Genomic DNA, 72089 nt, shown 5'->3' on the forward strand with positions numbered 1-72089 from the left:
GCATTGTACACTAAGATATGAGGGCTACAAAAACATTTAAAACTTATGTTTCCTGTTCTCCACATCCTATGTCTATTTGAAAGATGCTGACTACACATATATTATTAAATAGGAATAAAGGATTTAAAAACTCCATAAAAATAAATGGAAGGAATGCTCCAGTCCACACTGTGATTGTTCAATGAATTAAACAAAGCAATAATTTATATGGAAATTATTATAAAATTGCTTTTAAATGTCTAATAAAAATGGCATAGCAGATGACAAATGTTTAATTTTTAATGTACATGAAGTCACTGAAATGAAGTCACTTTATATTAACTTTTAATATAAACTTTTAATATAAAGTCACTGAAATGCCATCAGTAGCCATATCCAGAGAAGTGTTGTTAGTACTGCAATATTTGTCATGGTCTATTTCACTTTAACTGGAATTCCTAATCTCAGGAATCTCTTTAGAATATCTTCCCCCAGTGGTGTCTTTCTAAATAGTTAATTTAAAATACTGGCACTAACTAAATGGAACTTCTATTTTAAAAAAAAAATTCCTGAAAATATTTAAAGAATATAAAAGAATAGAAACTAAGTCTGAAATTTAGAACAGGAAATAGAGAAAAGGCACAGCATGATGACAATGGTAACTTTAAATTACACAAAATGATGACTTTGATTTTCATTTATCTATTCATTTTTTTAATACAATTGTTATTCTGGCAACATTTTTTGGAGTCGAAGGAATCCAGCAGCTGAACTAATATAGACATATCACCTAACCTCTTTTATCCAGTTTTCTTATCTATAAAATGAATTTAATAATAGTACCTAATTTCTAATTATGTGATAATAATTTAAAAAGATGATTTAAGTAAAGGGCTCAGCAAGCTTCTTATCAAAGGGCTACTATTATGATTGTTTTAATAAAACAAAGAAATTGTTGTAGCTATAATAGCTCTGTTTCAGCAATGCATCTGACAAACTCTCTTATGATTCCCCTGTGGACAAAATGACACGTGAGCTGGATAACAGAACAACTATGTGGATCATGCTGGTTGAGCAATTGCAGCCCGAAAGTGATATCGATTAATGGGCCTTTATCACTGTGGAGAAGGCAAAGTGCAGGATGCTGACCTTGGCCCTTTCCTGTCCAACAGTTACGTCAATGAAACGGGAGAAAAGCATGGGCAGATTGACCTACTATATACATTACCCAAAGTTGAATTAAAAAATTAACATATGAAATGACAGAATATGAAATCTCCATGACAAGTGGTAAATAAATGTTAAATGTAAGAGGAAATGGACTGACACTAATAAGGTTATTTATATTTAAAATATGTATCATACACATACAGCCCAGGGAAGAAACTGACAAAAAAACAACTCTTATTAGAGACCTATAAAATTTTTTTAGCTTGCAATTTATATTATTTAGAGTACGGTTACCTACTGTAACAAACTGAACCAAAAACACTTAATGATTCAAACACATTCCAAAATAGGTGCACTGATCACTCAATATTAGAGGTCTGTTGGCAGTGTTTAGGCATCCATCACAAGTGAAGACAGCTATCATCATGAGCAGCAAGAGTGGGGCTCAGCCAGGGTGCCACGCCCACTGGCAGCTATGATGACAGTGCAAAGAGCACAGTGTTTGTTCCAAGGTAAAATAGATAAAAATCCAACTCTTAATTTTACCAACAGATTAATGCATTCTTAACTTAGACAATGACCGAAAATGAAGAATAAACAACTGGGAGTTGAGAGTAGCTGCTCCAATAAGATATTACAATCCTTGCCCAGTAATAAAAGAGGACAGTTATAACAATATACTGTAATAAAAGTTATGTGAGTGGCTTTGGAGTCCTTATTAAGTAAAATAAGGATTCCTTAAAGGTAAGTACTAAGACACCACGACAATCAATCTGAAAACAAAGAAGGCCCAAGTGCCCATCAGTAGATGAGTGGATTAAAGCTGTGGGACATTTACACCATGGAATACTATGTTCTGGGGGGGAGGTAGGGACTGGGAGGAGGGGGATGAAGGGTGGGGGGAACGGGAGACGTCTGTAATACTATTAACAATAAGAAATCATTAAAAAAGAAAACAAAGATGGCTACTAAGTGACTAAAAGGCAGGTACTGTACACAATGTGGATACACTTGACAAAGGGATAATTCACATCCGGGTGGGACAGAGTGGGATGGCATGAGATCACATCGCACTACTCAGAATGGCCCACGATTCAACACTTATGAATTGATTATTTCTAGAATTTTCAGTTAATATTTTTGAACCATGGTTGACCGTGGGTAACTAAAAACTATGGCAAGTGAAGCAGTGAATAAGGTGCAGGGGCGGGGGGGGGGGGGGGGGACGGGGAGTGGGGGGGACTGCTGTACACCGTAGAATGGAAAATATCCAGACATCTCAAAGACTATCAGAGATACGGTCCAAGTAGACCTAAGGTCTGAAATACCATCATGGTCCTCCTGTTTGAGTAGTGAGGGAGGGGAAGCAATGGATTGATACGGGAAACATGGGAAGTCCTGGCACGGATCCAGCTCACAGTAGGTTCATCAGGTCTGCAGACCTACTTGGTGGTTATGTTTGTGGTCTCCAAATTCGTGTTTGAAATGGAAATACTTAATATCTCCATATTGGGTTCTTACTCTGAAAAGTAAGAATTATTATAGTAAGGAAGTCAAATAGAAGACTCTGAAATTCCACCACTTGGCCAAGACACTAAATAAAAATAATACTGTATCTTAGAAGAAATTAAACATCTAAGAAGAACAACTCCATTTAATCTACCAGTCTTTGCCTCCATGATAGGAGACGGATCCTGGAGGGTGACAGTTCACTACTGCAAATTCAAATAACTTGTAACTTCAACTGTTGTGTGGATGTGGTGTTTATGTTAGAGAAGATTAACATAGTCTTAGGAAGCTAATGTGAGGCGTGGTTGTGTGTGTGTGTGTGTGTGTGTGTGTATGCTTTTTTTATTTTTCAAAATTACCAGGAAAGAAAACCAGAGTTCACATCCAATGGAAGAAACAATGCTATACATTGTCCAAAAGCTATGTTAACACTCCTGTTCCCTCAAAAACAGGCCGAAGTTACTTGGATCATTTATCTGGACCTTCTACAGAACATCACACTGGTTCACTTAATAAAAATGACATAATTTAATCAGAAAAATAATAATAAATGAGAAGTATCTTGGAGGGCTTGGTAAACATAAACTCACTCCACAGGGTAGGAGATAAACTCTACAGACTCGGATACCTGTCACATCAATGAGAATGTAATGGTTCCTTGATCAGGAGCATAGCAGAACCTCCCCCTCTCAAAGAAAAAGTCTAACGATCACATTTGACACCTTCCACCTCCAGGAGACCTGGTAGGCCTCTCCATATACTATAGGAAAAATAATCCACATTTGGGAATATGGCTCCAATGCATTTACCAAGCAACCCTTTAAGATGATTTTAGATGAGCCATATGAATCAAAAGACCCTATGATTTAGAGGTACTGGTGATGGAAAGTTTTGCTGCGTAGAATTTATGGCAAGTCCCAATAGGAAAATCACAATGAAGGTTCCTAGGGTTCTGGAGCAAGACCATGCCATCTTCAGCAGAAATTATGCATCACTGAATAAACCATTATATTGTACTGTTGGGTCAGATACTGGTAGATAGAAATTAAGTGAATGTGCCGCCAGAACTGTACTAGTTGAAATTTATTTTCAGGCCCATCGATTCATATGGTTGTGCAGGCCTGTGGTGATCCATCCTAAAATGGAAATGTTAAATTCAAAATTGGGCATCATAGGACCAGAGAATACAAGCAAGCTGCATAGACCTCTACGTCATCCACTATATTACTGACTTTCCTCCCTCAGTTCACAACTGATGGAGGTGGAAGAAAGGCTAGGTTGGCTCACAGATGATTCAGTTCTGATGTGGCTAAAAGCCAAAATCTAGCACTGCATTGTGGTCCTACTCAGTGGTGTCCCTGAAAGACAGGAGTAACGGGCACTTCTCCCAAGTGCTTTGGACAATGCAGCTGGTCATGTATAGAGAATTGGCCTGAAGCAAGAATATATATGGATTTATGGACAGTAGAGAACAGCTTGTCTTCTTGATCAGGGGCCTGGAAGGAAAAATTGAACAACTGGGGACAAGATGCATGTGGCTAATCTACAGGAGTAGGGAAAGTAGAAAGATATTTGTGTCATATGTAATTCCCTTCCAGAGAGCAGTCACCAGAAAAAGCACTAAACAACCAAGTAGACATAATTATTCAACCATTTGATATTAGCCAACTTCTGTCACCATCCACTCCAGTGCTTACCCAATGGAAACATAAATAACCATGAGGGCAGGGATGGAAAACTTAATCTTGGACCCAAAACATGAGCTTCCACTATAAAGGCTTATCTAGCTGCTGCCACTACTAGATGTCCAACCTGCCATCTGGAGAGACCACCACAGACTTTCCATCTCGTAGGCCATCCACCAACCACCCAGCAGGCCAATAGCCCCTCCATGTCCGGTTGATTACATTGAACTCTTTCCATTTGGGGAGGAGCAGATATTTAGCACACATTCTCTTCTGCCCACAGAGACTGGTCCAGCCCCTCTATCTCAGGGCTTGGGGAGCATTTACTTCTCTGACATGGCATCCCCCTAACATTGCACTGGACCAAGTAACCCACTTTAAAGAACAGACGGTGAATAGCTGGAACCTACCAGTCCTAAAATATACCACACTACCTGGTAGAGCAATGGGATGGTCTTTTAAAGGCAGAGCTGAGGGACCAACTTGAAGATAGACCATGCAAAGATAGGGCAGCATCCTGCAAGATGAAGCATATGTCCTAAACCAACGATAGTTCCTTTTGGGTGTCTTTATTTTTTATCATTATGTAGAATACAAAAGTCCAGGACCCAAGAGGAGGAAGTTTGAGAGGTCCTGCTCAGCCTCACTCTCAGTGGCCTACTTGGAGACTTTTGATTCCCGTCCCTACCCTATGCTCTGCAGGTGTGACGGTCCTGATTCACCAAAGAGAACATTTCTACCATAGACACAGCAAGAGCCTAGCAGATAAGAGAGCAACATACGAGGAATGGCGCCCCCGTGGCAGAGAAAAATGGCCCCATTCATGAGGATAAGGTGGGGCTGCTCTTACAATGGCATCGGGAAAGAATATGATGGGCACCGAGGTGATTTATCGGAGATTCCTTCCCTAATTTTGATGATATATTGACAACTGCAAAATTATTTTTTAGTTGATAATGCAGTTACATCAGTGTGGATTTGCTCACTTCTTGAATATTTTTATAAACCAAACTCTGCCCCTTCCCTCGGTTGCAGACTACCGCTGAACCCTTCGGGGGGCCTCTGGTACAGCTGCCCAGTGTTTGTGCTCGTGACAGACAGAATGGGGAATTGGGAGCTTCAAGCTTCATCGCAGGTCACCATTGTAGCATGCAATTCTGGGGGGCAAGGGCCCCAGAGTGGAAGTGAAGCATAGGGTTCTCCTCTCTTTGGAAAAGTAACTCCTTCTCTTTTAAATCCAGAGCAACAAGCTGCCTCTGAATTCAGCACAACCAGGTCATATACCACAAGAGGGAGGTCATGTCGGTGAGAGAATGCTAAAAGAAAATAATACTTTCAAGTTTTCATAAAATATTCTTGTTTTTCTGACATTTCCAGTGCTTTAGAGAAAATTACCTCCCCCCTCAGAGGAAGAGAGCCCTTCCCTCTACCCAACAGTCTGCTCACCACTGGGACTAATCTCATTGGTCCCTCTGACCCTGTTTATGTCGTTACAAAAAATGTGCAAACTCTCAAGTCACCCTTACTTTCCCTCTGCACACAAAAGGGCTGCACCATCTCTCCCCTCTCCACTTTTTCCTCAAATCCTGAAACTATTTCATTGTGCCCAATGAAATTCATAGTCCATTATCAGAAAAATCTGTTTTTCTTTCCTTTTTTTAAATCATCACCTGAAGATATATATAGATAGCAGAAAGGGGGGTGGGGGAGAAAAACAGAGGAAGAGAGTAACATGAGAGAGAAACATCAATCAGTTGCCTTCCAAAGGCCCATGGACAGGGAATCGAACCCACAACCTTTTGGTGCATGGGATGATGCTTCCACCAGTCAGGGCAGAAAAATCTGTTTTCTTTATCTCTTTAATTCTATCCTGCCTTTTCCCTAAGGAGCTTACTTCCCTTCACATGAGGGCTGTTTCTTTCTCATGATTTTGTAACCCTGGGCCTAACTATGTATACTTACACATTAGCTCTCATGGATGATGGTAACCTAACATTGTCATTATTTCTCTGCATTGTAACTGTTTATTTGTGTGTCTCTCCAGGTAGAATGTAAACCCCTTTATGGAAGAGACAGTATTATATTCACGGATATATTCCTAGAGTTTAACACAGTATCTTGCACATCAAAAGACTTCATGCACATCTATTGAAAAAAACAATAAATGGAAAAATAATACAGGAAAGGTGTTCATGTCAGTAGCATTTCAAAATGTGTACCAGTGATATTTTAGAATGTTCTGCACAATTAAATCTAATCCTCCAACTTCAAAAATCCATCCTAAGGAAACCCTAAGAAAATTTATTCAGACACTTTTAAAACAATTTATGTAAAAAGACACTTAGCACACAGGGGGAATGTGGGAAAAGCTAAAGGCACAACAAATGTGACTAGTTTGGAAATTACTGTACACTTATTCAAAGGAGCACTATGAAGCATGGAACCTACGCTTGTGAAGAACAAGAAATGTTCACTAGAGCTCAATTAAAGAGTAGATTACTGTTCAATAAAAGAGGTGGTTTCCCAATTTTAAAAAATCTGATTTTCCTCATTAAAATATATTTTCCAAAATGTCTACAATAGGTCAGTCTCTTTACTATTCCGAAACTCAAGTTCCTGACCATATAAGTAAGAGAAATCCTTCCCACAGTTTTTCACCACACGGAGCTACATAGTTCCACTGTGTCAATGTGGACTGATCGATACTTCTGCCCCCAGCACTGTACTCTGTTGGGTAGCAGTAGGGGATGAGGCCAGAGTTAGAGCAAAGAAACAGCACGAAGTAGGAATGCCAGTAGGACACACACTACATTTCTGCACTCTATATTACACTTGTTTCAAGTGGCCTGAAATTATATTGGCATTACATTTCCTAAGTGAAGAGTGAGAGCTTTGAGAACCAGCCAGCATGCCCTGGCTGGTTTGGGTCAGTGGATAAAGCATCGGCCTTTGGACTGAAGAGTCCAGGGTTCAATTCCAGTCGGGGGCACATGCTTGGGTTGTGGGCTTGATCCCCATTGGAGGGCATGCAGGAGGCAGGCGATCAATGATTCTCTCTCATCATTGGTGTTTCTATCTCCCTCTCCCTCTCCCTTCCTCTCTGAAATCAATAAAAAATATATTTAAAAAAAAAAAACAAAGAGAGAGAGAGAGAGAGAGAGAGAGAGAGAGAGAGAGAGAACCAGCCAGCAGGTCTGGACCCACTTGCAGGTGTCTGATGACTTCTGAAGCCAAGAAGATAGACGTCTCCCTCAGGAACCAGGCACTTAATGTGGCAGAAGAGAACCCGAGTTCCTACCAGACAGTTCTCTATGGAAGTTTTCACTCAGTTAAGATTTGAGCCCTTCACAGTGGAAAGTGAAGTAAAATGAATGACTGCCCTTACTCAGTATGGGAACTATTATATTCTCTTCCCTAGTGTTTGAATTATAGCAGCTATTTCTCATCATACAGTCAAATCCCATTTCAGAATATACCATTATGACATATTCTATACAACAAAAATATTTTTCCAGCCTGAAATCCCTACATTTTTAATCAAATCTATAAGAAATCCCAATTACTATGCCAGCAGTGTGTGAAATCACTCACAGAAGGCTAGGGCAGATGCTGAACATTTTACAATATTATATATTCATTCACAGTATGCAGTTTGTGTACTGTCCTTCAAGAAATATTGGTTACACATTTTCCAGTTATCCGCATGTATATGCAGCCATTAGCGGCAGCAGTGTGTGTGTAATGTAAGAATATGAATCATTTCTCCAATATACACTTAATGATCTCTTTTTTATATGCTCCATTTTAATAATACTTGTTTCTGAATGAGTGAAATTGCTAAATACCACTCCCACAGTGAGGGCTGTGAACACATCTGCAGAGAGATTCCACTCTATCATGTGGAAAACCATCCACAGAGTGATTTGGTTCTTGACCTTGTTTGTGCCCTGGCTCCACAGCCTCGTAATCTCCATCACTGTCACTTAAAGAACATTTTGGTCGGTCACCGAAGAGACAGTAATTTATCTTTCAAATCTTCTTATCTGTGCCTCAGGTTTTGTCATCACACTGTGGCTATTTGGAAAGGCACGTTTTCTTCAATAATAAACGAGTCCTTTTTGTCACTGCAGAAAGCATGCTTTAGGAGCCTGCCCCTGGGCCTGGTCTGGACTGTGTGAGGGCTGTTTCCCCTGTGGAGATGCCGCACAACTAGCAGCTCTGGTCCTTCCCCTCTGCACTGGCAACGCAGCCTCTGGGCCACTTGGGAGTCTACGTGGCCTCGTCCTCCCGTCCGCACTGTGGCTAGTTTCCTGCTCGATAGTTTAATTCTTGCTTTTGTATCTCTGACTCACTCCTGTATTAGTACATCTCAAACCCGTCTTTGCTGATTCAAAAGAGGAGATAAACCCCACAGCTCTGAGAAACAGACATAAAATATAGCTCTGTATCCCTGACATTTATTAAGCACGCCCTTTCTTTTCCTTACCCACTAGTGATAACACTCCAACTTCTGCCATAAGTAAGTGTTGAACAGTGTCGTTCTGCTGTTTTCGCCTTGCTTTAAAACTCTTGGTAAGTACTGCTAACTGAAGAAAATTCAAAATTCCCTGTGATAAAGGCGGTCAATGCTATTTCATCAATCAATTTCTATTTTGGAAGGGCACACACTCTTTGAAGAGTTCTAAGGAAGGTGCAATGGTGAATACAAAACAAAACAGAATAAGAAACAGTCTTTATCCACATTGAAATCATCACCTACTGAAGGTGACATTCATGATGGACTGGAAAGACTCTGTTTGGGGAACATGGAGAGTGATTTCAAGGTCCAGCTCATAAGAGGGTTATAGTCTTAACTGAAATGGTACTTATTGTTCAAAAATATTTAATTGTGCATCTGCTTTGGGTTAAGCATTGTACTAGGCAAAAAGCAGTCAACAAGATGAAAATAGTTGTTACCACAAAGGGTAGTTCTTACCATTCTTACAGACACAGGCGTTTCAATCAGGGGCGTATCTCCCTCCAACTACTATACTATCACTCTGCTCCCTTGGAAAGCAAAAGTTCTTGAAAAGTTGTTCATACTCCCCCTACACTATCTGTGCCGATCGCATGTTGAATCTATTCCAATGAAGCTTACACCTGCTGTCTCTACAGTGTTAGGGCCACCAATGACCGCCACACTGCTAGATGCAATGGGCAGTGCCCAGACATGTTCCCTCGCCTATTAGCATTTCACACAGCCAACCCCTCCCATCTTCTTCAAACACTCACTACTTGGCTTCTGGTCACTACTCCTTTTCTGGTTTTCTTCCCTGGCTGGCGCTTCTACCTCTTTTCAGCCTTTAAATGTTGGGATGACCCAGTTGAGCCATCAGATGTTGTGTTTTCATCCTCCAGATGGTCTTAAACATCATCTACATGTTAACTCCCTTAATATATCCCCATTCTGGACTCTTCCTTGAGTTCTAGAATTTTATATATAGCTGCCTACTGAAACTCTTCATCTGAGTCTCTAAGACAGTGGTTCTCAACCTTGGCTGCACATTAGAATCACCTGGGAATCTTTTTAAAATCCTGATTTCTGGGCCTCATCCTCCGGAAATTCTGTTTCTTTGTTACTAATGTTGTGGACCCACCCCATAACAAAGAGACAGAATTTCCGGAGGATGAGGCCCTGAAATCAGGATTTTAAAAAGATTCCCAGGTGATTCTAATGTGCAGCCAAGGTTGAGAACCACTGCTCTAAGATATCTCAACATGTCCAAAAGGTATATCCCTCCGAGACTAGCCCCTTCCCCTATGCTCCTCCTAATCTTCCAATCTCAGTAAAGTGGTTTCACCTTTTCACATACTCAGGCCAGATACCCAATTCATCATCTTCTGCTTTGTTTCTCTCTGTAATCAATCTTCCATGCATTCCCGCTGGCTAAGACTTCCAACGTGTCTCCAGAATTCTACCACAATTCACTACCTTTCCTGCTACGTCTTGAATCCTAAGCGCCATCATCTCTTATCTGGATTACTTTAACTACTTTCTAACTAATCTCCCTGTTTGCCCTCGACTCTCTATAATCAACACAGCAGAGAGGGCCTGTTCAAACTAAAATCCTTCCTGTGGCTTTAGCATCTTAGAGTAAAGGACCAGGTTTTTTGAATACCAAGCCTCCACCGCATCCGGTCCATGGCTCACCTGGCAGGCTGTGCTCGGCTCTAGGAACACGTCCATCTTCCAGGAGGAGACCCCGGTGACCCTCCGCAGCAGCAGCACAACTTCGGGCGGGCGGGTCCCCAGAGCTTCCTGTGGTGGCCTGCCTTGGGGCCCTGCCTGGCCCGACCGCCCCAGCAGCACGAGAAGGTTGCTGGGTGCTGACCCTCAGCTGAGTCGGCAGGCCCCACCCAGTCTCCAGGCTGTGACCTCCGAACTGCACCTGGAACAGAGGAGTACCAGCGATGCCAGGCCAGGCACCCTGAGGCTGGGATCCCTGCACCGGGGCAAAACCCTTCTGAGGTTTCAGGAAGGCGGATGCTGTGCCCAGCAACCCCGTGGAGGGCTAGTCGCGGAGAACCTGGCATCACTAGGACCCGGAGCTGCCAGCGCTGAACTGCACTTCCTGGAGCGGCCTGTGCAGCCTGGCGCCACCTCGTGGCTGTTCCTGAGACGGCACCTCAGGACCTGGCGTTCCTAGTAGGACCATCAGGCCAGAACACCACAGGCTCTCTCTCTCTTTCCCTTTTGTCCTGCCCATCCCAGGGGTAGCTGTAAAAACAAAAATGGCATCACTAACCAAAGAAAAAGTCTCTCTTTGACTTCATCTTTTACTGGTTTATTTACTCTGCGCCAGCACTCTGGGCTCGAAGATGTTTCTGCAGCACTTTTGGAGCATTATTGCCTCAAGGCGCTTAACGCTTGCAGTTTCCTCTGTCTGCGACATTTTCCCCAGTTATCAGGGCCAGTCCCTCACTTACTTAGAGGCTTTCCCTGGGCCTCGATATAAAAGAATCGCTCCTACTATTTTCTTGGCTCTCTCATCTCCCTAACCCTGCTTCATGTTTCCTCAGCTACTCACAATTGTAGGAAGTACTATGTACTTGTTTACTTGCTTCTTGTCTGCCCTCCACCACCACCCCACTAGAGTATAAACTTCACAACAGTTTAAATTACTCTGTTGTGTTCACTACTGCATCCCCAGGGCCTAGAACAAGAGTCAGAATGTACGAGGCACTCAGTTAATACTTGAGTGAATGATTGAGTGAATTTACAAATCGGCCTTATAAGGTTCTGCAGAAGTGTGAGATGGCTGTGGGAACAAGAAAAAATTTCTTGAGGAATCTGAAACCCAAATGCTAAGAAGCTAAGTGGGAGTAAGCTAGGAAAAGAGAGGAAGACGGGGAGAGCTTACCCACAAAGAGAATAGCATTACCAAAACCCTGGGTTTATTTGTTAATTCAACAAATATTTATTAAACACCTACAATGGACCAGGCTGTGTTCTAGGCATCTGGCATGTAAGGAGTAAAGCAGAAATGCCACATAAGCATACGTATTTGGCATATGTTCATTAAATAAAAAGGATATAATACAAATTAAGCCAATTAGAGAATAAATGATGGAAATAGGGAAAGAAGACTATTTCAATATGGTGGATAATACTTCTGAGGAGGTACAACTGGGTAGAGACTAAAGGGAGTTCAGGGTAAGTTATCTAAAAAAAAAAGCCAAAGAAATTTAAATATATAATATCCTTACGTATCATTACCTTATTACTCTATCAATAACTGATAAATGTGTTTTATCAGCTCTCCACAGTAGCTCCAATTTTTGCTTTCTGTATTTTGAGTCTACATGAAGTACAGCTGGGCTTATAAGTGATTTATATTCCTGTTGAATCGAACCTTTTAGTCTTAAAAATAGTTTTTTAATTAAAGTATATTTTGTCTGATATTAATCTGAAACATTTATTTTTGCTAATGTTTCCCAAGTATATTTGTCCCACTGTTATACATTCTGCCTTTCTCTGGCCTTAACATTTTATATGTTTTATATTTGTCTTCTTGAAAACGCATGTAGCTGTATTTAAAAATATCCAATCTGAGATTTTTTTTTCTAGATGGAATATTTAATCCATTCGCATTTATTGTAATTACTAATTGCCTCTATCACAACTTTTCTATATATGCTCCTTTTTCTATGCTTAGTTGATTTGGGATTATTTAATTCTTTTATCACCCCCTTTATTTACTTCTATAATAAAAATGCTAGATGTTACCTCTTTTTTAGTAATTCCCTGACTTTTGATATGTATAAAGTTCACTAAAAGTCCAAAGTTAATGAAAATCTCAAGTTTCTTCTTGGCAACACAAAGGCTTTAATTCCAAATTTGCCTGATTTAGTTCTCTCTAGTTTTTAGTTCCCAAATTTTGCAGCCATTGTACAAAAATGTTTATTTAGAAATAACCACATTTACAACTTTTGTTGTTGTTCATCACTCCCTTCTTGTTCTCAGTGCCGCCTTTTGGATTTATTTCTCTTTTTACAAAAGTACAACCTTTAATAAAGTTCTTTCATCAAAAACCTAGTAGAAACAAATTTTCTTCACATTTTTAGGAAAATATATTTATTTCATCCTTATTATTAAGTGAAGATAAATACTCTACTTATTATTCACTATAAATATATTATTAGTAGTATTAATAACTTTTATTAATATTAGGCATATTATTATGATGAAGTGAAAATAAATACTTAGCATGACTTCATGGAAACCTATTCTTTCTCAATGTAAAACAGGAAAGATTAGGTTCCTGCACCTGACAGTGTCCTCTGCTCCTCACTTTCATCTCTTGGCACAGAGGATAAAAAAATAAAATAATTATAATTAAATTATCTTATAACAAACTATTACATAATATTCATATATTACATGTATGTCAATCAACAAAACTAGGACACATATATTGTGAATTTTAAACATTCAATTCTAAAAATAAGCAAAGCAAGCTAATGTAAATTTACAATAATTTTACTTCTGTTTTAGATTAAAACAAAAAAGAAATCTAGTTTCCAAAAAAAAATTAGCAGAATTACTCCATGGGGATTCTCTTCTTAATGCAAAATTCAAAATCATTACAAACTTTTCTTTATTTCAATTAAGATATTTCAATACTTTGCCAAGATAAAAGATGACAAGTATTTTTCACTTGTTTATAGGGACAAAGAACACAACTCCACATTATTTTTCCTCAAGAGAAAAAAAAGTGTTCCCATCAAACAAGCTTCATTACCTTCAATAAAACTGACAGAATGAGCACTCTTGACAGCTAGTGATTGACAAGAGGAATGACAAGGATTTGCTACTCTGAATGACTTTTGGTGCACACCTTTGTGTAAGATCATTTTTCTTCAGCAGGTGTGGATTCTGATTTCACTGCCTATTAAAACTAAGAAAAAAATCATCCAAAACATCTTAACACTCTTCTGTTTGCATTAATGACAACAATAAAAAGTTAGAAGAATTTTTGTTTAGATAATAAAAAATATAAACATATAATCAAATAGATGCTTTTCTGTTTTTCCAGTGTAAAGGAAAGTAAAATCTGAACCATCATAACCAGCATTGCGGAGATCAACCTGAAATGGCCTGGTGAAATGGAGATGTGATCGACTTAGACACTCACGTCCTGCCTCTGCTAGTCACTGCCTGGGTGACCTGGAGAAGCCCTGAGCCTGTTTCAATCTCAGGTTCTTCAATTACAGTTATTTTTCGAATAATACCTAACAGATAGAATTGTGGTGAGAGTTAACTAGATAAAACACCTGGAACATGGGTTTTTATCAATTACCTTTCTCGAATGGGTGCTTCTGGAGGGGAAAATATAAACACACAATGCACACACACACATGTGTGTATTTATGTGCATAGATTCACGTATACACATATTTATGTATATATATTTGTGGGTGTAAATATATGTATATGAACTCTTAGGAGGCATTTCACAAAGAAATGTTCAGTGATTCATGATATAATTAGTGAACAAAATTGGAATAACTTGTTAGTCCTAAACAAATCATTCTTTGGGGGACAAATGCTCACCCTGTTGAAAGGGATAGGACAGTCAATTAGGGTTGGGAGAAATGGCTCCAGTTGTGATGATAAACAGAAAATGTAGTGGTGGCAGCTCAGGGCAGAAGCTGGACTCCAAAAAGAATGGGGGAAGAAAAGGAGAAAAAGAGAACCACAGGCATCACTGTCTGCAGCCGAAGCAAGGATTTCAAATGCCTGTGTAATAAGAACTATACACTGTTGACTCTTTATATGATGATCTAAGCATAATTACAAAGAACAAACTACAAAGCATATCAGCGGTGCTTTGTTATCAGCATTCTGTTTCTCCTCCCTAGGAACATGTAAAAATACCTTTTGTATCTCAAGTTAAAAATGCACACAGGGGCCATGCAGGTAACATAAATGTATGCATGGGATGAATATATGACAATAGAAAGTGACAATAAACCGGGAGCATTACTGCCACATAACCGCATACGCATTAAAGTTTTTTAAAACCTGTGTCAGCCAAACAAAGCACATCTCTGGCGGGATTTGGTAGACGTCCAGGTTGTTAGCCTGCTTTATCCAGCCAGGGCTAGGTTCTCCTACGCAACTGATATTCCTACACCCCGACCGTTTCTTGCCAGCAGCTGTCCTCTTGAAATGGTTACTCCTTTTATTCAAGGCATTTGTGACCATTTGCAAAGCAGTCTGCCTCTGCTACTGACAGAAGTTTTCTATTAAAATTCCAATCTTTCCTCCAACATCCACACTGTTTATTAATTGTGCACAATTTCTATCTCTTCGTGCAGCAAGACACTGTGTTGGCTGTCTCTGTGTGTCCTTTCTGACTTTCCCAGTGACAGCAACCCCAAAGCCTATTTATAAGAGAAACAAAGAACTTTTCTGATTAGGCCACAACTCAACCCATACCTGCTCCTGCAGCCCCGCTTCTTGCACGGAACTGTTCATCAGGCAATGCTTTGAAATAACATTATTACACACCCTTGCTGACCATAGTGGATCAAAGTTTCAATAACAGGTATAGGCCTGGGTCTCCCAGGTAAGCCTCTGGTTTTTAGAGGCAGCTAACTATAAACAATTAGAATGACTTCTAAGAGGAGGAACTAGGTCTGGCATATTTGTATAAAGGTTTGCTCTCCTAAGAGGAAAGAGTAGTCCTTAGCCAGTGGATTTTCCAGCCTCCCCTAATATCTAGAGGAAATGCTACATGAAAGCTAAATATTTTCCTGGACAGGAGAGAAAAAGACAATTTGGTTGACAATGGAGGACCTGGATATGAAACTGTCTCAAGAGCTTGTAAGGTGATTGAAAAATATTGTTGTGGGGTACTGTAAGGCTTAAAAACCTAACATTCTGGTGCAGAGTAGCCACTACATATGGCTTTTGCTTGTATTTTAATAAAACACCCTTGGGATGCCTTGCATTCCATGTCTTTCAAGATATGGAATTTTTAGGTGACAGGGATAGTAAGAGATAAGACGTCTGTGTCTGAGTGGGGAGGAGAAGAGTGTTAAGGTGAGGAACAGGGGGCAAGTACAACATACATATATATACTAGTATTTGATTTCAGAGAGAGGAAGGGTGTGAGAGAGAGAGGAATAGGAACATCGATGATGAAAGAGAATCATCCATTGGCTGCCTCCTGAATGCCCCCCACCGGGGATTGAACCCACAACCCGGGCATGTGCCCTGGCCAGGAACCGAACCTTGACCTCCTGGTTCATGGTTCAATGCTCAACCATTGATCCACACCAGCTAGGCTGTACCTTGCGCATTTCTAATGACAGGTTGTCCTTGGGATGTCTTGGGAGTTATTTCATTCATATTTAAAAACTTCTGATATGATAAGGCAAAAGCAACTCAAGAATTTCTCTCACAAGCTGGCATCAATTTGTATGCAGCCAGTATTACCATGCAGCTGGGAGAAACACTAACCCTGAGGACCGACAGAACTTGAGGCTGCCCTGGATGTCTTGTCTGACTGCCTGTTAGTGGTTTTCCATGTTGAATAACATAAAGAGACCAAGTAATAACCAAGGCTAACATTTCAAAACAATCACAGTACATTCTGAGATATTCTGAAGATATTTCTATAGGGAAACTTATTATTAAACACAGATTTTTTAAAAATTGGAACTAGGAAGACCTAAAGATTTATCTCATCTACATGCTTATTATTTTACTAGAAGCCCAGTGTGTGAAATTGCATGGCCCTGCCCACCTGTGGGCACAGCCCCGCCCACCCGCGCTGGTCTTTGGTCCTTACGGCATTAGGGCCACTGAGTTTTTATAATATAGACTAGAGGCCTGTTGCACGAAAAGATTCGTGCAATAGGCCTTCCCTTCCCCTGGCTGCTAGCACTGGTTTTCCTCCAGCACCCAGAGCCCAGGCCTTTGCTCTGGCTGGAGCCGCCTTCAGTCTTCACTCTGCTGCTTTGTGCCTATGTATGCAAATTAACTGCCATCTTTGTTGGCAGTTAATTTGCATATCACTCTGATTAGCCAATGGTGGGCGTAGCGAAGGTACAGTCAATTTGAATCTTTGTCTATTATTAGATAGGATGTGCTTCTCAATTTTTCCCAGACTCCTTTGCACATAGCTTGCAGCCTAGTGACTAGTGCTAGTCAATGGACCATGAGTGAAAGTGGTACATTACTTCTCAGCTGATCTCTGAAGATCAGTGTACCTGCTCCATTTCTCTCTCCTCCTGTAGCAACCTACCAAACTGTGCCTCCTCATGCAACCTGACTTGTAGAGTGAATTCTCCTGCCAACTTGCATTGGAAAATAAATGTAAAAATATAAATGCTGTTCTGTTGAACCACTGAGGCTCTGGGATTTGTCTGCTGCGGCAGTTAACGTTGCCTAGCACACATAGCATGAAAAATGCTTCTGGTGTAACATGCTGTCAGGAGCTGGAAAGATGGAGACACAATTATGCAAAGGCTATATATTTGTTAACTCTGGTCAAGTGAGAGAAAGATGATGGACTCTGCACTTGTAGTTGTTAGAGGAGGTCATCGGGAGGCTATCACTGCTGGTTGACCTGTGAACTGGACATGACCAACTGGAGGCTCTTAACGCACTCTCTTGTACTTGGAACATAGGTTCTGCCCACCATTCCCACAGCGGGGGCCGCATTCAAGGCTGCAACCTGGAGAGAAGAATGTGGTGCCGAGAGCATCTGGATAGTACATGTGACTGAATGTTTTAAGGCCTCTATAAACTTTAAGATTCTGGCAGGCAAGTGCAGAAGTCTGCGTGTACTGCACCCACCCAAGACAAGCCTCATAAAGGAATATCCCTTACTGATTAAACCCTCTACCCTCCCATCTGGAGTGGTCCACCTTATTCCTCAATCTCTCCTTGCACTTTGTATATGGGGGCCAATTTGCGAACCAACAGCAGTTCCAGGAAAAGAATGTATAGTATTTGCTATTGGCTGTGTTTGACATTATATTACAAGAAAGATATTGGCATAGGAATAATTAGCCAGTTTTCAAGCAGAGATTTGGGCCTTCCATGATTGGAAAAACGTATAGCTTTCAGATCCTGACAGAGAATGGATTAAAGCTGGTTTTGAGAGACAAAGGCCAGTATACATTTTCTACTGGATAAAATGAAATTTGGAAAAGATAAATTATAGGTCTGCCTGATACATATGTTCCAGAGGACCTCAAGATAGCTTCCAATATGTGGAGAGAGAGAGATAGAACAAGAACACAAAATAGTAAAGCAGACTCTAGAATCATGATTCATGAAACCGACTAGAAGCAAATAAAGCAGAGCTTGCCACATTTCCAAAGGCTTGCTCATCACAAGCTTGGAATACAAAACACCTTGGATTGTCCCAGACTTAAACAAACAACTAAGAAAATACTGTGGGCACTCAAAAATTATGTAAAAATTTTAATTCAGAAAGCTTTTCATTGGCCATAGTTTCCAATTCCTATTTTAAATGAGTCAAGAATAGTAGAAAAGATGGAGCATCCAAAAGGCAAAGCCAATGATAGGTAGAACAGTAGATACCAGAAGTGTTCCAGAGAATAAGAAACTTAATCAAGGACTCTGACACCTCAGTGCAGAAGGTCGTAAAATGTTTGTCCAATGGAATTTCAGAATTGCTTACAGATGGTGACTGCGGTGTGTCCCCTGGTCTTCCTTTCCCCTGCAGGATCATTTATTACACTTATCCTCCTCCTGTTCCATTTTTGCACACTGATGCAGACAATGAGTAGGTAACTTGTCTTTTACTTCATACATCTCCAGCTCAAGATGATTCATAATACAACTGTAGTCTCTTGGAGATTACTGATTTGAATTTGGTTCAGTAACTTGGAACACTGGGTTGTCTCACTTGAAGAGGAACTGTTTCTTACGCGTGAGAAAAGGGAAATTTACTGGACTGTCAGAAATAGCGAATGCATATAAAATATTCCATACATTTCCCTAAAAATTCTATTTTGGGAAGTGATGGAATAGCTGAGCGTCAGACTTGTGTTCCTACCAAGAACAACTTGAAAAAGCAAAATAAAATATATCATTCATTGGCCTGACAGTAGCAAGAAATATCTGAGGCGAGAAAAATAGAAGGGCTAAGACTCTAGAGACAAAATAATATTGAAACAGTGAGCTAGCTTCTTCAGCTACTTTTATTTGCAATCTTTTAATGATTCTTTGCACTGACAGGTGGTAGAAAATTCAGTGAAAACTTGTGGATGGCTGCTGTGGTATAAGCAGAGCTTTAGGAGCCTCAAGTACATGGCTAGCGTGGCCAAAACTGGGGCATCCTGGGCCAGCAGGCTAAAAACCTGAAAGAAAAATCATCTGAAGAGCAAATAATTCCTGAAGCAAAAGTTAAAGTTTCGTTCCTACTCCACATAGAATGCATCCGATTCCTATTGGAAAACCCTGTCAAATCAGGTGTGAGCATATATTAGACTACATTTTTTCAGTGTTGCAATGCAGCTGTGACTGCATACAGTGAGATGATCAGCTACCAATCTCTCTATACAACAGACAGAGAAGTATTTTTGTTTACTGTCTAGCTATAAATTTAAAAATTACTTAGAAAGACAAAAGAAGAGGAGAGAAAATGAACAAGGATGCACACTCACTGCTGATCCAGATAGCGGCACTTTCTCTTAAGATTTTTAAATTATGATTGATATGCTCAAGAATTTAAGAGAAATGGACAAAATAAATTAAAATATGGAAAATTTAAGTAGCAAGTAAAACTTTATTTTAAAAAACCCATCAAATTGAAATGGCAAAAGAAAGATAACACAGATCTAAAATTCCAACCTCACTTGATGAGTTAACCAGCAGAAGACAGAATTAGTGAATTCAGAAAATCAGTAGAAAATATACATGTGTGTCTCTATATTTCCTGTGCATTTAACGAGGGTCATGTGTTTCTAATCAGGTCAAGCAGGTAAACACTAGTATGACTCCTGAACCCCTCTTCACTTCTCTGATAGCTTCAGAACCATGCGGTTCAAATGGCAGACTCACAAAATGGTAGACTCCATCAACCTCAGTCACTAAGTGATTCTGTCAAGCACAACTCCCCACAACCCCATAGGCCTATGTGGGAAAAGAAACGTGTGAGAGGAATTAAACCTCTTTTGTGTAAGTCACTGAAATTTTATTTGTTTCTGCTTCAGCAGTTATTAAACCTTAAATTAATAAATATACCTATGTTTCCATAGAAAGTTAGTGGATGAAAATGATGATTCTGCCTCAATCATTTTTTTTTTTCAAAAAAAAAAATCACACTGCTTCCCAAATTCAGAGCTACAAGCGAAACTAACCAAAGTGCTCATAGTATTCAACAACTAACCATCTGAAAATCAAGATTTGTTTTGTTGTTTTGAATATTAAATCACATTTTTGTTGGCTGGGATTAGTAAAAAGCTTTTGCTGGTAAAGGATTTTATAAATTCTATTCCTGTGCCCCAGAGTATTGTAGCAAAGGCTTGGTTTGACCCTTGAGTCCAATCATGGCAACATTAAAATTACTACCAAACAAATTGGTGTATACATAGAAGCTAAACTCTTCTGATATATCCTATATAATAAAGAGGCAATATGCAAATTAACCATCACTCCAACACACAAGATGGCCGCCCCCATGTGGTCAAAGATGGCTGGCAGGGGAGGGCAATGGGGGAGGGGGGGACCAAGCCTGCAGGGGCAGACAGTTGGGGGGGACGAGGCAAGCAGGGGAGAGCCGTTAGAGGTGACCAGGCCAGCAATGGAGGGCAGTTAGGGGTGACTGGGCCAGCAGTGGAGGGCAGTTAGGGGTGACCGGGCCAGCAGGGGAGGGCAGTTGGGGCAATTGGGCCGGCAGGGGAGCAGTTAGGTGTCGATCAGGCTTGCAGAGGAGTGGTTATGGGGGAAATCAGTCAGGAAGGCGAGCAGTTGGGAGCCAACAGTCCTAGATTGTGACAGGGATGTCTGACTGCCCATTTAGGGACCAGGCCTAAATGGGCAGTTGGACATCCCTCGAGGAGTCCCAGATTAAAGAGGGTGCAGGCTGGGCTGAGGGACACACACACATACCCACCCCCTTGCATGAATTTCACGCACTGGGCCTCTAATATATATATAATGAGAAATTTACTCATGGTTACTTTTTGTCATTAACTATATATAATAGAAATAAATACACTTTTTTGGTAAAATATTAGCAGGTGTTCTATTTAAAAGTCAAATTTTCCTCTTCAGAACATACCAAAGAATGTGACAGCCAGTTACATCTTGAGAACATACGTCAGCATGTGTGCCTTAGAAATCCTTCCTGGTTTCATTGCATTTAAAGGCCATCCATCTAAAATCAGGGTGTCAGATTTGAAATCCAAGGAAGGGTAGCACAGTGAATTGAGATTCACTGAACATAGTTTCTGGAGTCTAACTGCCTTAGTTCAGAGTCTGTCTCTGGCAATAGCTAGTACAAACTCTTAAATTTCTTTATGCCCCATTCTCCTCATGTTCTTCCATTTCTTAGTATGGAGTTAATAGTACCGGCTCACAGGACTGCAAGGATTAAATGTGATAATACATGGCACATGACAAATGCTCAACAGTTAGCTGACAGAAGTAGTAGCTGTACTACAATGCACCCATATATATCTCAGCGCCACATAGTGAAGTAAGGTGATTCAACAAAGAACCCTTCAGTGTTACAGTAAGTGATAGGAATTAGATACACACAGTGGTAGCTGAAAACAGAAAAGATGATCATATATTAGAAAGTAAGTTGTGCTGGTGATATGGACATAGATTGTTACCTCCCCAAGATAGACTGTTATCTCCTCACTGAATATAAAAGTACTTTATAGCTCCCTTACCGCCATTAAAGTCAAAGGTAATGGCTAAAATTCACAGAGAGCATAAACTGAACAACAAAATCAAAATATTTCAAAATAATTTATAATGAATCAAATATATAAATCAAAATGATTTATTCTTTATTTTCAATATCTATTGAATGTCCAGTTATCAGGAACTCTTCCAAACACCTGAAATTAAAATTGGTAAACCATTTCCTCAAAAAACTAAAAATGGAACTCCCATTTGATCCCACTTCTAGGAATATATCCCAAGAAACCAGAAACACCAATCAGAAAGGATATATGCATCCCTATGTTCATAGCAGCACAATTTATAATAAGATTTGGAAATAGCCTAAGAGCCCATCAGCAGATGAATGGATTAAAAAACTGTGGTACATCTACGAGAGAGAGAAAGAGAAAGAGGAGAGAGAGAGAGAGAGAGAGAGAGAGAGAGAGAGAGAGAGAGAGAGAGAGAGAGAACTGGCAAACCAAAAAAAATTACTTGCTTACATTAGAAGTCACAAGCCACTGGTTACACAGGCCAGCTATATTCATTGTGGGTAGAAATTCCACAAGGCATGACAGCTAGAACATGAGGAATATTGGGGATCAATTTGGAGGCCGGCTATTTTAGTTTGCCCCACTGGACTACAATGATTCACATTCCTCCCATGTGCAAAATAGTCACTTCCTCCCAATGCCCTCAAAAATCTCATTGCATTACAGCATCAAAGTCCCAAATCTTACTATCTAAATAAAGTCCATGTGCAAATGCGTCTCCTTGGATCCAGTTCTGAGTTCTCAGTATGAAGACCTGTGAATTAAACAGACAAATTATTTGTGCACCACACTCCCAACATACAATGTTTAGGATAGACAAAGGATAACCTTTATACATTCCCCACTGAAGAAAAAAATGACAATAGGAAGCATATAGGAGTAACTGGTCGACAGTGACTGAATTCCCACCAGGCACATGTTAACAGTTCCTTCATTAGGACTAAGGGCCTTCCATGATTCTCCATATTTCTTTGCTTTCTGTACTGTGGGTCCTTAATTCTGCCATTCCAGTTTTTTGTTGCTTTGTGTGTGTGTTTTGTCAGAAAATGAAGCCTGTGTTTGCAGCTGAGTAATTTTATCAGTATGCTTCCTGTAGATAAAATGCTTGGGGATCCAAAATTTTTATTCTGTACTGTCTCTGTCCCTTTCATATCAAGCTGACAGTGTTTCTGCCTGTGTAATTCTCTTAAAATGTTTTTGGTCCCTTATGATTCATATTTGGATTCATTTCATTAGATAAAAGACATACACATAAGCATCTTCAAGATAACATTTTCTACTTTTGAGTTAAGCTGAGGCTATGAGAGCAAAGCTCTGCTATTTAGCTGAGTTACCACCTTATATCTTTCTGAGGTTTTAACAAAGGATTTTATAATCACATTTATGTCTGTATTTTAAAATCATAATGTCCTGGCTTAAAAAATAAGCATTTCATATCTCTCATAGTTTCTTTGGGTCAAATATTCACGGGTGCCTTAACTGAGTGATCTGGTTAAGTGTCTCATGTGAGGTTGTGGTGAAAATGGGGGTAGGGATGCATTTGAAGGCATGGTGAGGGTTGGTAAATCTACTTGCAGGGATCACTCACATGGCTGGCAAGTAGTTTTTGGTGTTGGCAGGAAGTCTCAGTTCATCCCCATGCGTCCTTTTCCACAAGGCTGCTTGAGTGTTTTCATGATATGACAGATGGCTTTCCACAGAGTAAATGATCCAAGAGAGGACAGGAGGCAAGGTAGAAGCTGAAATATTTATGGAAATACAGGCTAAATTATCCTGGAGAGATTCTTAGGAGTCACACAAAACCACTTCTACACTATGCTGTTTGGCATTCAGGCATCCATGATTCAAAGTGGGTGAGTACTGACTAAGACACAGATACTGGGAGAAGTAGAGCATAGGGGCCACACTGAGAGCTAACCCCCATACTGCCTTCTGATGAAAGGAAATAGATATTAAATAATAAATATCATAAGTAAAGTGCCTGATATGGTCAAATATGTTAAATGCTATAAATAAGAATAAAGAAAAGAAGATCAGGGTTAGGGAATAGTGAGAGAGCAGTTTGTAGTAATAAATAAGATAGAGTAGGCCTCATTGAAAACATGTATAAAGAACTGAAGAAAGTAATATTGTAATACCAATATTCTAATAATATACTGCTATATTTTATTTAAAAGTGTATTATATTTTAAATCACAGCATCAATTCAATTTATGAAGAAAACATATTTCTTGTTATGTTTAAGATTGCACACAAAGCTCATAAAAGCCTTTCCAAGGATTTGTTGCTCATACGCCTTGCATAAGAGGATTACAAGTTAGTAGTAAAAGGATTTACAATAATTCTTAGTGATCTCTACTTATTTGTGGATTCTTAACCATTTTAAAAGTTATTGAGCTATTCCTCTTATTTACAAAAGCATCTAATGCTTTATGCATAAAAAATATGTTAGATATATGTAACTAATGACGTATAATAATAAAGTCAATTTTCTTATAAATTATATATTGCATGTATCCCTCTGAAATTTTTTTCCAACAGCATTGTGTTTTTAAGATTCACTTGTATTGCTGTATATACTTTTTTTACTTAATTTTATCTATGCTCAATATTCCACTGGGTAGATAGAGCACAATTTATTTATACTTTCTATGGCTAATAAATACTTAGTTCCAATCATTTTTGCATTAAAAGTAATGATGCTGAGAAAATTCTTGGAAAGGCTTTTCTAGGGTGGAAGTGAAGTAGGTCAAGACACCACTTAGAGTAATAACAGTAACAACTATAAAAATAGATACCATGGGATAAATTTAACAAAGATTTTATAAGCCCTTTCTGTAGACAAGTCTAAAACCTTGTTGAGACAAAATAGGGGGAAAGTAGAGATATGTTCTCTTTTCCTCAACTTTCTTTAATCTATAGATTAATTGCAATTTCAATAAAAATCTTACACAGTTTCAAAGACACTCTGACAGCTGATAATAAAATTAGTATAAATGTTTTAAAACCTAAGAACAGGTAAGACACACCTAACAAAGAAGGCTAATAAGTTTTGGGATGTCTCCTATCCAGATGCAGTGAAGTTCAAAGCCATCTAACTTTTATTATGTATAATGATTACTTTTTTCTTTAAGCAGATGTATCCCCCCTCGGGGGGGGGGGGTGGTGATTTAACATTAAACGCATGTGGACATCTTAGCCTCACTGTGTATCAAAATTATATCAAATAACTATTAAAATAACATTTTAGCATATAAATTAAGTGTCCCTCAATGGGACTAAATAACTACAAAGTAAAGTTATTGAATTATCTATATGAATTTTAATGATTGTTATCAGAGATATTTGTTTAATTTGTAGTAATAATTGACTGATGGTATTCTGATAATGTCCCCATAGACTTTTCAAAATCTGTTCTCTGAGGTGACTGCCAGTTTCAAACCGTGTGGCCTGCAAGATCTAAATATCTTTGATCACATTCCTAGAGAAAGTGGGAGTAAGAACAAAACCTAAACTTTCTATGAAAGGATGCCAGGCCAAACGGGAGTCCTGCCATTTCACCTGACTCCATGCTTTGATCTCCTCTCGCCATAACTGGATCAGAGTTTGTAATGAAGTATTTCAACTTTTCCTCTGGCCAAAGTTCAGTAAGGCTGCTTAATAAAATCCTGTGAGACATACCAATTTGTAATAAGCAACATTTTCAAACAGAATACAGCTTTTGAATATATACCGGGTGTCCCAAAAAATGTATACACACACTATTTTGAATCACAATAAAGGCAATGTATATTAAAATACATTTCATTTTCAAAATTATGCTATCAGCTATTCAAGTGTGTATACATTTTTCTAGGACACCCTGTATACAAATGCACATGAGTATGACACATGTTCAACTGGCTTACAAGAGGAACACAAAACCAACACTTCACTTAATGGATTATCCATTTTATATTTTACAATTCCTAGTATTAATATTTGCCTTTTTCCATTAAAAATGTCACATTTTTATTTGATTTAATTACTTCCTCTAGGAAGCCTTATATAACCCCATAAAGAACTCATCACTCTCTTTGTATGATGTTAATATTGAGGATACATATCTTTCATAGCTGTGTAGTCCCTTGTTCTACCAAACTGTGCACATGACTGCTTTCCTTATCTATCTATCTATCTATCTATCTATCTATCTATCTATCTATCTATATAAAAGCCTAAGCGACCGTTATGACCAGTAGACCATACGACCGGTCAACCAATCGACCAGTCACTATGACACGCACTGACCACCAGGGGGCAGACATCTAATGCAGGAGCTGCCCCCTGGTAGTCAGTGCTCTCCCCCCGCAGCTGGCCAACTTCCTGTAGTCTCCCCCCCCCCGGGCCAGCAGGCCCCAATTGGGACTGGGCGAGACGGCTCCAATTGCTGGCCAGGCTGAGGGACCCCACCTGTGCATGAATTCATGCACCAGGCCTCTAGTAGATTATAATCTCTTGGAAACATATGGCACCCTGTTCATCTTATGTTTCCTTCCATAATCAATTCTTTTACAGCTTCCCCTACTTTAACTCAAACAGCCCTTGGGTGTTGTTTTTAGAAAATCATTACATGATCTTTTGTTCAAGCCTACTTATGATGTTCATTGATCCATGCTACAATGCTTAATGTTTCCCATGTGTCAACTATGGTGCTAGGTACTAGGTATAAAAACATGAAGATGCCTGGCCATTGTGGCTCAGTGGTTGAACAATGACCCATGAAACAGGAGGTCATGGTTAGATTCCCAGTAGGGGCCATGCAGGATGATTCTCTCTCATCACTGATGTTTCTATCTCTCTCTCCTTCTCCCTTCCTCTCTCTGAAATCAATAAAAACATTTTTTTTAAAAGATAACATGAAGGGGCATAGTTTTCCCTTAAAGAATTCAAAGACCAGGCAGACAGAATACAACACTAATAATTGCAATGCACTAAGTGCTATGATGTAAGCAGGAAAAGAATGATCTGGAATCATATATTTAGTAACTGATTCTGGCTACTTGAGAAAAGATTCAAAGAAAAGGGGATGTATGAGCTTAACAAACTGGCAGATTTTTCTTCCAGGAGAACAAGACAAAAAACGGATTTTAAGAAAAATGTGTGCATTCACAGCCAAAAAAGGATCAAGCAGATCTAGTGAATAAGGAGCTGCTCTCTGTGTTTGGAGCATAAGTGGTCTGATGAGGAGAGGAGGGAGGTTGCAAAGTTAGCCAGAGAAACAGAACAGACCTTAGAAGCAATGTTAAGAACGTATACTATATCTGAGGCAGCGTGACTATGTAAGAAATCTTTAACTAAAGCAGAGACATAATCAGATTTAGCTTTAGGAACATCATTCTGATTGCAGAGAGAATGGACTTGGAGGTGAGGAAAGTTAAGGGTTTTAAAATCTTCTAGAGGAAAGATGGTATGACCTTTCAAATGTGGAGGTATTGTGGCATGCAAAGATTAATTTGGTTGATACTAGTGACATAGACTCAACTGAGCACAGTGAAAAGAGGAATCAGTAGGATGAAAGGGTGATTTCCTGTTTCTTCTGTGAGACACTGAAAATTAGAAGGACCTCTCTAGGTTTAAATAATATTTGTGGAGCCTTGATAACATATAGGCAAATATAACTAGTAAATAAATATACCTGGAATTTAAGAGTAAGGTTAGAATTGGCTGACTGGAAGTTGTCTACTTGTAACTGGTAATTAAAACCATGAAAGTAGATTAAATCGCCCAAAGTTTATATGGAAAGTAATAATGAAGAAGATAAAATAGTAGACCTTGACTCAATTACTAACCTATAAGTAGTGGCCATGGGTGGGGGGGGGGGGGCGGGGTGGAAGGAAGGGAGGAATTAAGGGAGGCCTCTGAAGAATCCCAGAAAGAATTATCAAAAGAATTATCAAAGAATTATCAAAATAGAAGCCATGAGAGAACAGGCCAGTGTGAAAGCTGAAAATGCCTCAGGTGAGAGAAGAAGAGTTCAGTTAAATTTGTCAAATAAAAAGAAACTGCCATAAAAGTTAGAAAGCCACTCAGAGCTGGACAAGAGTCAGAGACTAGATTTCCCAAGTTTTAGGTGCAGGCATGGAAGACATAACTATTTTTTTTAATAAGAATGATGCTGAAGGAGAGATGTAAGGCCATAGTTTTAGTGAAGATTAATGGTAGGCTTCTTTTTTGCCACGTGCAAAGAAGGAGCTAAAAGAATACTTAAAATTAATGGGAAAGAAATAGAAAAGACAATGGGATAAAATTTCTGTAAAAGTGATGGGAACTGAGATATTGGTATATTAGTTTCTTACTGATGCTATAGCTTGTTAGCTTATAACTACAAAAATTTATTGTCTTACAGTTCTGGAGGTCAGAAGTCTAAAATACATTTTATAGGGATAAAAATCAAGATGTCAGTAGGGTTTCTAATATAGGGGAGAAACCCTTTGCTTGCCTTTTCAAGATTCTAGAGGCTACCAGCAGTTCTTGGTTTGTGGCCTCATCATCTTCAAAGCTGGCTCATCTCATATTCAAATCAATCTCTCCCTCTCTCCCTTTCTCCTCACTTTCTGCTTTCATTGCCATATCTTCATATTTGCTCTGACTCTGACCCCTTTCTTATAAAGATCTTGTGAGTAAATTGGGTCAACCTAGATAATCCTGGTCAATTTATCTCAACATCCTTAATTTAATTGCATCTGCAAAGTCTCTTTTGTCATGTAAGATAAAACATTCACAAGTGCTGGAGATTAAGATGTTGACTTTTTAGAGGAATCATTATTCTGTCTACCACACTGGGTAAGGGTTGAATGATCAAATTGGGACCAGACAATCCTCTTCTTTCAACAGGAGAGAAGGAGGCCAGAATGGGTGATGTCATATATAATTACAGAGGCACTGGTCCTGTCCGATGACCACATCATCTTCTTGGCAGCACTGGGAGGGTGAAGTATGCCACTGAGAAGAGGAACAAAGTTTTAGAAAGGGTTTGCTGCAGAGAACATGATTAGATACAGGTGAAGAAACCATAAAGAAGCCTGAATGTGCGGAAGGGGTGTCCCTTGGAGCTAGAAAGCATAATGTACTCGTGAAACTTATTGGCTTAGCATGGAGATTTGTTCAACCTGGGAACAGAATCAAAGAATATAAATAATTGGATTGAACAAGTGATGGATGTATGAAGGGTGCCTACAGTTTGAGAAATAAGGAGGAATATGAGCAAGGATCCTGGTGAATATGCATATCACTGAAGCCACTGATCCTAGCAGTAGACATGGTCAGGTTCAGTCTTCCCTGATTTAAAATTTTGTAAAAATTTATGTAATGTACAAGATGAGTGTGTATGTATGTGTGTGACAGAGAGAGAGAGAGAGAGAGAGAGAGAGAGAGAGAGAGAGAGAGAGAGAGAGAGAGAGAGAGAGAAAGGTCCTCAAGCCTTGGAAATGTAAAATTCTAGGCTATAGTATTGATAGATCAATATCCTTATGCATTCAAATTACAAAATCATGTCAGTACCAGAGTAACTTGGTAGAGGTTGAAATTTTGAAAGTAGAATTAGCATACTTAATAAATTCAACCTCATTCTTCTAGTACATCATATCATATTGACCTACATTTTTTGAAAACTGTTTTTATAAACAGGCTGATTAATTTTACTGAAAGTTTATTTAACAAAGTTTAAAGTTAATCAGCAAATAGAGTTTTCCCACCAGCAGAGATAAAAAATATAATTTGCTACATAATTATTTGTAATTACTTTGTCATCAGATATCATTTACCAGGAATCTAACTCTACCCCCCATTTAATCTGTTCTATTTAGTTTAATTCTATATCTCATTATTCTAATTTTAATTCATTAAAATGTTATGCCAATTTTATTAGCAGGTCAAAACCTATTGGTCAACATTCTTGAAGGCTACAACCTTTTCATTATTGATCATTTTATTGCTAAGTTTCCCTAAATAGAAGTGTACTGACAAGTCTTTCATTAAATATAAAATGTTCTTGTAATGATTTGGGCTTTTTTCTTAAAATATTGCATTATATTTTGTTTATTTTTTTATTTAAATTCTTTATTGTTTAAAGTATTACATATGTCTCCTTTTCCCCCCATTGACCGCTCCCCAGCCGTTCCCATACCCCGGAACACGCCCTCACCCCCCCTAATATCTGTGTCCATGGGTTATGCTTATATGCATGCATACAAGTCCTTTGATTGATCTCTTATCCCCAACCCCCTCCCCTTCCTTCCCTCTGAGGTTGGATGGTCTATTTGATGCTTCTATGTCTCTGGATCTAATTTTGTTCATCATTTTATGCTGTTCATTATATTCCACAAATGAATGAGATCATGTGATATTTATATTTCTCTGACTGGCTTATTTCACTTAGCATAATGCTCTCCAGGTCCACCCATGCTGTTGCAAATGGCATACTAATAAATACCCTGCTATTTGTCTATGTTTTTCTTCTTGGCCTGATTTGCACAGACAACTGAGTAGATTTGGTAAATTTTGAATATTTTAAACAACTCAGCAAATCAAATGCATATCAAACACCTAAAGAACTCTAAAAAAATACAGATGGCAGTGAGATTAGCAACTGTTGTGAAGAAAAGAAATGCCACACTCGGTGATCTGATAGCAGTTGGCAGTGAAGAGAGATCAGAGGCAGGGCCTGGGAAGGAACGCATTCCCATTGTCAGTATGCTAAGGAAAGCCGTCCCTAAGCCACGGTGATGCCGGTAACCATGGCAAGATTATTAGAGATGGAAGAGAAATATGTAAAATAGGTGTAAAAGAAGCTGCCCTAACCATCTCACAATCTCACAGTTTTTCTGGAAACAATGTGACATTTCAGAGAGAAAAATTGTTTGGAGAAGTCAGAATTCTCTGCATGCCCGGAGTCTTCACACGCTTCACTCTGTAAGAGCCATTTCTCCCAGGGCTCTGTGCTTCACTTGGAGGAAGGTGTCGAGAAAGGAGAGTCCATACCTGCCACCACATCCACTTCTGCAGTCAGTACTCATGGCCTGCTTTTGCAGTGCACTATGGATGTAGATTTTTATTAGCTACTTCCTTAAAAAAAATGACCTACATATTATCTCTTTGAAATAAAGTGGCTTGAGTCTGAAACTCAGAGGGAGGGAAGGCAGGGGTAGGAAGAGATCAACCAATGAACTTGAATGCATATATGCATAACCATGGACAAAGACAATGGGGTGGAGAAGGTCTGGGAGGGGAGGGGATAGAGCAAGCTGGAAGAGGTTAATGCAGGGGGGGAGGGATCTATGTAAAACTTTCAACAATAACAATTTCTTTTTTTTTCTTGCATTATTATTTATTAACTAGAGGCCTGGTGCACAAAAATTTGTGCACTGGGTGGGGGGGGGGGGTCCCTCAGCCTGGCCTGTGCCCTCTCGCAGTCTGGGACCCCTCGGGAGATAACGACCTGCTGGCTTAGGCCTGCTCCCGGGTGGCAGAGGGCAGGCCCAATCCCTAGATGCAGCCCCTGGTCGGGCTCAGAGCAGGGCCGATTAGGGAGTTGGGGTGCCACCCCCTGTCACACTCAAGGCAGGGCCCATGGGGAGGTTGTGGTGCCACCCCGTCACACACAGAGCAGGGCCGATCAGGGGGTTGGGGCGCTGCCCCCTGTCACACACAGAGCAGGGTGGATTGGGAGGTTGCAGCGCCGTCCTGTCAGGCTCAGGGCAGGGCTGATGGGGAGGGGGTGTTTGTGGTGCCACCCGTCACACACAGAGCAGGGCCAATTAGGGGGTTAGGGCGCCACCCCCTGTCACACACAGAGCAGGGCCGATCTGAGGGTTGCAGCGCCGCCCCGTCACGCTGCTCCAGGGTACCTGAGGCCTCGCGGCTCCACTGATCCCGGGGTGGTGAGACCTCACTGCTTGGCGGCTTCGGGGCTGTTTGGCTTTGCTCCACTGCTTGGAGCCTGCATATGCAAATTAACCACCAGCTTTGTTGGTGGTTAATTTGCATATCGCCCGGATTAGCCAATGGGAAGCGTAGCAGAGGTACGGTTAATTACCCTTTTTGTCTTTTATTAGATAGGATTGTATTTATTATTGTATTATTCTCTTTTCTTTTTTAATTAAATCTTTATTGTTCAGATTATTACATTTGTTCCTCTTTTTTCCCCCCCATAACTCCCCTCCTCCCAGTTTCCGCCCCACCCTCCGCCCTCACTCCCCACCCACTGTCCTCATCCATAGGTGCACGATTTTTGTCCAGTCTCTTCCCGCATCTCCCACATCCCTTTCCCCCCCAAGAATAGTCAGTCCATTCCCTTTCTATGTCCCTGATTCTATTATAATCAACAGTTCATTCTGTTCATCAGATTATTTATTCACTTGATTCTTAGATTCACTTGTTGATAGATGCATATTTGTTCATAATTTGTATCTTTACCTTTTTCTTCCTCTTCCTCTTCCTCTTCTTAAAGAATACCTTTCAGCAATTCATATAATCCTGGTTTGGTGGTGATGAACTCCTTTAGCTTTTCCTTATCTGTGAAGCTCTTTATCTGACCTTCAATTCTGAATGATAGCTTTGCTGGATAAAGTAATCTTGGTTGTAGGTTCTTGGTATTCATAACTTTGAATATTTCTTGCCACTCCCTTCTGACCTGCAAAGTTTCTGTTGAGAAATCAGCTGACAGTCATATGGGTATTCCCTTGTAGGTAACTGAGTTTCTTTCTCTTGCTGTTTTTAAGATTCTCTCTTTATCTTTTGCTCTTGGCATTTTAATTATGATGTGTCTTGGTGTGGTCCTCTATGGATTCCTTTTGTTTGGGGTTCTCCGCGCTTCTTGGACCTATAAGTCCATTTCTTTCACCAGGTGGGGGAAATTTTCTGTCATTATTTCTTCAAATAGGTTTTCAATATCTTGCTCTCTCTCATCTTCTGGCACCCCTATAATTCTGATGTTGGTACGCTTGAAGCTGTCCCAGAGGCTCCTTACACTATCCTCGCATTTTTGGATTCTTTTTTTCATTTTGCTTTTCCGGTTGGGTGTTTTTTGCTTCCTCACATTTCAAATCATTGACTTGATTCTTGCGCTCCTCTGGTCTGCTGTCGGGAGTCTGTATAATATTCGTTATTTCAGTCCGTGTATGCTTAATTTCTAGTTGGTTCCCCAATATAACATCGAGGGTCTCATTAGTTTTCTTGTAGATCTCATTAAGTTTATCGGCGGCTTCTAAACAGTTCTTGAGAGACCTTAAAAGTGTGGTTCTGAACTCTATATCTTCCATTGACAATTTTGTCCTGTTTCTTTGTCTTCGCATTTTGTTATGCTTCCTTGGTGCACCCCCTAGTGGTCTTTGTGCGCAGTCTTATAGTTAAACCTTGATTGTTGTAGCTAATACCAGGGAGGGTTTGACCTCCAGGCCAAGTGGCTATGAGAATCAGCTGTGTCTGCAGTGAGAGAACTTCTGTCCTCTAGGGAGGTGCTAATCTAGCCTTTGCCTGAGGCTATCCGGCAAATGCCTGTGTGCAGGGCTTGGGCGGGGCGGGTCACACAGGATCAACCAGGGTGGGCCAGAGAGAGCAGTTATGGCGGCTCTCAGTCCTGTCCCCAGGGGCTCTGCCTCTCTGAGTCCCAGCACCCGATGCAAACCTTGGAGAGAAAGCTGCACTCGCTCTGACCGAAGCCAGACAGTCCCGCTTCTCCCGTTTGAGTCTGGGTCCCTAAAGACTCGCCCGGATCTGGAGCTCAGAGTCTGCGACTCCCTCCCGATTGAAAACGCCAACCGTGCCCTCCGCCGCCAGCCAGCCTGCTCCGCGCACTCCACACCTCAGAATTTGACTTCAGCACTGCGCCTCCTCTGAGTGTCCGTATGCGTTTCTCTTTCCTCCTAGTTGTAGGACTTCCACTCAGCCAGCGTTCCTGTGGTTCTGGGTGATGTCCCTTCCTTCCGTTTTTTAGTTTCACTTTTGAAGTAGTTGTTCAAGGCAGCAAACTCCGGCATTAACCTATGCCGCCATCTTGGTTCTCAACAACAACAATTTCTTAAAAAACAAAATGGCAAAATAAATAAAGCGGCTTGAGAAAAAATTGTGTCTTCTTTAAGTATTTACATGTGTGACTCCCAATACTATGCTCTAGGGCAGCGGTTCTCAACCTGTGGGTCGCGAACCTTTGGGGGTTGAACGACCCTTTCACAGGGGTTGTCTAAGACCATCGGAAAACACATAGATAATTACATAGTGTTTTTGTGATTAATCACTATGCTTTAATTATGTTCAATTTGTAACAATGAAAATACATCCTGCATATCAAATATTTACATTACGATTCATAACAGTAGCAAAACTATACTTATGAAGTAGCAACGAAAATAATTTTATGGTTGGGGTTACCACAACATGAGGATCTGTATTAAAGGGTCACGGCATTAGGAAGGTTGAGAACCACTGTTCTAGGGTCACTGTCTTTTTTTCTTTGAATAAAATAAGATGCCAGTACTGATAAATTACTAATCCAAATGGATTAGTAACAAAATAAAGTTAATAAAAAATTTAAATGTAGTATAATATTAAAAACATTTAGTATTTAAATGTGACATATATTATTTTTATTGTGAAAGAATAAGGAAATGAAAATATACCAAAATTCATTGTATTTACAGTTCAGTTTAGTTTTTCATTAAGTTTTCATGCAACAGAATTTTCTGTCTTGCCCTTGCAGTTAACGCTTATATCTGAGAGTAACCTATTAAGTAATTATGACTTTAGTAGTTTTAAACTGATTGAGAGACACTAAATAAAAAGCATTAAAATTTTAGAACCATTAATCAACAAATAATTAGTCCTATTGGCAAAAAACTGCATTCACACAGTATAACTGCCCAAACAGTGACTGAAATAAGCATGTTCCAGAGAATGTCATTTAGTAAACAAGAAAAATAAAATTTTCCCAGAGGAAAAATACCTATTATATGTTTGAATGTAAATATCTAATAGTGCCATTGCAACATTAATGTGCAAAATAACAAATTAGTGTTGACTCACCTGTGCACACATTAATGATCAAGAAATTAGCATAGTATCTTTTTACGAAGATAGTGCCAAAAGCTAAGCAGGAAACCCCTGCCCCTCCCAAAGCCAAAGCCAAAGCCAAAGCAAAGGCTTTGAAGGCAAAGAAAGCACTTGAAAGGCGTCCACAGCCACACACACACGCACAAAAATCCGCATGTCACCCACCTTCCGACGGCCAAAGACACTAAGGCTCCGGAGGCAGCCTAAATACCCTCGGAAGAGCGCATGCGCACCCAGGAGAAACAAGCGTGACCACTATGCCATCATCAAATTCCCCGACTACCAGTCAGCCATGAAGAAGATGGAAGACAATAATACACCAGTGTTCACTGGGGAGGTCAAGGCCAACAAGCACCAGACCAAACCGGCTGTGAAGAAGCTCTATGACATTGAGGGGGCCGAGGTCAACACCCCGATCAGGCCTGATGGCGAGAAGAAGGCATATGTTCGACTGGCTCCTGACTGTGATGCTTTGGATTTGCCAACAAAACTGGGATCATCTACACTGAGTCCAGCTGCCTAATTCTAAATATAAAAATTTTATACTGTAAAACAAAAAAATTAGCTTATTATGCTAATAATAAAACAATATGCTTCAATTGAAGTTAACTTATATTTTAAAAAATAAACATGAACTTGATCAATTCAGAAAGTAATTTTTACATTTTAAATGAATGTCTTGTTTTACTGAGGGATTACTATTGCTTTCCTTTCACTAGCCTCTCCATTAGTGCTTTTAAAATATAATAAACAAAATTTTGACTAATACTTCTAGAAACATCTATTTCTAACATGAATTTATCAGTATTTTATTTTTCCTGTATAGTCATATTAAAATGTGAAATGGAGAATATGTTTTACTGAAACATTTTTTGCTTATTTATCTTAATACATCCTTGTTCAAATTCTGTTATACCTTCAATATGCCTCTTAAATCAGCATATTACAAATGGATACCATAAACAATATTAATAATCCTGCTGAATAATTACATCTGTCTATATTTCTCATCACTGTAAAGTTGGTGTAAGCCTGTGTAATATATACCTCACATTTAAAAATTGGTGATTCAATGATAAATATATTCCATTCTGCTAATTTTACTATATAATTCAGCAATTGCATTAACATTAAATATTTAACATAACTACTTCTATGAAATACTTCAGCCTGAAATAAGGAAACCTAATTTACAGTTCTGGATTCATCCTAGACTGGATGGGTGTAAATCTGAGTTACTTTTAAAACTTTTTCTTAAATCCTGATTGGTTTCATAGCTGATACCAAGAGAACAGAAGTTAAATTCCTTCTACTTCTTCTTTCCCCATTCTCCTAAGATACAAGTCACTCTTTCTGTCCTGAGGTAGTCCTAGAAATGATATATAGACGAGATAGTAATAGAGTTTCCTTTTATTCCCATAGATAGTTATATTCTGACCCCTGAGAAATAGGAGAGTTCTCACAGTAATTCTGAGTTTTTCTGAACTTCTTTTATACTTTAAAGAGAACAACCAATAATAAACTCAGCAACTATGGTAACCAACTTAATTTACCTATTTTCATAATCAACTTGGTAACTGGTATTTTCAGTATATTTAATGGTATAATTATGATACAAGTCAATGTATTCAGTGAGCATTTGCATTTTTCTTTCCAAGATGCTTATTTATCTACAAAACAAAGGCCTAATTAGTATCTGAATTCACTTTGAAATTTTTTTACTTTTATCATTATTCTTCTTAGTTATAGCGCCAAGCACGAAATTATCTACTCCTCAATATCAATTTATTAGGCAAAATTCACCCTAACTGGTATATTGAGAGTAATTTATAATTCTGTTGGATTAAATAATTGAAACTTTTTGAATATAGATAGTAGTTAATTCTCTTGCTATAAAAGAGCACAAAACATACTTTCCATTATAAATGTACAATTGAAAGAATGTGGCTTTGGAGCTAGATGGTAGCTTTGTGCAGTTTACTTGATTTTTGTGAGCATTAGTTTGTTCATCTTTAAACAGGGATTAAAATACCTACCTCATAACACTAGATAAAAAATATACCCATAGTCTGACATAAAATTATGTTCAATAAATGTGAGTGGAGGAGGAGAGAAAGGAGATGATTATTTTAATGTAGCATTTGCTGTCAGAAGTCAAATGATCCCATTCCCTCCCTCAACTCTCCACCATTCACTCCTGTCACTGAATTTACCTCATTTTCTCAAGATTAGCCCTTCTCTAGGCAATTACAGTGTTTCTCACAACTAGTGGAGGCTCCCTAGATTTACAGCCTCTTGACTTAGCCTAATAGTCAAAATTTGGTGATTCTCCCATGTGCAAATGTTTTTATTTAGAAATGCAGGTCATATTAGAAGAGTAAAGCTAAGCTGGCTTCATGTCCTCTCTACATCTGATTTAGGCCCAGTACTTGGGGTGTAATGATTAAAAATGACTGACAACATGAACCAAATCTGGTTCCCTAGGAAAGGCCATGATGACCACATATATAATTTTATTTTCTCCAGCTTCCCCTACAGTGAGAAAAGTAGAGACTTTTCATTTTCATTAAAGAGTAAATTCCCTCTACAAAAGCATTTTGGTTAATGCACTTTAGATGGGTATTACTTTTAGACGTTAGGACAACCCATATTTGCTTCAATCAACTCAAGTAGATACAAACTCAGCCTTCTTTTCCATGCTTGTGGACACCCTGTAGACCTGGGTTCCTGTAGAAGATACCATTACCTAAGTAAGATCCATCAGGAAACAGCCTGAAATACAGATGTGGTACAGGGAGTTTATTGTGCAGGGCTGTTGGGACCAACACCTGTGAGAAGAATGCAGGAAGACAGGTTGAGCAGAAGGAGAGGTTAAACATGATGAACTTGCAATAAAGGCCTCAGCAGAATTCACGGGGAGGTTTGCAGCCACACTGGCCCTTTAGAGTTGTCCAGAATTGAGTTAGGGCCTGGCCTTTGCATGCCAGCCACATCGCTAGTCATTGGATGTGGGTTGCTCCCTCGGGCAGGCTGCTCCCTCTTGTTGAGGACAATTGCTGAGCAGGCACTCACTGTGAGCTACTGGAGGCCAACACACCTGGCAGTTTGGAGAATGAGTGCTTCATCCTGAAAATTTTACTATGACTGTTAATCAATCATCACTGATTTTTAGTGCTTTGAGATACAAAAGTTAATAGAAATTTTTTAAAAGAGCTATGTATTAAGATGACACAGTCTGTGTCATAGTGACATTTCAGACATTTATGAGGTGGACATATAACAATCCCATGAAATAAATTTGTTCCTTTACCTATATCACACACTGTCAGTGTTTCATGGATAAACTTGCAAATATAACAATTAATGGTCAGAAGCCTGGCAACCCTTCAGCATTAAGTATAGTAGACAGCTCTGACCATATAAAGGCAGTAAAAAGGTGGAGCATGGCCTGACCAGTGTTGCCCAGAGGTTGAACATGGATTCATAAGCCAGGAGGTGATGATTCGATTCCCAGTCAGGGCACATGCCTGGGTTGCAGGCTCAACCTCCAGTAGTGTGCATGCAAGAGGCAGCAATTAATGACTCTCTCTCATCGTTGGTGTTTCTCTCTCTCCCTCTCTCTGAAGTCAATATAAACATATTTTAATAGATGATAGATAGATAGATAGATAGATAGATAGATAGATAGATAGATAGCTGGCTGAGCATGGTGAGTGAAAGACAGGAAATGTCAGGCCAGAAGTACCTGAAAAATTGCAGCCTCTCTACATTTCAGACCATAAAGACCATCGTGTAAATTGAGTGATATCTTCTCAGCTTGGTATTTGCATTTCTTGCTCACTGACAGCAGTTTCTACAACAACATTTCACAGCACACTCCTCCTACCCATTAGTCTATAGGATACTCAATAAAAGGAAGTTCTAGGTCAAATGTGACTGGGAAACTCACCATTCCAAAATCCCGCCCCCCCACCCCACCGCTAAATTTGTAGTTTTTGTTAAAGTCAATCTGCCTACTTTCTTTTTTTACCACCCCATTTCCAAAATTTACATATTATATTTTTTTTTCCCTCATACAACCTTGATAACATTTAAAGGAAATCATGTCCTACAGAATTCAAGCTGGGGCATTCTTCTCCGTGTAATGTTAAAATGTCTTATAGAAAAAAATAAATAGTTAAATTAGCAAAAAGGCTGCTTTGTCAACACAGAATCACAATACACATAGGCTGAAATTCCTCTTGGGAAGATTGGCAAAAAGCTATTGCAACTTAAACATCAACACAATCATTTCTCTGTCAGTGAGTCATTCGTAACCATACTCTAATTTATTGGCCTATTCAAAATAATCCATCAAACTAACATTATTCACTTTTTCATATGTACCAACCACTGAATTTCCAGAATGTCTATATATTTCACTGTAGCACAAGCCAGGAAATACAGAAAGGCCTTTCCGAGTTAGAACAGGAAGCCAGCCATAATGAACTGACAAACCCTTCTATACAACCCGGCAAAGGCAGAGACAATGGGCCATGTGGTAGAAGAAACAGGACTTTGCAATGACATGGAAAAGGATCCAGTTCCAGCTTTGTTTCCGAGCTGGAAGTAACCTTGCCCCACTCCTTCACTCCTCTAACCTCAGGTTGCACACAAGTAATATGCAAATGGCACCACTCACTGGAAAGTTGTCTTGGAGACTAAATGAAATAACATCTTTATAAGGAGAGAAACTCAACAGGACCTTGCATAAGAAACAGTACTGCTCCTTACCCAGCTTCTTTTTTTTATTCCTTAAAGGCGATTCAGGGGAAATAAGGGGTAGAGTTTCCAATATTTTTTTTTTCAAAATTTCCTTTTTCTTTTAATTTTCTAAGCTCATGACTATCTATAGTATAGGCAAGAATCAGAAAAGACAGTAAGGAAAAATAGCTTGAATCTGAAACATGGTAGTGGGAAACTTAGAGACTAGAAAAAAACATGAAAATTTCCCTTATCCAAGGTTGTCCCTTACCATCTGTCTCTTGAAGGTTTTGTAAAAGGAAAATGTCTTTTAACCACTTTATAATTTTTGACATTTTTCCTAGCATAATTTGGACATCTTATCAGTAATGGATAGTTAGTCACAGCAAACTATTTCTACCTGGCAACTGACAACTGATTCATTCATTGCACAATTTGAATGTCTGTGAGCTGACAGTGTTGGTGTTCATAATCTAAAATGCAAATTAAAAGTTAAAAAGAGACTACTCTTCACTTGTAACGTGGGCAAAAATCAAAAAGTGTTTTTAACATGCTGTATTTGCAAAAGTTGATGTGAGCCAAAATTTGTACAACACAGGGAAAGCAATTTGGTAACAGCTAACAAAACATGAGATGTATCTTTTCAAGCCAGCAATGCCATTTCTAGCAATTTATCCTGCAGAAATGCCCTCTTGACTGCAAAACAAAGCATGTTCCAATGTGCAGCATGGTTGGTCAAAGCAAAAGCCTAAAAACAGCCTAAATTTCTTTTAATTGAGAATTATTTAAATAGTTTGGTACATCTATAAAATCAGATACTATTTATAATTCACTGTGTACCATTTACTATAATATTAATCTTTAGCATATATTGTAACATGAAAAAGTTACAGAATATGTATATATTCAAAATGTATAATGTATCTACACTCATCAGGCACAGATCATCTCTGGGAAGAGACAGCTGAGACTGACAGCAGTTGTCTCCAGGGAGGGTCCATGGTGATGAAGATGGCCTTATCATCCATTCAGCCTGACTACACTTTTTAGACAGGTTACCCCAGACTCCTGACATCCTTTTTCTTCCTGAACTTTAGAATGCTTGTTCTTGTAAATTCTTTCTCTATCCCTTCAAGATGTAAATCTTTTTAAAAAGCCCGTTGCCAGTTAAATAACTCAGAACTATCTTTCTAAAGGACCTGGGAGCCTTCTCTTTGCAATGTAACCGTCAAGGAAGACTGTCCCTACCTCCCAGTCTCTGTGGGAAGGTAGGAGCCTAACACCTAGGGAGGTGGCTGCTCCGGTTTATAAACCTAGCTCCTGTGGGTGAAGATAAGAGAAAGTTTAAGTATCCCTTGGAAATGCCAATTACCAAACACCAGTGGCCTAAGATGAATTCCCCAGCCCAGATTTTAAAAACTCACCTACCTTTTTTTTTTTTTTTATGGAGTTGAACTCACACTGAGTTTGGCATCTTTCCCTGATGCAACAGCCTTACATGAAATTTTTATTTGTGTGTTCAACTTTGTCTAATGCAATTTTTACTTTGACACAGGGATACAGGATAACCTGATCAAGAAGGAGACTTACTTTTAACTCAATATCTTTTTATACACTTTTTCATTTTTACCATGTGGATGATATACCTATTCAAACGTTTCAATTAAACAAATAATCTAACAAAATCCTTAGGGCAGTCTATAGCCTATGGAAATATAGGCTAAATGATCCTGGAGAGCTTTATCTAACTAATTTTAGCTTTGTAGTACTTATACAAAATATTTTAAAAGGAAAGGAAAACTTCCAATTAAACAAAGTGAAATTGGTACAAACTAAAACTAAAATGGGAACATGTCCTTTATTCCTTCAAATAATGTTGTTAATACAAAAAAATGTTTTAGCTTAGTTGCTTAAAAATTACAATGAGTTCCTAAATGAGATCTTACAATAGTTTCCAGAGATGCTTAATAAACAATGATTCCATATATCTAGCCTATCTGGGTCACCCTTGGCTCAATCTGTACTTTAACTATTGAAGCCTTCAAGTTACAAGCCAATATTTAATCAATCCAGTTGCTTTGTGATGATTTCCATTGGAAGCAAAATAAGGGATCAGTACTCATATTTATAATATCAGAATAATTCATTTTCAGTCACATATTCTTCTTTTAAAGGAAAGTTCTGAAATCTATGGTTATAAAGAATGCCATAGTTTTAAACCTCAGGTTTTTTCTTAAGAGGTAAACCTGAAGTTGGTAGACATAAATTGCCATTTGGTGATGAAGACTATAGGAAGAGCTGGGGTGTGTTAGAGGAGGGAAGGGATGGAATTGGAGGTATTATTTTTCAAATTAAGTTTGAGGAGACATTTAAATATGTTCACATAGACATGACAAATAGGCATTAGATGAGCCTGACTGATATTTAGGGAAAAGATCAAGATCAGAGATAAATATACTGGCATTACCAGCATATCACTGATGTGTAAAGCACTGTAAAATTAAGATCAAGAAGATGAAAAAAAAATAGCCAGAGAGGTAGGGGACAAACAAGGAGAATATGTTTCCTGGAACCGAAGCAAAGAAGTTAAAAGGGAGAGGATGTGATCCATGCTATCTAATAAAAGAGAAACATGGTAATTAGCCGTACATCCGCTACCCTTCCCATCGGCTAATCAGGGCGATATGCAAATTAACTGCCAGCCAAGATGGCAGCCGGCAGCCAGGCAGCTTGAAACTAACATGAGGCTTGCTTGCTTCAGTGACGGAGGACTCCAACGTTCCCCGCCTGCGGCTGCAGGCCTCTGAGCCTGCAGTTTGAAATATTGTTACAAATATAGAAGCTAAACAAAACCCCAGAAACCTGCTTTCAGCCAGCCGGGATCTCAGAGCTGGAGTTGATACAGTGTTTCGATTATAGAACCCAAACAAACCAGATACCTGCTTTCAGCAGCAGAGGCCTCAGAGATGGAGCCAGAGGTAAAGCTGGCCCAGAATAAAAAAGAAAAAGAAAAAAAGGAGCAGTTGGGAGCTTCAGTCACCCGCCAGCCTGAAAACAGCCCTCAGCTCCTCACCCAGACTGGCCAGGAACCCCAGTGGGGACCCCCACCCTGATCCAGGACACACTTCAGGGCAAACCAGCCGGCCCCCACCCATTCACCAGGCCTCTATCCTATATAGTAAAAGGGTAATATTCCTCCCAGCACCGGGATCAGCGGAGCTGAGAGGCCTCCCGGCACCGGGATCAGCGTGACAGGGGGCAGCGCCCAAAGCCCCTGATTGCCCTGCGGCTCGGCTCCGTGTGTGATAGGGGGCGGGGCCACAACCTCCCTATCCGCCCTGCTCTGTTCATGACAGGGGAAGGAGCTCCAACCCCCTGATTATCCCTGCTCTGTGCCTGATAGGGGGGAGCTCCCCAACCCCCTGATCGCCCTGCAGCTCTATTGTGACAGGGTGCAGTGCCCCAACCCCCTGATCGGCCCTGCTCTGTGTGTGACAGGGTGTGGCGCCCCAACCGCCCCCCACCCCCCTACTGGCCCTGCTCTGTGTGTGACGGGGTAGAGCCATAACCTCCCCATTGGCCCTGCCCTGAGTGTGAGAGTGGCAGCGCCCCAACCCCCTGATCGGCCCTGCTCTGTGGGTGATAGAGGGCGGCTCCCCAACCCCCTGATCCGCCCTGCTCTGTGTGTGACAGGGGCCGATGTCCCAACTCCCCTATCGGCCCTACTCTGTAAGTGACAGGGGGGAGCTCCTCAACCCCCTGATGGGCCCTGCTCTGTGCATGACAGGGGGCACTCCCCAACCCCGATGGGCCCTGCTCTGTGAGTGACAGGGGGCAGCGCCCCAATCCCCTGATTGGCCCTGCTCTGTGCATGACAGAGGGTGGTGCCGCAACCTCCCCATTGACCCTGCCTTGAGTGTGACAGTGGGCGGTGCCCCAACCCCCCAATCGGCCCTACCCTGAGCATGACTGAGGGTGGCATCGCAACCTCCCAATCCGCCCTGCTCTATGCATGACAGGGGGCGGCGCCCCAACTCCCCAATCAGCCCTGCTCTGAGCCCAACCAGGGGCTGCACCTAGGGATTGGGCCTGCCCTCTGCCACCTGGGAGTAGGCCAGCAGGTCGTTATCTTCCAAGGGGTCCCAGACTGCGAGAGGGCAGAAGCCGGGCTGAGGGGCCCCCCCTCCCCCACCCCCAGTGCACAAATTTTTGTGCACCGGGCCTCTAGTATTTAATAATTATCAAATTAAATTGAAGGTAAATTATCATGCAACACAATGGAAAAAGAGCAATTTCTGATATGTTCTAATGACTATATTTCAGTAAGTACTATTTTCACTTTATAAATACTAAGATTTTTTATGCATACATTTAGACCTAATTATTTTCTTAGAGGCTAATACTATTTTGTAATAATATTTTTTTAATTGCTGAGTTAGTCAATGAACTTTAACTTAATCATTTGATTTTACCAAAGGCTGAGAAAATTATATTTAATTTCAATTATAACTAACCACATTATAACAATAATATCAAAATCTCTCTAATCTCTGTACATAAAATGAATATTTGAGAACTTAATATGGTAATGAGTATTCATAACAAGACATCCCTATCCAGATTCTATTAAAAAGGACTCTATGAGAATTGGGGGCATGGGGTGGAAGGATTAATTTCGACGATTTGTTATTTCAATGATGAGCAGCCCTTGAGCAACCCAAACTAATGACCAGTTAATATTATCCCCATAGTTGTATTCAGCAAGTGGGTATGACTGAAAACTAAACTTGCCACTTCTTTTTATCAAGTTCTTCCTGAATGATCTGTCTGAAACACCGTTCTCTGTATACAACTGACAAAACGGACACTATTCTGAAAATCTGTCAATACTGTCTAGATTGTAATCCTGCAAAAGATTCAGCAGGAGGCTGGATAGGGATACTGCACGAACGGCATGAATCACTGGAAGAGAGACTCTTCTCGCCAGGGGATAGTTTAGAATGGTGTATACTCCTCTGCTTAAATGTCTAACAGATCCTAGATGAGCTCTGAAGAGTTTTCCCACTTTATAATAATCTTCCAATAGGTTTTTACCTATATTCTCATATAAAAAATAGAGCATTATTTTTTTAAAAAAAGGGGGGGGAGAAGGAGGAAGAAAGGAAACTAAAGCTTCAGGGAACAGTGAATTATGAAATCCAAGGACCGTATCTGGGGCAGGGCTGGCATCAGGAAGAGGGCCTCACATCCTTCTCTGTGTACAAGTCCCAAGACCGGAGGGACTTGAGCTAAAGGAGTGGGATTAGAAATATGACATGTGGGGCAGAAGACAGGAACAGATCACTAGACTTGGACAAATGAGCATCTCCATCGGCCTACAATTAATATCAAAATGAGAGAAAGTTCTATAAGATAGAATATTTTTATTCCTAGTTCAGACAACTGTTTTCTTTGCCCAAGAATAACTACACAATATAACAAAGGTGACAAACTAAATTATACCTCAAACAAACATATAGAAGACTTTGGAAAATGAGACCCACTAAGGAAGTTTTACAAGAAGATCATGTCTGTACCCTTTTAAAGAAGATTTGGAGTTACCAGGGAGATGTTGTGTTTAAGACAAACACCACACAAGGATTCTCTGCCTTTTCTGTAAAATTGAAACTCTGAATCACATATTGTCAAGGCTATTTAAAAAGAGGCCTCAATCATGGTTTATGCTAAAAACCACGGAAAACTCCATCTGTTTTGCATTTGTTTTTATCTATGAGACCAAATTCTGGACTGTTGACTCTGATGTTAGTTAGAGGGTTTTGTGTGTGTTTGTTTTTTGGCTTTTTATATCTTAGCTTTTTTGTACAATTTTTTCTCTACTGTCTTCATTCCTCATCCCATTGGTTGCTTTGGCTGAGAACCATCAACTCTCAGCCCTAAGAAAGCCCAACTTTAGTGGCTCTAGCCCTCAGCTCCTGACAAGGGAATAAACAAATCAGCGAACAATGTGGTTACCTTATATCTTATCATTCACACTGGAGATTTTTGAGGAAAAATAGAAGCACTACCTAGACATGATGCCAGACAAGCTGTATAAACAGGAACTTGTTAGACAAACTGAGAACCGAATCTCTAAATGAATCTAAGACCGCACCAATGATTCCAGAAACAAAAACCAAGGTAGCGGGAAGGGAGTTCAGAAAGTAACCCGCTGTCATTTTCAGGGATGCAAGACATGGCTTTGGATAGAGTTTAATGTAATCTTAGGCATTACAATTTCTAGTCTTCAAATACTTGCAAGAAGGAAGCACACACAATTGCTTCAAGGTTAGGGCTTGAGCTCAGAGAAATGTAATAAATTCCAAGAATGTAATCCAAGTCACTTGAGACACAGAGATCTTTGACACATGAATTCAACCATAGGCTATATGTTATAAAAATATACTTTTATTGCAGGATAACCTTATCCCATGTAAAACCATTATATTTCATACAGTAAAACAAATGGAAATTTGTTTTAGAAGTTATGAGAGGCATTACTGAAAATGGAAAACTCTTGTGATATTTCAAAATTTCTCCTTCACCAGTTTTAAATTACTGATGGGCTGTGTCTACTGGCAAGACAGACAAATTATAATGTTTCCTGTAAGCCAGATGTTGAGGTAATATAGAAAAATAGATATGTCAGTGATAATTCCTGAAGCTGCACTGATGAGAGGAACTGGCTTCTCGTGACTGAAGCTTCCTGCCTTTGCTGCCAATTTTATCACATCGGTAGGCGGTTTTCAGTTTTCTTTTGAGATTCAGCTTAAACTCAAAACTAGATTATAACACTCCTAAGTGAAAGGCATTCAAAATTTATCAAAATGGTTTTGTTTTTAAATTTTGCCCCTAAAGTGAAGCTTACATGTGGGAAACTTAATTTTCATCAAGATAAGCCACACAATACCATTGCCTTATTAAAGATATGGGCGGGGTGGCATATCTTTCCTTCTTCCTCATGCCCATGAATGTGATTTTGGTGTCATGCCTAAATTCTCCTTCCACCTAACAGTCAGGCTCATTTTACTTCTTACATTAAGAATTCGTTTGTGGAATTGCCATTTATGTCCTTGACTTTCTTTCTCCATGTAATAACTAGAGCGAGAATTCAGTGTCATTTAAGCAAACTTAAATATCTTGAGATGAAAGAGTCCACATTAAACAGATGCTAAGTGTTCAACACGGAGCCCCTGCAGCCCTGTGTTCCTGCCTCTATGACATTCTCCCAGGGGCTCACCTTTGCACACTTAGAATAATCTCTAACCATTCTCTCTCCTTTATTTTTTTTTTATATCTAATGAGTCAAGTCTCTTTGAAATGTGTTTTCTTTATGCCATTTCTTCTCTTCTAATAATAATTCCCTGCTTGTTCTAAAGCACATTTCAGAAAGGCCTTGCGAATATAGACATCCCGTTCTCATTCTTGATAAGGAATGAAACATCCTAAGACAGACACTTACCCAAATATAGACTCTATTTGGGTTGCTGACTTATGAAAATGCTCTATTATTATAAACAATGGAAGGAGTATTTCTTTGACTCAGCTCTGATTTGAGAAAAAGGAAAGAGGAAAAAGAAAAGAGGGCAAGGGAGAGTGGGAGGGAAGAGGGAGTAGGGGAAAGAATAGCATTGGACATGCCAATGTTGTCCTCATTTTCAGAGGTCACAGGAGGTAGACTTCAGTCCAGAGTACTCCTGGCTTATGTACAATCTAAGACAGACAGCCAGGAGAACAGAGTGGCACTAGGAAATAATTCACTGGGTCACTATAATGGGGTCTGAAATACTTTTTGATATTTCTCTCTATGCTTTCCAAGTGATTATATTTGGTTACTCAGACTACATTGCTTATAAAGGGCATTTAATAACTATTCTAACGAGGCATTATTTATGCAAAGCTGTGGAAATCTTTCACACATGTTATTTCTCCTGAATACTGTTAACTGTCTCATCTTAAATTCATCAGTCAACAAATACTTGTTAATCACCTACTTTGGATGGTGCAACTATGTTTGACACTATGTAAGCAGTGATGAAATAAGCATTTAAAAGGGTAAATAATTATGTGAGTACAAACTAAGAAGAAGCTGAATATCAAGTTAGTAAGGAAGACTGAACAGAACTACTTTGAGAATGTACCATTTAAAGTTAGACTGAAGTGCTGTGTCAATGTGAGGATTTGCAGGGAGAACATTTCCAGCAAAGAGAACAGTGTTGTGCTGCTCCTAAGATAGGAAACGGCATGGATGATAACTGAAATGAGGCCATCTAAGCTTGTGCACCATGAGCCAGGTGGAGAAGGGAGATTATGTTGGAGAGGTTGGCAGGGAGCTTTTATTCAGGGTCTGACGTCACCGGAGGTAGTATGGATGCTCTCAATACAATGGGAAGCCATGGACGACTTTTCAGCAGGAGGTGATACGATCTGATTTAGTTTTTCAAAGAGCATTTAGACTGCTATTTGAAATACATATTGGAGAGAGTTAGAGAAAAGTGGGAAACCATTTGGGAAGCCATATGAATGAATGTTCCTCATGAGAGGGGATAGTTACCTAGTCTTGTGTGGTGGCAATGAAGATAAATTACTAGTACTGAACAGAATCAAGGAATGACCCAGAAATGCCAAGAGGAAATATCTTTACTTTTAAAGACAAGTAGATTAAGTTAATTACATTCCGAAATAGAACTGGAAGTCTAAAAAAAGCACAACAGACAATCAATGGTAGTGGGGTAGTGGTAGCCAACATTGTATGCTTGTGATTTTTCTCTCTCATTCGATGATTTAATCAAATAATCTTTCAAGCCAGATAGCCTTCTCTGAAGTATTGAAGGTATTCAGATGGTTCTTTTGATAATGCATCTTAATCTTTAGACGAAATGTGTTCTCTCTATGTATGTAGAGGGTGTTATTACTTTTAATTCCCAAGTTTCAGTAAATGATAAAGAGAGTCCGTCATCTCTCACAATGTCAATGTCAAGTCTGACGTGAGAATGGATTAATAACATGCTGAAGAGAAGATATGTCAGAAGAAGCCATTTCTACCTTAAAAATTACTTTTTGGGTTTATCATAATCTGACAACTAATGTACAGCTTTGACAGGAGTTTTTAATGCTAACGGTGGATAGCTGAATGATAATAGTAAGTTAACTGAATCTGCATTGTTTTAGTACCTTTTGAAGAAATACACTATATTCTTCAAAACAAACTTTAATCAAAATAAAAGTTTCTAATGTATTTCTTGATAATACATTTCTTTTTCTAAAGATCTCATTTTTTGAGATAACGCAAAAACCTCAGGTGTATATTAAAATGGCATTTGAGCAACTGCTGACATGTGGAGTGCCCAGAGTGATTTCTGTTTTCCAGACTGGACAGACAACATTCTACAGCTAAAACAAATATTAATTATAGGTGGGTTAATTTTCTAAATGTGAATGTCGAACCTATAAAGCTTTTAGAATATAATATAATGTTCTTATTACTTCAGGGAGGGAATAATTTTTCAAACAAGACTGAAAGAGCATTAAGCATAAAGGAAAACAGATAAATTCTACTTCAATTAACACAGAACCCCTATTTATCAAAGGGCACCACAAAGGAGCTTAAAGACAGAATAAGAAAAGGTATTTGCAAATCATAATTACAAAAAAACTCACATAAATAATATATAAAGAACTCTGGCTCTACAGCTTAATACAAAAAGGCAAAAACCCAATATAAAAAATGGGCAAATTATTTAAATGGCATTTCATTTCACAATTTCTAATCTCAGTATTTCTCCTCCTCTTCTTCCTTGTGTCATCCTCCTCCCGTCCTCTTTCCTCTTTTCCTCCCTTCTTTTCTTTTCCCTTTTCCTCCTTAGCCTTCTTCTCTCCCTTCTCCAACTCCTCTCCTCCTCTCATCTTCCTCCTCCTTTTCCTTTCCCTGTCTCCTCCTCTCTTGACTCCTTCACTTCCCCCTGTTCTTCCCCTCCTTTCCCTTCCTCTTCTTCCCCTCTAGGTCACTCTCCTCTTCCTTTTGTTCTTCTAGACCTTCTACCTCTTCTGTAACCAATCCTCTCTTTGAAATACTGTGAGAGGTTTTGTTTTCTTTTTTAAAAAATATTTTTATTGGCTTCAGAGAAGAAGAGAGAGGGAGAAACATCAATGATGAGAATCATCAATTGGCTGCCTCCTGCATGGCCCTTTCTGGGGATTGAGCCTGCAACCCCGGCATGTGCCCGACTGTGAATCCAACTGCGATCTCCTGATTCACAGGTTGATGTTCAACCACCTAGCCATGCCAGCCAAGCAGAGGTTTTGTTTTCTAAATTTTTCTCACAAGCTGAATTGACTTGACATGAATTCTAATCATGTTGGGAACCAATATGAAATCACATACATTTTTGTTAAAATAATAAATGAAGATGACATTCCTTTGTTCCCTTGACTCATGTATTTATTCAACAGACACTGAATAATTGTGACAGGGCTGGTTCCCTGATATGTTTTATATAATAAATTCATAAGCAAAGAAAACTTGAACTGAAGAAAAGTGAGCAACTAAAAACAAAGCAAATAATGACAGATAATTTAAGCCTTAGTTTCTTTATCAGTAATATAAGAATAACCCCAAGAGCTGACAGGGCCTTTATAAGGATTGAGTGTATTATAGTACATCATTCCAGAAGACTCTCACATCCCTCCCTCATGCTTTTCCACATACTCTTTCATCTTGCTCAGATGCCATTCCTTTCTTCCACTCTAGGTCCTACATGTCAAGCTTCTGTTTAGTTTTGAAGGCCCAGCTTAGGAATCATCTACTCAAGTAAGATTTCACCAGTTTCTCTGGGCAGGTTAAGGTGTTCTCTGGATTTCTTTAACACTCTTTTCTTACCTTCTTCTCTTATAAATCTTAACTGTTTACATTTTCTATATCTACCCATGTAACTTCTCTGGAACCATGTTTTATATATCTATTTCTTACCATGCCTTTCACATTACCTGGTATATGAGCAATAAATGTTACCATATGAATAGAGTTCTAGCTCTGTAAAAACCACCTACATTCTTGATAAAACTATCAAGTAAAGCTAGAAAAATATTAGAGCTATTAAAAATTCAGGGAGTTCAGGGTCTGGAAAAATTGAGTAGTAGTATTAAAAGGACAGGAAAGGGTTAATGGGAAATGAGGACACATTTGTAATACCTTAACCAATAAAGAAATTAAAAAAAAGAATAGTTACATGAGCAAATATGAAAAACATTTAAACTATAAAAATAAGAAAAAAATAAAATCAGTGATGTGGTTGGAAAAAAGTAATAAAAGGACAGGTAAGATAATAGTGAAAATGTAAAAATTCCATAGATTATCATCAGAATGAGTTTAGCTTTTTCCCAAAGATTTACCAAGAGCTATCTACGTTATCTTTTTTGGAATAAGAAATTGTTTCAAGGGGACTTTTGCAGCATAGTTACCTGGAAGAGATTCTTCATTAATATTGGCATGTAGTAACACATTTCTCATCTGTGTAAACTGGGGAATGAGACTCAAAAGATTGGAAAGCAAGATAAAAATATCGAGAGTGCTAATAGCAGTTAACACAAACACTGATTTTTAGTTTACTGTTATTCCCTATTCAAAAATAATTTATTCAATTTTAAGAAAAAAAAAACTAAGTGGACAGATTTTGCTTAGGAAGACTATTTCAAACCTCTGTATTCTTTTCACTTTCTAAATAGCAGATAGAAATTGGGTACCTTAAAAAAATTTATCTTCTAGGTCATCACCATATCATTCATTTTGGTTTGAAATTTTTCTTCACCTATGGATCTGACATCATTCTGGAATTTTTCTCTGTACCGAATTTTCCAAATCAATTATGTTACATTGAAGCAACATTTTGTTCAATTCACATACTCATAGGGAATGGCAAAACTAGGAATTCTGAGTAATTAAGCATACACTTGCATTGCTAAGAAAACTTAAAAATTAAGGATTATGTGGAGAAACTGAGCCTTAATTTTTTTATTTTGTTTTAGAAAGACCATGTGAATTTCAAAAGGGAGCCCTCTAGAAGTCAGGCCTGTGTGAGTGCAGTCTTGGGCTTGAACTCTACAGTCTAAAACATATGTATTAATATCTTACATCAATCCCCTGATCAATATGTACCTTAACTTCCTAAAGCTTTAATTTCCACATATGCAAACTGCTATGATAATTATTACCTAGTAAGGCTAGTAAAGGGATCTAACGTATGCAAAATATTACATAGGGCTTGACACATAGCGTCAGGGAATGAGACAATTGCTATTATTACTGACTAGAGGCCCGGTGCATAAAATTCGTGCATCGGATGAGGGTGAGGTCCTCAGCCCAGCCTGCACCCTCTCCAATCCAGGACCCCTAAACCAGCAGTCGGACATCCCTCTCACAATCCAGGACCACTGGCTCCTAACCACTCACCTGCCTGCCTGTCTGATCACCTCTAACTACCTCTGCCTGCCTGCCTCATGCCCCTAACAACTCTCCTGCCAGCCTGACCACCCCTAACTGCTCTCCCCAGCCAGCCTGATTGCCCCTGAATGCCTCTGCCTGCCAGCCTGATAGCCTCTAACTGCTCTCCCCTGCCAGCCTGATTGCCCCTAAACACCTCTGCCTCGGCCCTGCCACCATGGCTTTGTCCAGAAGGACGTCTGGAAGACGTCCAGTCTATCCAGTCTAATCAGCATATTACCCTATTATTAATATAGATTACAGAGAATTTCATTACAGGTTCCATACTGGGTTCTGATTGGTAAAATGACTGATTCTCAACCACAGTATCCTGTTCCCAAACTCTGGAATCTAGATTTTGTCTGTTAGAAAGTGTTCAGCTGCAAAAAAGAAAACGTCTGCTTAACTCAGATTAAATAAGATAAACTGTATTTTGCTGCACCATAATTAAGTTCAGAGATAAGAATGATTAATTAAAATACTCAGCTTTGTCATAAAGAGCTCAGGTTCTTTCCATCTCTTTAAAATAATAAGTTCCATCCTATGGCTGGTTGTCTTTATGGTCTTAAAATAGATGTCAGTTCCAATAGGGCAAAGTTGTCCTTGCTCAAGTCAGGTAGGGAGAGAGTGATAGAGAGTGATCGCTAATTGATTCCAGGAATCCTAAGCAATCCTCTCCATTTATGTCACTCTTGGTCCTTCTTTTTTTTCTTTCCTCCTTTTCTTTCATCCTCCTCTCCCTCCCTCCTTCCCTCCCTCCCTCCCTCCCTCCCTCCCTCCCTCCTTCCCTCCCTCCTCCTTCTCTTCCTTTCTTCCTTTTTTTCCTTCCTTCCTTCTGTCCTTCCTCCTCTTCTTTCTTTTTTCTCTCATTCTTTCTTGAACAATTATTTTTAAAATATCTATCATAGGTCTGTCACCATTCTAAGTCATAGGAAAACATCAGTGCACAAAACAATAAAAAAAATCGAGCCCTCATGTACTTTACAGTCTAGTGAAGCCAAGTTGTGCCCAAAACTAAACAAACCAGACGAATGAGATGACAATGGTTCAAGACTAACCAGATGGAGTGGAATGGAAGTTGAGGGGTCTACCACATTGGCACATATGCCTCAAAACATATTCTTGAGGTCTTTTGTACATATCAAAATCTTAAGCATCTCAGAGTCTATGGTAGAAAATAATCATGCCCTATTTCTAAATATCTACCTTATTTTTTGCGCTTTTTTTTTGCCAAAAATTTAGTTTTTCAGTGGTGCATAATACATAGTCATTATCATATCTGTTTATTTTATGTTACAATACGTTGTTAGTAAAATTCAAATTCATTTCTTTCTTTGATTGCCATTTTAAAATCCCAGACCTTGCATTTATCTTAGTTTATTATGTAAAAACCATTAAATGTTTTAATCATAGACTAGAGGGTATACTGTAATGGTAATCTTTAAATGACCACTTCATTAACATTTTATGTTGCACACAAGACCTATAAGTCACTGCTGCAGCAGCAAAGCATTTTACAGCTTTATCTAGTAACAATGTCTGGTGGTGATTTTCAATTAAATTGAGTCACTCATAATACATGAGAGTAACTGGATCTGAGCCAAGCATTGCTTATTCTACTCATACTGTGGCTTTACAATTGTGACAGAGCAGGGTTCCACCTCAACTCCCACCGAATCGTCACTCCCACCAGAGTAACGCAATTTCAAATAACCCAGAACTAAACTGTAAATTATTTTAAGAATAGAGTATTCCATTATGAATGCCTAGAACACTTAAATAATGTTTCTGTGCTAAGTACTCATGGAAAAAGATTGAATTCCAATAAGGATTTCTTCATGCTGTGGTCTGTCACACTCATCATTTGGGGATCTTCTGGTCAAAGCTAAGGGAGCAGGAAGGGATCAAAAGGTTTCACCTAGTCTAAGAAAAAAATAAATGGTTTTACTTTGAAATTTTAGTGAGCTATGAGCTTGTACAATGTGTAACTCCTTGGCCATCTGCTTTCTGTCACTGTCATATCATGTTAAAAGTGATGGTGGATGAGGATGGAAGGTAGCATGGTTAATATCATTTCTCTGTAAAATACTGCGATGTAAAGGACCCTTACTATATGTCATTAACTCAGTTAACTCTTACAGAAACCCTAGCTCCTTGATACTATGAACTCCATCTTACAAATAAGACCTCTCAGCTCACAGAAAGTAACACATTTATCTAAAGTGCTACACTATTTCCCAGTCTAGCATGCAGTGAAACACCAGAACCAAGGCGCATATGCTGCATTTTTTAAAAAGTCTGCATGTTAATTTAAAGGACAAACAGTACAACTTAGCAAGAAAAAGAAAGTCTCTTTTGGGAAAGAAAACAATCACAATAATCATCCTACTTTTGTGACACTGGACGCTAAAAATATAAAATCAGCAATGGATCCCTACAAAGCTGATGACTCTAGAGAAGAGGAAGAGGAAAATGATGAGGCCAACAGTCTGGAGGGGGATGAGGCGATGCCTCCCCCAAAACAGTACCCCCAGATGGACAGGCTTAGCACCCAAAGGGGCTCCCAGGATCACAGAGAGAGACTCGGGATGCTCCCCAAGCCTGGCTGCAGCAAATTCACAGGTTACAGTCTAGGCAGGGACACAGCACAGTGGTGGGGGCTGCCCAGGCCAATGTATGAAAACATTCGCACTCTGAAACAGCGCAAGCACACAACGATTGTTTGCAGGGGCCCAGGCACAGATGAAGGAGGCATACCACGCTCTCTCCTCTAGGTGGGGTGGGGTTGGGGCAGGCACGGAAGTTGAGCAGGTCCCCACCTGCCTCAGTACATGATGGTGCTGCTGAAGATCCTGCTGGTCACAGTTCCCAACTCCAAAGCCAAAACAGGCTCAATAAACCTCCAAGCAGACGTCCTGCCTGAGGAGATGCCCACCACAGTGTTGCAGAGCACGCGATGCTGGGGTGGAGGTGGACCTCCACAAAGAGGTCATTGTTAAGGTCATTTCTGCTGTCCTACAGTTGCTGCTCAAGCACGTTATATTGAACCATGTCGACCAGATTGAATATATGGCCTAGCACTAGGCAATTGCCAGCTGCATCGCTTTGATCCTAAAGTTCTTCAGTCAAACATTGTGTCCTACATCGCTGCCAAGAGCAGCATTTCTGCCCTGGATTACCCTCACTGCACGGTATGCAAGCTGCCAGAGCTGACTGTTGCGAATCTGGAAGCTGGTAACAACGACCTGAAGGAACCTCTTTTCTTGTATTCATCGGCTTTGGGTCTTGAACAAACTGACTAAATGGAAGCATTCAAGGACGATGATGCAGATGGTGTCTGCCCCATCCTGAAGCAGGCCCTGGAGGTGAAGCAGGCCATGACGCGGCTCTATGTGCTGACGCTGCTCAGGGTGCAGAGCAAGTACCTTGGGCAGCAGTAGCCAACGAGCAACATGAAGATGACACCTGCCATCTACCAGATAGGTGTGCCATTGGCTGAATGTCTACCAGATAGGTGTGCCATTGGCTGAATGTCTACCAGATAGGTGTGCCATTGGCTGAATGTCCCGAAGCCCAGCCTTAGGACTTCCAGCCAGAAGAGTGTGCCCTCCGTGTCAACATCTAATGCTACAACCGGGCCCACAGCAACCCTAACTTCCTGCCTCTGGTCAACTGCCAGCAGAGTGTCCTGGGCCAGTGGGTAGACCTCCCTGAGGGAGTCCAGATGAACTACAACCTCTGGTTAGAAAGGGAGGTCTTTTCCAAGCCCATTTCCTGGAAAGAGCTGACTTCCTGCCTCTGGTCAACTGCCAGCAGAGTGTCCTGGGCCAGTGGGTAGACCTCCCTGAAGGAGTCCAGATGAACTACAACCTCTGGTTAGAAAGGGAGGTCTTTTCCAAGCCCATTTCCTGGAAAGAGCTGCTGCAGTGATGCTCCTGAGCAGGGCACTGAGGAAGAACGTTGACAAGGAGGTGCCTCAAGGCTTACCCTGGTTCATTGCTGCAGTGCTCCCCGCCCCCTCCAGGTGGCAGCACAGTCCCACTGTGCCCTCCCAGCCCAGCAAGGGACTGATAGCAAGGATTTAGCCTCTGGTTGATCCCAGCCTCCCTCCTGGGAGCAGTCATCTCCAAGCTTGGGATCCTCCCTTCCTACACCCGTCCCCTCTCTCCTCTCTTGGACCTGATGCAGCTCATTTCTCTTCAGCCCAAGGCTCGGAAAAGCTGGGACAGGGTGGGAACTCACTGCATCTTAAATTCAGGGGTCATACTGACAGTTCTTGAGGCGTGAAAATCCTTGGCAGGTCAGCTTGCCAAGGAAGGGGGTTTAGGATTAGGGGCGGAAAGTCGGAATCCCGGTTTTGCTTTGGAATGTTTCTTATGGTGCCCCAGCCTCATGCTGAATTTCATCCAGAAGCAACTGCAGAGGGTCAGGCAACTGCCTCAGCAGATGGGTTTGGACAGAGCTGGGGTAGGAGGAGAAGCTAGAGGCACCATCTGGGAGGCCTACAAATATATAAATCCGTGTGGATTCCCTTGTGTCATGCTGGAGTTTTTAATGTGCTTGTGTATTCTGTTTACATTAAAAGGAAGCAAAGACAATAGAAATAAAATCAGTGCACAGGGAGTCGTGGCCTTTCCACAGGATAGTTTCCATGGGTCCTTCCAGTTCTCACTTTCCCCTAAGCAGCAGGACTAACAAGCCTGAGTAGTGCAGGTGATAGAGCTGTGTAACTGCTAAATTTCTCCAAACAAAACATCACATTATTGTGTAAAAGCTCTACAATTAACAAAATTAAAAAGTCAATCCAAGAAAAGCATCTAGTCTATTTCAAAGGCAAAGAAGTAATACAAAAAAGAAAATCCTGAAAATTAAGAGATAACAGATGCAGCCCATAAAGTGAGACTGGGAATTTAGCATTTAACTGAATAAGAATGAAGTTGATTTCTTAAAAACACATCTTATCTCAAATTTACCTGGGTCTTAACTCCATTTAACTGCCTGACTCACTCTTGTGCCATACTGTAACCCCATTTAACCTTAATTATTTCCCAAAGGCCTTGTCTCCACATACAATCACTCTAGGGATTAGGCCTTCAACATATGAATGGGGGAGACAATAGGACAAAAACTCAGACCATCACAGGTTAGTAGACTCAACTCTATCCTATTATCCTACTACAAAATCAGAGCTGGACTTCAAAATCTTTGTGGGAACTATTCTATTAACGCAGCTAAGTTCATATAAAAGACTCTGTATGTGATTCACAGTCAAAATCTATCAAGCAGTTGAACTTGTGTGATGAATTTATTGATTGACATAGGGCAAAATACCTGTCTAGGTGATAAATGATGGGGCTAGGGATCTATAAAATCAGGTAGAATAATCACCCTAAAATTTCATACAATAATTAGCCTTCTATGGTAGATTGATAGAGAAATAATATGCAGAAACCTAATGTGTTTTAAACTATAAGAGGTACATGGATAGAGTCATAATTTAGCAATAAATCTGGGGACTTAAAACAGACATTTAGCTATTTTAACGAACAGATAAAGATTGATATAGTAATTTATAGTAGAAACATCTCATAAAACAAAATATGCATCACTTTCTGGCAGAGTTGCTAAAGCATGGAAAATGATAAATAAATATAAGAATGCTCACCTTAGCAACTGAATAATTTCTCATAGATTCATTGGGCACTAGGCCACTACCATATTTTCTAAACAATTCATAAAACGTTCTTACATTTTCTCATTTAGTACTGACACTTACCAAATGTCAGTACTAAAGACATTTACTAGGCACTGAATTGCATTCATATAGTTATAATTTTATCATATATCATATTTTTCTCTCTTTGCTTTTAGATCTATAGGCTTGTTGAGTTTAGAGGAGGAATGGAAATGAATTTGGGGTCATTTGTTTATTTTATTGTGTGGTTTTATAGTCTTGGAGATTACATATGATTTGGGAATGAAGTTACTAATGATTATGAGCTACTAAACTTATGGATCTAAGCAGAGGTAACTTATACAAGACAGGGGAGGTAGGGGCATTTACATGTACACTCTGATGAAACGTTAACAGTCAGAGCTGTAAATGTATGCACTTTCTGCTTTTGACAAGGATGGCTGGGAAAGCCTCGTAACACTTTCAGGATTTAATATGAGTGTAGAACTACATCACAGTAGACCATACTCCTACACCTGAACTGCTACTCTTATGAGCAAACATAGTAAATCTTTACTGCAAAAAAATAAAATAAAGTAATTATGTATTTCCATCCAAAGGGTTCAACTTACAGTTGGGGCTAGAGTCACAGCTACTGCTTAGGAATTTCAGTTTTAGCAACAAATTATAATGAATGAATCAATAAGGCATATATATATATATATATATATATATATATATTATATTTTTATTGATTTCAGAGAAGAATTGAGAGGGAGAGGGAGATAGAAACATCAATGATAAGAGAGAATCACTGATTGGCTGCCTCCTGCATACCCCACACTGGGGATTGACCCCCAACCCAGGCATGTGCCCTGACCAAGAATTGAACCATGACCTCCTGGTTCATAGGTTGACACTCAACCACTAAGCCATGCCAGCTGGGCAAGGGATATATTTTAAAAGATAGTTTACACCATATTTTTCAATCATAAAATCATAACATGAGAGCTTACTCATAGAGAAAAATTATGTTGCAAATTAGATTAAATTCTTAAGCATAATTGTACAGGCATAAGTGAAGGGAAAGTTTTCTAGAAGTTTTTTAGAAGCTATTTCCATTTCAATAGCACACCTATCCCCTGGATATCACAGACTGCCAGTGTGTGGCCAAGGACCCAAAAGCATCTTACTTCTCATGCACCTACACAGAAACTTTACACTGTCTCTCAGGAAACTGGCCTCTCTGCCCTCAATTATTGTGGTCCTAGTCCACAAATAATCATCTCCTATCATCTGATCATCATTCTTTCTCACCTAATGCTCCTATCCTCCCGTTTTTCTCCTGTGAGCACCAACATCTTACCATTTGTAACTCACTGAGTTTTCTCATCACATTCTAGCCTAGTTTTCTCAACTTTTCTTCCTCTTATTCTTACCAACAGCCATTATCTCAGTATTCTGGATGGTATCCCTTCACCTCTTTTCATAAATGCCCTTTGTTTTTCTAAAGAGTTTTTATTTCCATGACCTTTCTCTACAAATAATCACATATCCTTAACTTTACCATTTTATCTTAAAGACATGTCAATAATAATCTTTCCTAAACTTAATAAAACTACTCTGATTCTTTCTGAAAAGTAACTACCAAAGTTTGCATGAGTTTTTCTACCTTATGCTTCCCTCAAATTCATTTTTTATTTAACTATTTACATTTTTTTTCTCATTATCTAATAGATTTTTGAGGAAGAAAATTTAGAATTTTAGGTGTTACAAAAGGGTCTGTTGAATCTTTTAGTATAAAATGAGATAATTCCAAAAATGAAATAGATAAATTATGAATTGATAGAAAACACATAGATAGCAATAAATAGATGTTTAAAAATGCCAAGAAAGGAGAAGACTGTATACATAAACAAGAGGAAAAGCCTTTTGAGATAAAATAGTCATTAAATAGAGGCACAAAATATAGAAACATAATGTGGATACTTATCTTAGCTCTTCATTCCAGTGTGCGTCTTACAAATTGAATCCAGGAAAACTCCTAAACCTGAGAATGTAAAAAAAAAAACCAAAAAAACTAAAAATTGCATCTACAGTCTCTTAAATATAAATATAATACAGTGTATGTCAGAATAGAAATTATAACACAGACAGATAAGAAAGAGGAATTTTAGTGCTGACCAGAGGAAAAGAACACTTCTTAAAATCAAAAGCTAATTACTCAGCATCTGACTTTATTAATATGTGTAGTAATGTAGCTGGCTAAAAATTTTCAAGTTAATTAAAAAAGCCATTTTAAATGTTTTTGCTTTAATTAGCTAATAATTTATATATTTTTATGTCACTTCCCAACAACATCTTATTGAAATATATCCAATTAGAATTCAGTTCTGGTATAATTTTTGAGCCATGTCTCAGGAAAAAGGGGGAAAGGGACTTAAAAAATACCACTAAGCCATCATGCCTAACTGCTTTTCTTGTAAATTATCAATGCCACTCATGAAAATCAAATATATATCAGAATATTTACAGATATAAAAGCAGACGGATCTTAAGAATTCAAACATCCTTCTAATATAAATTTTAAAAAGCAAACAAGCCTGGCTCAGTGGTTGAGCATCAACCTATGAACCAGAAGATCACAGTTCGATTCCCAGTCAGGACACATGCCGGGATTCAATCCCCAGTGTGGGGTGTGCAGGAAGCAGCTGATTAATGACTCTCCCATCATTGGTATTTATATCTCTCTCTCCCTTTCCCTTCCTCTCTGAAATCAATAAAAACATTTTAAAAATAATCAATACTAATAAAAGTGTAATATGCTAATTAGACCAAATGACCTTCCAGACATCCTTCCAGACAAAGCCACAGTGGTGGAGGCTGAGGCAGAGGTGGTTAGGGGCGATCAGGCAGGCAGTGGTGCAGTTAGGGGTGAACAGGCCAGCAGGGGAGCAGTTAGGGGCATCAGGCTGGCAGGCAGAGGCAGTTAGGAGCAATCAAGCAGGCAGGCAGGCAAGCGATTAAGAGCCAGCGGTCCCAGATTGCGAGAGGGATGTCCTAAACTGGCAGTTGGACATCCCCCAAGGAGTCCCAGATTGGAGAGGGTGCAGGCCGGGCTGAGGGACCCCCACCCTCACCCCCGTGCACAAATTTCATGCACCAGACCTCTAGTAATAATAATAAAAGGCAAACAAATATAGCTTATTGACTTCCAGATAAAGGTTGCCATGCTGATCTCTATTTTTATCATGTGCTGAAGAAACACATGAATTATCTTTACTTCCTTCTAAAATTTGATTACAACTTCAGTGAAAATTATTTTAAGAGATAAATGCCTTAAAACAAACAGAATGAGAGAGAAAAAAAAGTCAGAGCAGCTCTTTTAGAAGCTGGAAGCAAAATGGAAACATGGCAACTGTAACTAGGTTAGCGCAGTGAGAAAGCTGAATCTTAAACCTATATTAAAAGTTCAAGATGCAATCTCACTTAAACAGAGATCCCTAAAAGCCTGAGAGCACCAAAGCCCCACTGAAGCAAGTCTTGCCCCAGAAGGGTGTCTTCAGAACAGAAGTTCTCCCACTGCAGACACAGCTGATTCTCACTGCCAATTGGCCTGGAGGTCAATTCCTCCCAGTGATACCAACAACAATCAAGGCATAACTACAACAAGACTGTGCACAAAGCCCACAAGGGGGTGCACCAAGAGTGTCCACCTCAGGTAACTGGGGAGGCTGAGCCAATGGGCCCTATAGGACACCTAGCACACAAAACCACTCTACCAACACAGGGAAGCATAAAAAATGCAGAGACAAAGAAACAGGTCACAAATGACAGAAATGGAGTTAAGCAAATGACTGGATATAGAGTTCAAAAGCACGTTTATAAGGTTTTTCAAGAATTTTATGGAAACCGCCAATAAATTTAGTGAGACCCTGGAGGATATGAAAAAAGACCAACTAGAAATTAAGCATACACTGACTGAAATAAAGAATAATATACAGAGATCCAACAGCAGACAAGAGGATCACAAGAATCAAGTCAAAGATTTGAAATACGAAGAAACAAGAAATACCCAACTGAAGAAGCAAAAAGAAAAAAGAATCCAAAAATATGAAGATAGTGTAAGGAGCCTCTGGGACAACTTCAAGCATACCAACATCTGAATTATCGGGGTGCCAGAAGAAGAGAGAGAGCAAGATTTTGAAAACCTATTTGAAGAAATAATGACAGAAAACTTCCCCTACCTGGTGAAAGAAATAGACTTACAAGTCCAGGATGCACAGAGAACCCCAAACAAAAGGAATCCAAAGAGGACCACACCAAGACACATCATAATTAAAATGCCAAGAGCAAAAGACAAAGAGAGAATCTTAAAAGCAGCAAGAGAAAAACAGTCAGTTACCTACAAGGGAATACCCATACGACTGTCAGCTGATTTCTCAACAGAAACCATGCAGGCCAGAAGAGAGTGGCAAGAAATATTCAAAGTGATGAATAGCAAGAACCTACAACCAAGATTACTTTATCCAGCAAAGCTATCATTCAGAATTGAAGGTCAGATAAAGAGCTTCACCGATAAGAGAAAACTAAAGGAGTTCATCACCACCAAACCAGTATTATATGAAATGCTGAAAGGTATTCTTTAAGAAGAGGAAGAAGAAAAAGGAACTCTTACCATTTGCCACAGCATGGATGGAACTGGAGAGCATTATGCTAAGTGAAATAAGCCAGTCAGAGAAGGATAAATACCACATGATCTCACTCATTTGTGGAATATAATGAACAACATAAACTGATGAACAAGGACTGATCCAGAGACAGAGAGGCATTGATTGGACTGTCGGGCCTTGGAGGGAAGGTAGGGGAGGGTGGAGGTAAGGGGGAAAGATCAACCAAAGGACTTATATGCAAGCATATAGGCCTAACCAATGGACACGGACAACAGGGGGTTGAGGGCTTGAGTGGGGGGTTGGGGGTGGGGGTGGGGTAGGGGGTAACGTGGGGATAAGGACACATATGTAATATTGTAATCAATAAAATATATTTTTAAAAAATGAAAAACCCCATCCATATACATAGAGCATCAAATCAACTTCTTATTCTGATTATAAATATGAGTTGTCAACCAAGAATGACCAGACATTTTAAGAAAATCTATGAAATCAAAGACAAAACCAACCAAAACAGAAAAGCAGCAATTCGTACTAGAAAAGGAAATAACTAAACAAGCAGAAGAAAACTTTTTAAAACATCTTAACCATCATTAATACCCTGAGAGCAATAAGTTATTGCACCCATGAATCAGCATAGGATGCTACATAGAGGAACACTCAGCAAACATAAAATAATAGCTTCATGGTTTACTAAAAGAAGAGTCAACATGGGGGTGGGAACGGGCTGAAAGGGGCCAAAGGGGGAAAAGGACAACATATGTAATACTTTCAATAATAAAGATTTGTTTTAAAAAAAGAAGAGTTGACATGAAAAAGTCAGTGGATAGTCTGGAAGAAGGAATTGGGGAAAAAAAATTCCTAGAAAGTATGTCAAAAAGACAGGAAAATGAAAAGTAGGAGATAAAGGTTAATAATAGTAGAAAAACCTTCAGTAGAGGAAAGAAACTAATTAAATTATTTAAGATATTTTCAGCCGAAACCGGTTTGGCTCAGTGGATAGAGCGTCGGCCTGCGGACTGAAAGGTCCCAGGTGCGATTCCGGTCAAGGGCATGTACCTGGGTTGCAGGCACATCCCCAGTGGGAGATGTGCAGGAGGCAGCTGATCGATGTTTCTCATCGATGTTTCTAACTTTCTATCTCTCTCCCTTCCTCTCTGTGAAAAATCAATAAAATATATTTAAAAAAAAAAGATATTTTCAAAGTATAAAAAGACATGAAGCCCTAGCTGGTTTGGCTCAGTGGATAGAGCATCAGCCTGTGGACTGAGGGGTCCTGGGTTCAATTCTGGACAAGGGCACATGCCTGGGTTATGGGCTTGATCCCCATTGGGGGAGGTGCAGGAGGCAGCCAATCAATGATTCTCTCTCACCATTGATGTTTCTATCTCTCTTTCCCTCTCCCTTCCTCTCTGAAATCAATAAAGATATTAAAAAAAAAAAAGACATGAATGCCCAGTTTGAGAAAGTACCCTGTGAAAGCATAAAAATAGACTCACTCAAAGGCATTCCACCATGAAATGTCATAACAATGAAAGCAAAGCGATCCTCCAAGCTCTCAGAAAAAGACATGCAAAGACAGGCTTCTACATTGGATATAGGGAGAACATTAGGGATCCCAGGGAGAGATAAGGTTCAGATACTGCATGGCAGAAGAAACCAATAGGGCACAGAGTACTGTTATAGCAAAGTAGAATGTTTAACAGTGAGATCTCCCCCTTGAAATGCAAGGCTGGCAGAGGTCTGAAAAATACAGATATACAGACAGGAAATCTACCTGAATCAGATCAGGCTAAGCCCTGAGAGATGTGATGTATATGTGGCTAAAAACTGTATAAAGATATGTGATAGACAATAGATAGATAGATAGATAGATAGATAGATAGATAGATAGATATGAAAGCTCTTAAGCTATGAGGGGGAAGAGCTATCTTGCCCCATTCATGCCTCCCATATAGAAATATCCTCCTAGTAATTCAGGAAATGCTATCTCATTTAATATGTAAAACAAATGAATAAGATTACAATCAAATTCCATATAAAGATATTATAAAATTAAAGATAAAAATAAACCAATTTATGTTCTAGCAAAATAGTTAAAACACAGAAAAATATGACTGAAAAGAAAATTAACGTAGCAAATTATTTCTAAAAGATATAAAGGAAATTGGAAAATTATCAAAGCTCTGAAAAAAAACCAGCATAAATCAAAATTAGAACATCTCAGATTAAATGACTAGACAACAGAAGGATATAATTTTTTAAAACCTAACAGAACTCATGAATAAATTAGAAGAAAATGAAAACAATCAGAAATGAAGACTAAATTTGAAGAAACACACACATATATAAATATAAAGCAAAGTAGGAAAATAGAAGAAGAGAAAAAGTGACTATAAGGATATAGAAATAAAGATATAACGGGTTTTCAAGAAAGTGAAAGATATAGAAGACATATAAGAGAGCTCAGGTTAATGTCATTGAAATGCCTACAAAAGGAAAATAAAACAACTAAACTAAACAAAATTTTAAAGTACAATATAAGTAATTTTTTTAAAAAAAAGACACCCTAATATCTATATATTGAATACACACACTGAACACTTGGAAAATATGATCCAGAGGAGTTAACACCAACTCAGATCTAGAAAAGCTACTATTGGACTTTAACAATATTGGGGGGGGGGGGGGCAATATTTATACTAAAACACTAAGCCACCAATGAGGGGAAAAATATGTTAGACTGGCCTCAGATTTTTCAAGTTTTTAATAACCATAGAAAATGGATATTTCCAAATCTGACCCAACATTACACCCTTTCTTCTCCCCCAAACACTACCCTTATGCCCAGAAATCAAAGTATGATATTCACAAAAATCTCTGTGGTTAGCCTCTTTTCTGAGGCCCTCCACCTTCTTGATCCAGTGGAAACCTGATGATACCCTAATGGCACTGCTCCTCAATCCCTCTTAAGTGGAGCCTGTTTTCTCTTCTTGCCGTTTATGATGGAGGGGGTATCTTCCTTACTCTTCATTGCTGCTTCCAGATCATTATATGTCTCTCCTACTTAAACCTCCAGGCTTCTTTGAATCTCCTTCCATCAGTCTATAGCCAGTGGTCGGCAAACTGCGGCTCTCGAGCCACATGCAGCTCTTTGGCCCCTTGAGTGTGGCTCTTCCACAAAATACCATGTGCAGGCGTGCATGTACAGTACGATTGAAACTTCGTGGCATATGTGCAGAAGTTGGTATTTTGTGGAAGAGCCACACTCAGGGGGCCAAAGAGCCGCATGTGGCTCATGAGCCGCAGTTTGCAGACCACTGGATACCATCATGTAATGGGCTGAATTCGCCCCCCCAAAATATCCAAGTCCTGTTATCTTACATGGCAAAGACTTTGCAGACATGATTAAGGATCTTGATATAGGGACAGTATCCTGGATTTTGCAGGTCAGACATATCTTAAATGTAATAACAAATGGCCTTTTAAGAGAAAGGCAGAGGGAGCTTTGATTAAAAAAAAAAAAAAAAGGATGAGAAGGTGGTATGACAAGACAGTAAGAGCAGAAATTTAATTATGTGCTTGGAAAATGAAAGAGAACATAAGACAAGGAATAGAGGAAGCCACTAAAAGCTGAAAAAGATAGAGAAATTGATCCTTCATTCAGAGCCTTCAGAAGGAACTAGCCTGTTGACACCTTGACATTAGCCCAGAAAAAGTGATTTGGGAATTTTGATTTCAGAACTGCAGGTTTGTTGTAATTATTTACAGCAGCAATTGGAAACTAATACACCCCACATGGATGCATCTACTGATGTTCAGGAGTCCTGATTCTCTCACCTAATTCCTAGAAGACAGGAGACCTGGTTAAATATTTTGCTGACACTATACTTAGAATTATTTTTATGATTTATATATCCATGGACACTGAACTATCTTCCTGACTCTTCCCAAACATTGACCTCTTACTGCCTTGTCCACCTCACCCTCATTGATTCTTCCCTCTATGCTAGCTCAGCAAATGATTCATTATTCCCTGTCACTCCAACAACTGGAACTCTCTCACCATCCATAATCTCAATTTCTAGGATCTCATTCTAGACTACCACTTTCTAACTTTCCATCTCATTCCTTGCTCCCACCTCAAAAATCCTTTGATGCACTGTAATTTCCAATCCATTAAGCTAACTTTTTATGTTTTTACTTCTCCCAGATTCTCTATTTCTCCTTACCTGGTTGAGATTCCAAGATCATTTATTATAATAAGTCCCCCATATATATTCCCTATCCCCTTGCCACATTCTCCCTCCACCATACTCTCTTGGTGAAAATCCTAACCCAGTTAAGTCAAATATCTGACCATGCATGACTTTCTGCAGTCTGCAGTGGCATATGAGCAGCTGAATAAAGCTGGGGGAATAGACACAAAACTTTGCTGACTGCTCTCAATTTTAATTCATAACCACTATTCCCAAGTGGGCCTTTAGGGTTGGCTGAAATTCTATTTCCTTTTATTTTAATCACCCTTTTTCCTTTATCCCTGTATAGCTTAATGCTCGATTTTAGTGTATCGAATCCTACAAGGGCAGGAGATCTGTCTGCTTTGCTTACCATTGCCTCCATGGAAATTAAAATAATGTCTGGTACATAATACATATATTTATAATTTGTTCAATTCATTTTATAACTTCCTTTGTCTCAAACTCCAACAGTTTATATGCCTTCTTAATTTTCAGGTGATGATTTTGCTTATTTTACCAAGAAAATAAAAAGCAATCAGAAAAGAAGGCCCACACACACATAATTAAATTAGTTTTTACAAATTATTTTTCACAAAGATGCAGAGATAATCTACTGGGGAAAAGAGATCATCTTTAAAAAATGGTGGTGATGAAAAAAACTGGTCATGCATATACAAAGAGAAAAGGAAGAAAGAAAAAAACCAACATACCTCACATCATAAAAATATTAACACAAAATGGATCACAGACCCAATGAACATTTGAAACAAAAGGTCTAGAATAAAATATGAGGGAAAAGTATTTGACTGGTTGATTCTTATATGTGCCTTGACCGAGGATCAAACCCACAACCTGGGCGTATCTAACTAGCTGAGCTACCCGGCCAGGAAAAAATGTATTTTGATAACTGGGTTAAGATTTCTTAGGTATAGCACCAAAACTATAATCCATAAAAAAATAATTAAATTGGATTTCATCAAAATTAAAAACTTTTGCTTTGGGAAGATTCCATTAAAAGAATGAAAAGACAAGGCACAGACTGGAGAAACTATTTCCAAATCATATTTCTGGCAAAGGAATTGTATCTAGAATATATAAAGAACTTTAAAAACTCAACTACAGGCATGGCTGGCATGGCTTAGTGGTTGAGCATTGACCTATGAACCAGGAGGTCATGGGTTCACTTCCCAGTCAGGGCATCTGCCCAGGTTGCAGGCTTGATACCCAATACGGGGTATGCGAGAGGCAGCCAATTGATGTTTCTCTCTCATCAATGTTTTTATCTCCCTCTCCCTTCCTCTCTGAAATCAATAAGAATATTTTTAAAAAACAAAACCCTCAACAATAGAAGATACAAACCATTTTTTAAATGAGCAAAATAGCCTAATAGAGACTTCATCTAAGAATACAGATGTAAGTAAGCATATTGAGAGATGTTTACCATCATTAGATATTAGAGGAATACAAATTAAAACACTATGGGAAATCTCTGCATTCCTATTAGAATGACGAAAAAACAAAAACTGACAAGATGGTGAGGATATGAAGCTACTGAAGTGCTCATCTATTGTGTTTTTACTTTGGGAAACCATTTGGCAGTTTCTTATTAAGTTAAACATATACCTACCATAAGGCCCAGCAATCTCATGCCTAGGTATTTATCCAAAAGAAATGAAAACATGTGAACATACAAAAATCTGTATACAGCTGTTTACAGAAACTTTATTTGTAATTAATAAAAAGTGGAACAACCTAGATATCCTTCAGCCCACGAAAGGATAAGCAAACTGTACATTCATACAATGGAATACAACGCCGCAATAAAAAGGAACAAATTATTGATACATGCTATAAAACAGATGACTATACCAGGCATTTTTCTAAGTGTAAGGAGTTTGATTCCCCCCCCCAAAAAAAAATTACAAATTGTGCAATCCCAATTTTATGACATCTTGGAAAAGGCAATACCATAGGAAAGGAGAGCAGATTAGTGACTGCCAGCATTGCAGGTGGGAGAGAGGTAACCGCAGAGAATTTTTGAAGTGTATCCGTGTGGTAATAATAGTCACAAGACTTTATGCATTTGTTAAACCTTTAGCATGATACATCACAAGGAGTGAATTTTAATGTATGTACATTTAAAAAGAAAGTTTTCCTCCCCATTCCTGGTGTCCCATTCTTTAGGGGAGTTCCCTCCACAACACCCACACGGGGCCCTGCATTACAGCCTATAGGAAAGTAATGAACCATTTACACAACCAACCAAGTCTCCTGGGATGGCTGGTGCCTTGGCTCCATCTGAGAAGTGGGATCTGAGGAGTTGTTGTGCTTGAAGCACTCCAAGGTATACTTTTTCCTTTAAATATCATGTGTCCTTCAAAGGAAAACAATGAGAAGAGAGTGTTACGGTAAGAATACCTAATATTTCAAGCATCAATGCCTCTTCTTATTAATCACTATCTGTATCTTCGTGTTCATCGTTCTCTCTTTCACAGCAGGTATATGTATGTGTTTGGGAATATGCACATTCCTGTTCTTTCCCATATTTTCATTCTTTTTTCCATTTCTCTTTACCCATGACCTAGTGAGCTAATTTCAGGAATAGGGGTGCATTTTTTTTTCTACGGGCAAGGACTGTGATTCCAGCTAACACAACACCACCTCCTTGGGATGAGACAGAAACCCCAGTGCTCCTGAATTAAATGAATCCTACACAGCCTACCGTCCTTGGGAAAGGAATTACTTTCTCTGACTGAGGTGATTCCACAGATAAAGTACGTACTCCTTTCACAGCAAATTAGAGTCTTAGAAGTAAAATTATTCTCAAACATCCCCATTAAATTATCAAAAAAGAAACTAGTCATTTTGCCAAAGGATATATATCAAGTAATATTTTTAGTCACTGAGTAGAACTGAAGATTATTTATTAAAAGAATTATGGTTAATAAATGTCATATTGTACTATTTAAAAAGTACTAATTACCTCAAAGGGCTGACAAAGTCTAGCAGCATGCTTTCTAATTAAAACAAAGACCACTAGTTTTGACACTCTCTCTGCTAAAGTACTAATTAATGCAGTATTTGTGCAACAGTAAAGAAACATTCCACCAAAAAAAACTTTCTATTTTTATATTTGTGTAATAAAGTTGTCATGGTTTACTATTTATATGTTATTAATAAAAATAGTACTGAGAAAAGCCTGTTCTCAGCATGACTTATATTAGAAAGTGTGACAGACAAGAGTCCCTAGGCCTTCCTTCCATGTAAATGTATTTACTTACATGTGTGATTTTTTCTTTTAGATCTTTATAAGGTCTTTCCTACCACATGCCAGGTACCCATAGGAAATCCTATGAAAGAGGCTTATGATTTCCATGTTATTGATGAGAATAATGAAACTTGCAACATGGACATAACTTGCTGAAGGTCTCACATATAGTAGGTGGCAGAACTGGGACTAACACCCAGGTCTTCTGAATCCAAATCCCAAGTTTGTTCCACAAGCGTAGTATCCAATCATATGTATTTAATTTTGAAAAATGATGAGGAAGAGAAAATGGTCTCTGGTAAAGCCAAAAATAGAGGTAAGCTGAGTTGAATGTGTCTCTCATTTTCCTGTCTGTCCTGGACACCCCTTTTCTAGCCATTTTGTTTGGCACTGCAGAATATTATCATTGCCCAGGAAAATTCAGGGAAGCTGAAGGTGAGCAATGAGGAGTCTTCTATCCCATTAAATACTCTCACAGTTACTCCACTTGACTGACAGATATAAAGAGGCTTCTCCGTGACATCCATCACACTGCCCAGGACTGCTCCAAGCCTAATCTCAGTGACAAATGCTTGAAGTTAATCATCCATTTGCCTCCATTTTTCCTTTGAAGACATTGATCAAGCTGTGTTGACAGAGCCATGATGAAATATCAGGGTCTAGGAAATGCTGAGCTGGCTTTGAATCTACCATTATTTGAGCACAAGGCAACAGCTTGAGAGACATCTGTCATTTTCTTTTGCATTAACTGCCCTCTTCAATTTTAGGCTACATGTGTTTTGGTCAGAACTGTAGATTCTATAAATGTTCCAGATGCTTATTATGAAGTTCATGACTCGCAGTAGGCAAAAATAGACTTGTATGCTAACAATGATATTATTTAAATAACTCAAGGTCAAAGAACCATAGAACTGTAGGACTTGGGAGATAGAAACTCATTCATGCTCAGTCACCTAAACAATGAAACAGAACTCCTTTAAACGTCTTTACATGCTATGACACTTCCTATTGAATGGAAAGCATCACAACGATTATTCTCCATATATTTTGATAGTTTGAGTTTCAAATGCTTTTTTAAGTCACATTTTTCTATTCTCTTAAACTAATAACTATTTCCCTCACCTATAAATATGAGGAAGTACATGTGGTTTTACAGACTGTATGGAGAACTGAGTCATGTCATTAAGTCAGCATATTTAGAATGTGGAATAATTCACACTGGACTCAGAGAAAAGAGAGCCCTACAAATTACATTCATGAAAAAGACAAATGCCAGGAGTCGGCTGGGTGCTCACTCGGTGCAGGCTCTCCTCAACTCTCAAATGTACAATTTTTCAATTTAGTCAAGTAAATTCTTTAGAATGTGAAAATTGTATTATCAATATTTCTAATGGCCTAAGATTAAATTGAAAAAAGGTAGTTACCCATACAGTAGCAGGATTATAATACCTATATGCTCTGGAGAGTCCCAGATGCTAGCAGTTGGGGGCATGTAGTCTTAGGAAGAAAAGAAAAAGGAGAAAAATATCCTGACCATTTGTGTTCATGGTACATTTCTAGTTTAAAAAAAAAAATTGTAGCAAGCAATTTGTATTTCTCTCAATGCCTTCCTTCATATATCTCACTAAGCTCTTTCCAATTGTCCTGTGTCATCATATTCCTCTCACATGAGCCCACTCCCAAACTATTTAATGATGAAAATAATTGTCATGATCTGGCTCCCAATATACATTCAATATTATGCAAGAAGAATTTGTGGTTGTTTGTTAATACAGAAAAATCTGTCCCACTCTATCCACTACATTGACTGATTTTAGGCCATGTTTCTCCCAAGTACAATGAGCAGACTCACCATAGTAGCTAAAAGTTCAGACAGTGGCTGTCATTTTCACCCAGGAATAAGAAATGTTAGTAAGTGCCAGGAGCCGGTCCATCCTTGCTGTTTCAAGGGACCTGGCATACATGGCATACTGTTCTTAATATGTTTGCTCACCTTCTTGGCACTATGTGTTTTAACCAAGGTCTCCTCTCTGAGAAAGGTTGTTTCCCCAGGTAGGGATTTTCCCCTGAAGTTAGGG

The 72089-nt window shown here is 39.2% G+C and overlaps 1 pseudogene across 1 annotated transcript; it reads left to right on the forward strand.

The window, feature by feature from the left end:
* The first annotated feature begins 30577 nt into the window (after window positions 1–30577).
* On the forward strand, window positions 30578–55457 carry LOC308520827 (large ribosomal subunit protein uL23-like; annotated as a pseudogene). The gene is made up of 3 exons: window positions 30578–30583; window positions 34922–35445; window positions 55234–55457. The product of its transcript is annotated as a large ribosomal subunit protein uL23-like (transcript).
* The last annotated feature ends 16632 nt before the right edge of the window (window positions 55458–72089 follow it).

Source organism: Myotis nattereri (genome assembly GCF_964212035.1).
Source record: "Myotis nattereri genome assembly, chromosome: 6".
NCBI lineage: Eukaryota > Metazoa > Chordata > Mammalia > Chiroptera > Vespertilionidae > Myotis > Myotis nattereri.